The sequence below is a fragment of the Mytilus galloprovincialis genome, chromosome 8 (genome assembly GCF_965363235.1).
Source record: "Mytilus galloprovincialis chromosome 8, xbMytGall1.hap1.1, whole genome shotgun sequence".
Taxonomy (NCBI): Eukaryota; Metazoa; Mollusca; class Bivalvia; order Mytilida; family Mytilidae; genus Mytilus; species Mytilus galloprovincialis.
Genome location: NC_134845.1, coordinates 28,519,347 through 28,591,435, shown reverse-complemented (window position 1 = coordinate 28,591,435; position 72,089 = coordinate 28,519,347). Strand labels below are relative to the sequence as shown.

The 72,089-nt window shown below is 32.2% G+C and overlaps 1 protein-coding gene across 2 annotated transcripts; it reads left to right on the top strand.

Moving 5' to 3' along the window:
• Positions 1-28,330: 28,330 nt before the first annotated feature.
• Positions 28,331-59,325, top strand: LOC143085489 (uncharacterized). Of its 2 annotated transcripts, none has more exons than XM_076261863.1 (3): positions 28,331-28,525; positions 28,933-29,410; positions 58,772-59,325. In XM_076261863.1, the coding sequence occupies exons 2-3, from the start codon at positions 28,948-28,950 to the stop codon at positions 59,188-59,190; spliced, it is 882 nt and encodes a 293-aa protein (XP_076117978.1). In that variant the 5' UTR covers positions 28,331-28,525; positions 28,933-28,947; the 3' UTR covers positions 59,191-59,325. The 2 variants fall into 2 exon arrangements, with proteins under 2 accessions (XP_076117978.1, XP_076117979.1); XM_076261864.1 differs by lacking the exon at positions 28,331-28,525 and adding an exon at positions 28,550-28,618.
• Positions 59,326-72,089: the final 12,764 nt, after the last annotated feature.

The window sequence follows — 72,089 nt, the reverse complement described above, 5'->3', positions numbered from 1 at the left end:
TACATTTAAATCTGATTGGTCAATCTACCATGCATTCATTCACGCCCCATCGCCCATACTTATTTCCAATATTTTAATTTTATTTCAATATCATATCCCCGTTGTAAATCGAGTATATGCACAGATACTTGGATTTAGATTGCGATATCACAAATTTCAAAAGGGGCAAATTACTAAACAAAATAGTATTTCTATTGAATACAGCAATATCCATCAACAGATTAATTGCGTAAAACATCCCCATCCGAATTAAATATGAACCAGATGCCAAAACACCAGAGACATAATGTCTCTGAAAACACTTAAGAAAAAAAATTGTATCTTAGTATAGTCAAGGAGGTTAGATCTATTTGTAACCTCCTTGGTATAGTTAAAGTAGATAATCATACACACCTAACGTCTTTATTCGTATACATTCTAGGTATATATATAAAATCTTATTTTCTACACACCTAACGTCTTTACTCGTATACATTCTAGGTATATATATAAAATCTTATTTTCTACACACCTAACGTCTTTACTCGTATACATTCTAGGTATATATATAAAATCTTATTTTCTACACACCTAACGTCTTTACTCGTATACATTCTAGGTATATATATAAAATCTTATTTTCTACACACCTAACGTCTTTACTCGTATACATTCTAGGTATATATATAAAATCTTATTTTCTACACACCTAACGTCTTTACTCGTATACATTCTAGGTATATATATAAAATCTTATTTTCTACACACCTAACGTCTTTACTCGTGTACATTCTAGGTATATATATAAAATCTTATTTTCTACACACCTAACGTCTTTACTCGTATACATTCTAGGTATATATATAAAATCTTATTTTCTACACACCTAACGTCTTTACTCGTATACATTCTAGGTATATATATAAAATCTTATTTTCTACACACCTAACGTCTTTACTCGTGTACATTCTAGGTATATATATAAAATCTTATTTTCTACACACCTAACGTCTTTACTCGTGTACATTCTAGGTATATATATAAAATCTTATTTTCTACACACCTAACGTCTTTACTCGTGTACATTCTAGGTATATATATAAAATCTTATTTTCTACACACCTAACGTCTTTACTCGTATACATTCTAGGTATATATATAAAATCTTATTTTCTACACACCTAACGTCTTTACTCGTATACATTCTAGGTATATATATAAAATCTTATTTTCTACACACCTAACGTCTTTACTCGTATACATTCTAGGTATATATATAAAATCTTATTTTCTACACACCTAACGTCTTTACTCGTATACATTCTAGGTATATATATAAAATCTTATTTTCTACACACCTAACGTCTTTACTCGTATACATTCTAGGTATATATATAAAATCTTATTTTCTACACACCTAACGTCTTTACTCGTATACATTCTAGGTATATATATAAAATCTTATTTTCTACACACCTAACGTCTTTACTCGTGTACATTCTAGGTATATATATAAAATCTTATTTTCTACACACCTAACGTCTTTACTCGTATACATTCTAGGTATATATATAAAATCTTATTTTCTACACACCTAACGTCTTTACTCGTGTACATTCTAGGTATATATATAAAATCTTATTTTCTACACACCTAACGTCTTTACTCGTGTACATTCTAGGTATATATATAAAATCTTATTTTCTACACACCTAACGTCTTTACTCGTGTACATTCTAGGTATATATATAAAATCTTATTTTCTACACACCTAACGTCTTTACTCGTGTACATTTTAGGTATATATATAAAATCTTATTTTCTACACACCTAACGTCTTTACTCGTATACATTCTAGGTATATATATAAAATCTTATTTTCTACACACCTAACGTCTTTACTCGTATACATTCTAGGTATATATATAAAATCTTATTTTCTATTAAAAATCTTGAAAAAACTCAAACTAATATTCAATTATGAGACAAGCAAACTGTAGGAAGTCGAGTTCGGCCGATTCAATTAAAAGACAAGCAAACTGTAGGAAGTCGAGTTCGGACGATATATCTAGGACGAAAAATAAACAACGCCTTTGTTTCATTCGTACGATAACTGCGATGAACCTCCACTAACACAGTTTCTGCATGAACATTAATAAACAGATGAAATCCTACTAAAATATGACGTACAATAGACATTTGGATAGTTTACATATATTTACAGCTTGACAACGTATATAAGGATCTTTTTAAGAGGGATGCGGGTATGTGGTTTATGACGTTATTTGAAAGATTATTTAAACAGCATAATTTTTTCACACTGAAATATATCAAAATTATTAAATTACTTTTATAGCCGATCTATAATAATAGCATCCGAACATTTCAAACGCTCATGAGTAAATCTCTGCATCCTAGAAACCAGTTTAGGGAAAATTATGCTATTTTTATTATAACTGACCGATGCAAAAACAATTTGTCACCGTATTGTAATTTAATTTATTCTTGCAGCACATGTATTGTCAATAAAACGCGAGAAAATTGTTTACAAAATGCATTTTGACAGATTCCTGGTGCGATATTTTGCTAGCCGTGATTATTGGTCACACGTCCACCAGAAATTTATGATGGTCAATTTGCGTAACAATGGCAAAACACGAATTAAAGTCAAAATACATCATGGCAGTTTGAAGATTGAACGATTAAAGTAAAGTGATGATTACATACTGACCATAGCGTTTAACAAAAGGATAATGTTAGTTACCCGGTTACAACTTGTAATTTTTGTGTCAGCACTTCACCGTGATAATAAAAAACCTTCCGAACGGCTTCAAACTTTGTCCAGCTTTATTTATACTTAATTGGAATTGTAACAAGACTATAATTATAAACATTTTTCAATAAGAAAACCATGCAAAACAAATTTTAGTGGTCGAGTGACCGTTATTGGGATGAATATTAAATGACACTGGTTTAAATTTTTCGTGTGGTTATGAAAATTGAAACTATTCAGTATCTATACATAACATCATGAAACAGACATCATCCAAGGCAATTCTAATATAAATCATTGAATGTGTTGTTTAAGTCACATGCATGTATCAATACTTAAAAACTACAGAATTTCAGAATGTGAGATTTAACATCTGTATTTTATAATATAAAACTTTTGAGTGTCAGAAAATATCACAATATCTCTTATTTAACGTTTTGGCATTTCTTGTTTACTAATTTTTGAAACCTGATTGCTACATATGGAAACTCTATGATAAAAGGCTGATTTACTCTACATTTTCGGTGTTGATGATTAATGAGGATATTGTATTATTAAAAACGAAGTTAGTAGAATCAGAGACATAAAATATGTATCTGGTAGAATTCATATGATGTCCTAAATTTACTGTATCTAAACCGTTTATTTTTTACTGAGATCACATACAAATCTGAGCACATATAAACAGGCATATAAATAAGAAGAAGTGTATGCTTGTCAATGAGACAATCCATGTATCCATCAGAGACAAAGCAACTAAAAGTCACAGTGTGGTCTCAGCCAACGTTGAACAAAACATAAAAGGCCCGGCAGGATAAAAGAAAATCTCACTTAGATCTACTTATATAGAAATATAGTTGTATATTTCAAAACAATTTTGATCTGAAAGTTAAGAAGAAGAAAAAACAAGGATCTAGAAAATATTTACAAAACATGTGTTTGGCCCTTAATAGCTTGTTGTTTGATGTGAGCCAAGGATCCGCGTTGAAGGCTATACTTTGATCTATAATGGTTTACTGTTTACAAATTGTGACTTGGATATAGAGTTGTCTCATTGAAACTCATACCACATCTTTTTATATCTTTTATACTAAAAACTAAACTATCTATATATAGTTTAAAGGGGTAAAGTAGCCTTTGATTTTCCAGGAATTGGTAAGCATTCTGTGAAACCAAGGTACATGTAGGTGACGAAAGTCAACTTTGGAGCGCTGTGATTAGTTGTAAGGGTATAATTATTACCTTGTTTATTTGAAAAGGCTTCTATAAATTTCTTTAAATTTTATGAAAAATTATGGTGACCATGCATGGATACTTAAAAGAGTTTGAAGAGGGCCATATCATCATTTGACTTCCGTTTCTAAAACAGAACACTATAGTACTAATATTTCGCATTTATATTTATAATGTTTTGTCAATTTAGAAAATGTTAGAATATACCTTATTGCTATTTAGTCCAATCCGAAAAATAAGTCATTAAAATCACTTCCTGTTTCGGTCAAGAATTAAGCAAAGCAAAGGTTATCAGCAATGAGATGAGGAAGAAAAAAATTAGAAAGCGATCCCTAGGAAACTTTGATAGATTATATAAACCAATTTTCAAAACTCAAATTATATTAAAAAAAAACCTATTTTGTTTGAAATATTTACGATGGCTTAAACAGTTCTCATTAAAATGTATCATGCATGAGGCCTTGTTTGAACAGGGTCCCAGATAGCTTCAACTTAATAAAAAGGTGTGTAATTTTTTAACTTACTCGGAATGGAATGAATTGCGATCAGGTGTATTTTCGCCTATATTGGAAACAATTGTATACTGCTTTCCCTTTACAAAACTTAACAAAAAACATAACTTATTCCGTTTTAATATACAATTCACGAAACCTTTTTAAAACCTCATTACTGTAACCGGCAAGCATACATTCTTAATTTTTTGTTTAGTTTTTATCGAATTTCATTTTCTTTTAATCACCGCCAAAATTAAATTGATCTGGAGTATATTTGTAGAAAAAGAAGGTAGAACTAATTTGGATTACTTCCCTTACCTCTAAACCATTCAAACTTTTCTGTTGAGCTGAAACTATTTAAAGATACTGATTCTTTAAAACAAAAAGGTCAAATGTGTTGATATATAACTTGCTTTTATATGATCAGGATGCAAATTTTGTACACTCACAGTCTCAATAGAATCAGACAAAATATGTTTCAGATACAATGTATCATAAACAATATCAATTCAAGAGCGAATGAGACAGATTTTGAACCAATCGAGGTAAAGAAATGTCTGAATTAATCATATCACATCTCTTTTTTATGTGCACGATTTAAAACAGTTTGGCTTTAGATTGGACGAGGTAAAGCAGAGTCTAGACTGAGTTTGGTAAAGCAGAACTTTGACTGAACATTGAGGCAAAATCAGAACTAACTTGTTTTCATAAACGCGATTAAGCAGGGTCTATTTTGAGCGAAACAAAGCAGAATCTAGACTGGTCAATGTAATTCAGATTCTTGACTGAGTGATGTAAAGCAGAATCTAGACTGGTTAAAGTAAAGCAGATTCGTGACTGAATGAAGTTAAGCAGAGTTTAGACTTATTGAGGTACAGCAGATTCTTGGCTGAATTAGGCAAATTAAAGTCCAAAATGGGCGAGGGAAAGAAAGAGTTCGAAATACTCGCAGTAAAAGTAAGAACTGCACAAGGTAAAGTCAAATTCTTTACAAACAGTATACAGGATTACAACACTTGTGTATATCTATGTTTGTTTCTTATTTAACTATATAATACACGTGAACATATTTTTTTTAAGAGAATAAAATTGAGAATGGAAATGGGGAATGTGTCAAAGAGACAACAACTCGACCATAGAACAGACAACAGCAGAAGGTCACCAATAGGTCTTCAATACAGCGAGAAATTCCCGCACCCGGAGGCGTCCTTCAGCTGGCCCCTAAGATACTTAGCTTTATCCAAATCCTAATTAATGTACTGCTGTTGAAATATTTTCTTCCCGTACTCTCATTTACCGACAGCTCTTTAGAAATTGTCTTCAGCCATTCGGCAACTGTACAGCGTAACTGTGAAGGGTAAAATCATTCCGAAAGAAAATAAAAAATATAACTTGGAAGAAAGATACTAATAATCGATACTGAAAAGAAATAACTTCAGACATCAAGGCATTTACCAACTTTTATGGAAAAGTTTAACTAAAAAACCGGAAAGGCATGTAAAATATATTTTTTTAAACATTGCCCTTTCTTCTCGACATTTGTTTTCCATGTAATATTTAGTAATACAAGTAATTAAAAGTTCACCGAGGACTTATTTTGCTACATATGTATGCATTGGCCTCATGCATTTCCTTAACATTATGATTACAAGAAATTCGTTTCAAATGATTTTAGAGAATTGTTGTGACAAACAAAATGCTACCAATAGTTGAATAACAACATAATTCTTCAATATGGACGAGGTAACGCAGAGTATTGCTGCGCCAAGAATAGATAAGCTCTGAACAAACGGTACATAATTTCAGTAATAAAAAAAAGAACCAATTTAGTCTTGCTTCAAAATATAAATCAAAGTATTGATGCGAAATACTATTTCTTAAGTAATTTAAAACAAGTCTAGTCCAAAAATGTGTGAAACAAAGGTTTTAGAATTACTCACATCGATTAAAATCCGTAGATTCTTAAATTTGGAGATATTCTAAAATTCTTTATAACGAATGAAAACAATTCCTTTGAAGAGACCATTGCATTTTTGTTTAAAAATATGACAAGTTCAAAACAAAAGATAATTTCATTTTACACGATTTATCATTGGGTATTTCACTACAACAACAGTGCAGTATGTCAACATGCAAATATTATAACCTAGCTAGAGTACGATATCACAACTTTTTTTTTAAAGTTTTGTTTGATATGATTTTTCATCTATTTTCAATGTTTACAATAAGGTTTGCTCAGACATCCTCTTGTCGGTTATAAACTTTTTAACAAAGAATAGGTTTGTACATTCAATAGTAAACTTATCATTGCCCGGGTGTTGGCTGATTGTTTATTGTAAAGAATTCCTTGCTAGCTTACGTATAAAGAAAGTTGACACGAAGGTTATCAAGATTTGTTAATACAGGTCGTACACTGGTGCCCCCTGCGGTGTCACTGCCGCTTACAAATCTTATTAACTAACCTTCGGGTATTTTGCATTTAACCCCGGTTCCGTTACAAAACAGATTGACTTTGGGATTAGGGTAATCCGCCTAACAATGCTTAGATTTAGATTTGTATTAGAAACATTTTTTGTTCGGCAAGTCGATAATTTTTCATTTAACATGAAATTCGGATACTTTCTTCCGTTGACGGTAAACACCCTGGACATCGAAAGGAAATGATTAATTCGTATACGTGACAAATTTATCTTTTTATGAAAAGATTCATCCTCGTTAGATCCCCTTTCTTTGTTTGCATTTACTTCACAGTTATAAAGTATTGAAGGTTCTTACCAAATGCAGTTTATAGAAAAAAAATACATATAAACAAACACTATCGTAAGACTTGGGATAAATGTCGCATGACGTTGCTATGGATACGTAGTGGTCATATTGGAACGGGTATGATATAGTTGTTAACAAACTTCTGCTTGTTATTCTAAAGGAAAAACACGTTTGCATGTTTTAATTATAACTAGTCTAATTTATAGTCTATCGTCACAAGCAAGACGTATAATCTGGGTTGCTTCTTTTTAAATGAATTGCATACATGTAGATGATCATTTTTGTTAGATTGTGAAGCGACAAAAGAAAAGAACAAAAACCCAAATATAAGTGTAAGCGAATCAAAATTAAACCTATATAATTAAGATATTTGGGTTACAAAAAAGTCCAATGGCAAACATAACTTATATTTCAGGACAATGAAATATAATTTATTATGCAGAATTATTCTCTGTAGACAGCAACGCAATTTTTTCTGTGCTATATATAACGAAGTAACAATCCACAAGCAATGTTTGCTGAGCCAGGACACTTTATTCTGACTCCGACTCGACCATTTCATGAAACCATGCATGATGTGTAACATATTTGTTTTTCGTTCATTTTTTTGTACATAAATTAGGCCGTTGGTTTTCTCGTTTGAATTGTTTTACATTTTTCATTTCGGGGCCTTTTATAGCTGACTATGCGTTATTGGCTTCGCTCATTGTTGAAAGCCGTACGGTGACCTATAGTTGTTAACTTCTGTGTCATTTGGGCTCTTGTGGAGAGTTGTCTCATTTGCAATCATGCCACATCTTCTTTTTTATATTGACCCGTCATTCATCTTACTCTTGAATAATGAATGGTTAGTTTAGAGGCAACAAGTGCCAATCTTAGAGTCTTTGACTGGACGTCGCCATGAGAAATTTTCATGAGAATTATTTCCTATGTGACAACTGTCCAGGAGAGAGCCTTCCGTCTAATGAATACATGATGTGGTTCATAAGTGTTTCTCGTTTCTCGTTTTTTTTTATATAGATAAGACCGTTGGTTTTCCCGTTTGAATGGTTGTACACCAGTAAATTTTGGTGCCCTTTATAGCTTGCTGGTCGGTGTGAACCAAGACTCCGTGTTGAAGACCATACTTTGACCTATAATGGTTTACTTTTATAAATTTTGACTTGGACGTAGAGTTGTCTCATAGTCACTCATACCACATCTTCTTGTATCTATTGTGTGTCTTCGATACGAAGGAAGTCAAAAAAAAGTACCGAAGCTATTTGATATGAATTTGATATAAGAAAAACATACTGTTACAAAGGTTATAGTCAATACAGCAGACATATGCATTATATTCATCTAAACAGCGACAAAGGATGTTTTCAAACAACAGTCTAGCTATAAAACCAGGTTCAATCCACCATTTTCTACATCTAAACTGCTGTACCAAGTTAGGAATATGGCAGTTGTTATCCATTCGTTTGATGTGTTTGAGCTTTTGATTTTGTCATTTGATTAGGAACTTTCTGTTTTGAATTTTCCTCGCAGTTCAGAATTTTTGTAATTTTACTTTTTTTCTAAACTTGCTACAGATGTTTACTACAAAGATGATGATGTGAGTCCAATGTTGCTTTAGATAATGATATTGTTTAGTTTAATATAGTTTCAATGAATGTATATGATACATACAATAACGTAGGAGCAGAAAATTGTCTTAATGGGTATATGCAATAGTCAAAGTCAAGAGACGTAATTACCAATAGGCCAAATTTTTAATCAACTGGGGAAAATCCAGCAAGAAATTTTAGACCAAAAGCCGTATTGAGAAAATCAGAATTGATTATGATTGAGAGAAACAATAGAAGGATGAGTTTTGCTGCATTTAGGCAAGTTAGGGTGATTCAAAAACTAAATGTTTTCTATAAAAACCGATGAAACTGGTCATTTACCACTATGTTTGTATCCAGTTCCGTTCATTGGAGGTATTTTACGAAAAAAATCCATGTACTCTGAAGTTCTAGATATGACGTTGTATCTGTAAAATATCAATCTACGCTTCTGGAGTTTATAGGAAAACTAAACCAATAAGACATGAACCATCCCAGTCGTCAATTCATCCAAATGCCCGTATGCTCTCAGGATATATATAGTACTGTACACCAAAACCAACTGCATGTTTGTTTTCGTATGTCGTCATAGTAACCAATATATTGCTGGATTAGATTATGCTAAATTTGACCTGAATGTAGAATTTAAAAGAGGTCACTCACTATTTCATATATAGATCGCGTAAGGTTCTAATGTCTGAATGCATTAAATCAAATACAATGGTTATTATAAAAAAAAGAAGATGTGGTATGATTGCCAATGAGACAACTCTCCACAAGGGACCAAGAGACCAACATGACACAGAAATTAACAACTACGGCCTTCAACAATGAGCAAAGCCCATACCGCATAGTTAGCTATAAAAGGCACCGAAATGACAATGTAAAACAATTCAAACGAGAAAGCTAACGGCCTTATTTATGTACAAAAAATGAATGAAAAACAAATATGTAACACATAAACAAACGACAACCACTGAATTACAGGGTTGTTTACATATGGTTTAGTACACGTACGTTCACGTGTGTTAATGTTAACGTGTGTATATTTTGTAAAATGATTAAAGTTATTGGTACATATATACATATTTCTTTCTATCTTGTGATGTTACACTATTTTTTCAGACAAGGCTGAAGGTTTGGTACCATTAAAACGTTTATACCCGCTGCAATTGTTTGCATCTCTCCTATGTCAGAAATCTGATGTGCAGTAGTTGTCGCTTGTATTGTTTCATTATCTACATCAGCTGAAGGACTACGAGAAAAGCTGGGAATGCTTGATAAATTTTGCAAAGATTGGTGTCTCAATGTGAATACTAATAAGACAAAGGTGCTGATTTTCAACAAGGCAGGCAGACATGTAAAACAGATATTCACATTTCAGAATATAAATCTGGAATGTGTTTCAAAATACAAATACCTAGGTTTATATTTAAGCTCATCTGGTTCATTCAGTTATGCTCAAAATGAACTATACAAAAAATCCCTGAAAGCTCATTTCAAATTAAGGAAAGATCTTTTATCACTTAATCCTGATGTAAAAACAAGTATTCATGTTTTTGACCACACTGTAAAACCTATTTTATTATATGGTAGCGAAATATGGGGGATGTTTAATTCTCTTTCCTCTAAATGTAAGAAGGAAGATATATCTTTTGAAAAATTGTATTCAGGTTTACCCTGTGAGAAACTTCATATAAAATTTTGTAAATTTATACTTGGGGTACACAAGAAAACAACAAATGCTGCAGTGTTATCTGAACTTGGAAGATTTCCAATATATTTTAATATTATAAAAGGAATGTTATTGTACTGGTATAGATTAGAGAATTTAGGTAATAATTTTCCTCTATTAAAAGAGGCATATACACAATCAAAGACACTACATCACATGTATATAACATCATGGTATGGTTCAATAAATGTTGTTTTTAAAATACTTGGTATTGACTATACAAATGCCATAAATGCTCCATTTTGTGAATCCTTATACAAATTTAAGAAATATATACAAACCAAGCTATCAATATTGTTTATTAGCTGTTGGAAAAAACAAATAGATAAATTTTCAGACAGTAAACTGAAAACCTACCTTTTATATAAAACAAATTTTGGTTTTGAAAAATATCTAACATTGATCAAGAATTTTGAACTTAGAAGAAGTTTTACTAAATTACGTGTATCTTCTCATAGATTACAAATAGAATTAGGTAGATATCAGGGTATTCCCCGAATTAACAGAATATGTAATAAATGTTCTTCCAATACTGTCGAAGATGAGGCTCATTTTCTATTTGATTGTAACAAATTTGAGGATGATAGAAATTGTATGTTAGCTAGTATTGCACAATATAATTCTTATTTTAATCATATGAACAGTCAAAGCAAAATTATCTGGTTATTTAGTGTAGAAAATGTTGAGTTACTTAAAATAATATGTAATTTTATATACAAACATCTTCCTTAGTGAAGATTAGTTAAAGGAAATCTATGTGTGTATATACATTTGATTGGACATAGAAAATTATATTCATCTGAATATCACAAACATACTAGCCGATTAAAAAAAAAAATAATTGTTAAGATATATTATTTATTCAAATGTTCTCTTATATCCTTGAGGCATCGTCCCCTGGTATCAACTGCATTCAGGTTACCTATGATGCTTCCTTGTTTGCTTTTGATACAGGTAGGAAAGAGACATTTACACACATTTTACATGCCTATGGCCCATAAGGTATCGCCCCCTGGTGTCAGCTGCCTTTAGGAAACCATAATGCTTTCCTATTTGCTGCTGACACAGGATGAGTCATGGACATGTTTAATTTCTACTTTCTTTTTGGCTAATTATTATATATTTAATTGATCCAACTTTTTGTGTACTATACATATGTGGATATCTATTTTTCTTTTTTTCTTTTTGGGCTGCTTGTTTGTTATCTATATCAACCACACTTGCAATAAAATGCATTAGTATTAAAAAAAAAACATACTATAGATTCTTTATCTACGTATTCTTTAAGAACTTAAATAGTTCTCGTTTAACTTTTTTTTTTTTTATCTCATTGTTTGTATTGTATTATGAAAAAATTATTGATGTTGTAATGTTTATGCCCTTTGGGGCCCATAATTGGAAAATAAAAAAAAATATCTTATCTTATGTTAATGTGGTACATAAGTGTTTCTAGTTTCTTGTTTTATTATATAGATAAGACCGTTGATTTTCCCGTTTGAATGTACTTATATTATTTTATCTTATCTCATTTTGGTAAAGCTGTTGCCCGTATCTAGTTTTGACATAATTTGGCACTTCTGAATGGTTTTTTGTATGCTTTCTAAGATGCAAGAAGTATGATGGTCTAAGCGAATATGTCAGAGTAAATTAAAACATATCATCACAGATATCTGAAAAACAAACGCATAATGTGCATCGGTTGGGTAAAACATATCACCAAATGAATGCTAATTGTTTAACCCCGCCTCATTTTGCGCCTGTTCCAAGTCAGGAAACTCTGGCCTTTGTTAGTCTTGTTTGATTTTTAATTTTAGTTTCTTGTGTATATTGCGGAGTTTATAGCGTGACGTCCATTATCACTGAACTAGTATACGTTTTTGTTAGGGACCAGCTGAAGGACACCTCCAGGTGCGGGAGTTTCTCGCAGCATTGAAGACCACTTGGTAGCCTTCGGCTGATGTTTGCTCTTTTGTCGGGTTGTTGTCTCTTTGACATATTCTCATTTCCATTCTCAATTTTACCTGACAACAAGACATTACTTTAGTCACCGTTAACAAACATCCAATCGTTTCATAAAATTGGTTTGACCACGTTTATGTCAGGTAAATCTAAATAAAAGCAGATCTGAAGTTACAAGGAGTATACTTTTTTTTTGAAAACCTTTCAATTCCGAGATTTAAAAACGTATATATACCATCATAGTATTATTTAATCAAATGAAATATAAAAAAAATATAGTCAATTCGGATATACAATACCGCCGGTATAAAGACCAAAATGTCCAAACACTACAGAAGTTAAAAAGGGACATCCGACCAAAGAAAATAAAATTCAATTAACTCTTGAAAGTTAACAGTTTGTAAATGTAAGTTGTGAAATGTTTGTAACAATCGGATTTAGAAACCTGTGAATTTTAACACGTTTTGTACAAACATATCACTACCTAATGGAATGTCAATGGCATATGTATAAATTCTACCCCCAAAAAATAGCTGCAAAACTTTATTTGAACTGTTATCTGAAAGGAGAATTCCAAATTTGTTAAAGCTGTATCTATATCAATGTGTACTGAGGATTTCTAAATATTGCTTTATTCGACAAAACTTTCAAATCAAAACGTTAAACCGTACGCCTTAGCTTGACGAAATCAATTAGTCTCTGAAATTATTTGTAAAATGCATTAATTACAAGACACGCCATGGTTATGAAAGGTCATACATAGACATGTCCCTATCCAGACACTGAAATTGTTAATTGTTTTACTACCACAACAAAAATAATTTTGGGAAATTATTGAGGAAGTGAAAGATATATCATACTCTATCCGCTTAAAACAACGGTTGTTCACGAACTTGCCTTAAGGGTCGTCAAAAATTTCCATGTGCACTGTGACCAGACTTAAACGACACCAACAAGTCACAAAGAAGACCGTCAAATGCCAGAGATGTATCGGGATAGCCAAATATCAAACTATTTTCATTTAGAACATGATTTTCCTATTAGGGTTAAGGTTTCATATTGGTAAATATTTTAAGACAGTCATTGGAAAGGTTAGCGGAGGCGATTACATTTTAGCTGACCGTTTTTTAATATCTAATATGAACCAACCATAACCAACAGAATGGGTGCCTCGTATATAGCTAGATCAGTAAACCCTTTCGAAGCACACGAGGTAACCCCAGCGTTTCTTTCAGTGGTATTATGGTCCGGCACTGTCTTTATGGCAACTTTAAGTTCATGCTTACCTTTAAATTTATACAACATTTTCGCCAAATGTAAACCGTTTAGATATTGCTTCTACCTTTTTGTGTGAAATGCGACTTCAAGAGATCATAGTAAAGAAAGCGATTTACGTAATTGCTCAATATACTGCTGCATATCGATGCCACCACTGCAGTTGTTAGGATAATAGTCAGTTATAATTCCGGAGAAATACCTACATGCTAACGGCAAAATTATCATACCAAAATCAAATTTGAATACATCAAATATAAACATGAAATCCAGGGATCCGTAAATCTGCCATAGCGATTTTTCAATCTTCAAAATGAAAGACGCTGTGATCACGGCCGACACTCGGCTAACCGAGAGTTTGGTCGGTTAATCTATAATGAGTATACGGCTATATCGGCGGTTGGTCTGTTAATCGGGTTGGCTAAAGTCTGTTAATCAGGTGTTATCGAGAAAATCATTGAAAGTTCAGCATGTTTCATTGTATAACTTTTTAAATATATTTTTATCATAAAAAATATTCATGTCTAACAAAACAATTCAATGTACTGAATCCAGTGGTGTAATTATTATTTTTCTAGCTTCAATGTACGATCTATAAAATGAAAAGGCGGGTTACTCACCAATAAATTTATACACATCTTACACACACAAACTGTACTCAAAATGACACGTTGGTTGAATTTACGTGCATGCAATATTTTGAACATCGAAAAAAGACAGGCATTATGTTTGTTAACCATACTGAAATCATTGTGTGAAAAATCTTCACGAAATTCTGTATTTTGGTGACATAAATCAATCTTTATTTAAAACCTGGTCTGTTAATGGGTGGATGTATAAAACCCGGTCTGTTAATTGGTCTGTTAAGAGTTATGAATGGCAATAAAAGTATAATTTTATTGCTATATGGGGTGTTATCGGATCAAATGGGTAGGCTCAAGACGAGCGGCTAAAATATACGGATACAACGTATGAGCAATGAAACATAAAATATAAGGAAACAACACATGAACAATGAACAATTTAAACAATGGAAATTGAAAATTGATAAAAACGGTTTCAAAAAGTGTAATATTAAAGTAATGTTAATTTCATCCAAGAATGGTCGCATATGTCATGTGGAATCTGTTTAATTGTCATGAATGACACCAATTTGTCATCTACATTGGTAACCAGTGATATAAATCAGAGATAAACGTCGTAATGTAACTAAACATCAGTAAGTAAAATATATTGGGGTGCTAAAATATAAAGAATAGAGAAAGAATATGAGTAAGATAAATAAAAGGTAAAAGGAAAAAAAGTCACGGAAGAAACGTGACATAACAATTTAAAGAATACAGAAATAAACAACACCCCCAATCCGTACCCTCATGGTATACACGATAATCTGGATGGAGTAGCAGAATATAGAATAATAGATAAGGACAGTAGAGAGTGATGCATTGCTAAAAAAGAGAGAAACATAATAACCCCTGGGTGTTGAAACAGTAACAGATTGCGATGTACTCATATTGGTGACAAATGCTAGAAGTTTCCATGTGGACAACTGCCGTTCTCCTCTACACTTATGAAGAAAGGAACTAAACGGAATAAAATGCATTAAAACTTAAGATGACCAAATGTAGCTGCATTTGCTCCTTTCCATTTACTTCTTGAGAATGATTTGTAAACAACATATGATTAAGTAATAGAAATAAAGAACCAATTGGATGATGCTTACGAATTAGGGTTTAACGTCCAGTGACAAATATCTTGTGCATATGAGAATGACAACACGTTATATGTACCCTGTGTTGTATTTGAAAGACACTTTCAGTCGGATTTGAGAACGTGCTACCTTGAACAGACACAAAAATTGAGGCTGATTGAAAACGTTAATAATAAATGCATGCATATTCCAGCGGCCAATCCATATCACGCTATATTGAAGTGACACACCTTTAAATAAAATGCAAAAGAAAGTCAAAATAAAAATGCTCTTACCAGTAAATCACAACCGAAATGAATGACAGACGGACATTTTTTACAAAACTTAATGAACAATTGAAATCAAGATATGAGGTTTACATTATTTCGCAAAGGTTTGCGTTACAACGCAAAGGTCTGCGTTTTATCGCAAAGGTTTGCGTTATAACGCAAATATAGGAAGAAAAATTAAAAAAATATGGGTGGCGCTAATTCGCTTCCGTAGGATACTGTTGCACCGTATTATCATTTTTTTTTTACTCAGGAACATCTCATTCTTAACTTTTTCTATGGGAAAACATAAAGGTAGCAAAAATAACTGCGGCTAAATAACTCTTAACTGACACAATTTCAATTGTCCAACCCATTAACAGACTTTATTCCCATAATTTTCACTAAAACGTGGTAATACGTATATACCAATGTAAATTTATTTTTTAGAACCAAAGTACTATTTTGCGTCCTTTAAATGATATCTATAATTGTTTGTCTCGACTTTTATTAAAAAAATTGCTATGCGTATAAGCATAAATACTACATACTTGCGAGACGCCTTTTAATTTTACTGAAAACTACGTAGACTATGAAATGTTTTTACAAGTGGAAAATGTTCTATGATAGATATCATTTTGTCAGACACTTTTCTTTTTTTGATTTGGTTTTTATAATATGCCAAAAATCTGTATATTTCATAGAGTTTAACATTAAATTGTGCGTTTTACTCTTAACAGACGTATAACCAACCCGATTAACAGACCAATCTCCCATATAGCCGCATACTCAATATAGATTAACCGACCAATCTCTCGGTTAGCCGAGTGTCGGCCGTGGTGATAAAATGTAATATGATATCTGTCACTCATAGTTTTTATCGAATTGCGATTTAAAAGCTTATAGCCTCGGTCACACCTTACCGGATAGCTCGAACGGACGCCTAACGGATGACTTTTTTTTCAATCCGTTCATGTCCGTTAGACGTCCGTTCTTATCCGTTAGACGTCTGTCCATGCCCGTTGCATGTCCGTTAATTAAGCGTACGTTTTATCCGTCGACGTCCGTTCTGTCTGGTGGAAAATTTTAAGCATGTTCAAAACTTTGAACGGACGTCCAACGGATAAAATGTCCGTTGAACGTCCGTTAGGAGTCCGTTTTGTACGGTACTCGTCCGTTTCGTTTCCGTTTTGTATCTGTTACGTGTCCGTTATACATCCGTTGGAGGTCTGGAAGATAAATTCACCAACGGACTTCTACCGGACGTTTAACGGATAAAACGGGTGTTGAACGGATGAGAAACGGACTTCTACCGGACGAATAACGGATAAAACGGATGATGAACGGATCTGAAACGGATAAATGCCAAATTGAAAATTTAGAAATGCCAATTATTGGTATGTCAGATTTCTTGAGGTTCATGAATTCTTATTATTCATAATCGATCTTAAAGTATAGGCACGCCTTCACAATCAAGCAGTTCTTATTCAGGCCAGACACTGCATGCCCTTTGGCGGATTTTTTTAAGAACAAACCAAAACCAGTTACACAGAAACATTTTGAATATTTATTCGATTTACATGTATTATTATTGTCGCCTTTGATTTTTCCGTATATCTTGTTCATCCGTTTTATCTGGTACGCTTCCGTTAAGTGTCCGTTTTATGCGGTACTCGTCCGTTGGATGTACGTTCGACGTCCGTTCTGTCCGGTACGTGTCCGTTTCTCATACGTTGCATATCCGGTGTGTGTCCGTTATGCATCCGTTAAACGTCCGTTTTATTCGGTCAGTACATCAACGAACTCCCAACGGATAACAATTTTGTCAACGGACAACTTTTATTTTCATCCGTTAGGCGTCCGTTCGTGCTATCCGGTAAGGTTTGACCGAAGCTTAGATTTATCACGCAGTTTTAAATGTGTTTATTTACCAACGTGTTATAGTTATGATTTAAATAAAAAAACAGTTAATATTATTTCATTCATTTAATTTGTATGCTTATTAAGGATAGTTCCTTGACAGATTTTCACTTAAATATTAACATTTCCCCCAATCTCTACATAAAACAATTCTCAAGTATTTCAATTAGCTCGTGTTATCTTATTTATAACTGAAGTGTAATTTACAACATGAAAAGTGATATATCTGAAATTGTCTTTCCTTGTCTGGAATCAAATCACATACACTGTGTTAGTAAATATTTTTAGTTTCAAATAAAGGAATGTTCTTTCATAAGATAAAATGGCCATTTCTACCCAAATTTATCTGAAATTCTCTTTACTTAGAATATACAAAACCAGCGTACTTATTCATTATTTGCATTTTCCGAAACAACGAATATAAACTGAAAGAAGATGTGGTATGATTGCCAATGAGACAACTGTCCACAAGAGACAAAAATGACACAGACATTAACAACTATAGGCCACCGTACGGCCTTCAAAAAGACTATCTAAATTTTAAATATAGCATTCTATGAAAAATCACAGTGTTCTTTATAATTTATGTGAATTAAAAGTAAATCTCAGTATTATTAGGGTATAACAGACCAGATTATCTTTAGATAGTTTTCAATGCTTGAAATGCTAAAGACGTTACTATGTCACGAAATTTAAGTTCCTCCATAATATAAGTTAAGTGGAAGAAATGTTCTACAATATTATTCCCGCGTGAACAATTATTACAGTTTGTGTTCCTTACGGAATAAAGGGTATAGAATATTTGTTCCAACAGGACATTGTTTATAACAAAGTTTCCAGGAAAACTTCTGTTAGGTGAGAAAATATATATGTTGACAATGGTAATAGTCCATATTTGAGATACACTCTTTAACAAAAAGGATGAAAAGTATTTTAAGATAATAACTACCGTGAGCGAAACATTTATATGGTAATCGGGAAAAAATAGAAAAATAAAGCATTATCATTTCTAACTTATTGTATGTTTAAGCCGTAGGATATATGAATCATAAAATACGTTCGGAACTAGTGTCCTTTTGAAGAGTTAATATATTCAAACAAAAATTCCTATATGTATTGTAATAATGGAGTCTGTATTGTAATAATGCAGCCTGTATTGTAATAATGCAGCCTGTATTGTAATAATGCAGCCTGTTTTGTAATAATGCAGCCTGTATTGTAATGATGCAGCCTGTATTGTAATAATGCAGCCTGTATTGTAATAATGCAGCCTGTATTGTAATAATGCAGCCTGTATTGTAATAATGCAGCCTGTATTGTAATAATGCAGCCTGTATTGTAATGATGCAGCCTGTATTGTAATGATGCAGCCTGTATTGTAATAATGCAGCCTGTATTGTAATGATGCAGCCTGTATTGTAATGATGCAGCCTGTATTGTAATGATGCAGCCTGTATTGTAATGATGCAGCCTGTATTGTAATGATGCAGCCTGTATTGTAATGATGCAGCCTGCATTGTAATGATGCAGCCTGTATTGTAATGATGCAGCCTGTATTGTAATGATGCAGCCTGTATTGTAATGATGCAGCCTGTATTGTAATAATGCAGCCTGTATTGTAATAATGCAGCCTGTATTGTAATGATGCAGCCCAGTGTATGTTATATTTGTCTTCTTGTATAACATATTTTGAATTGCTGTGAGAAAAAAAATACTTAAAAAAAACTTAACTACACAGCGCCCTTAACAATTTGCAGTCCATGCAGCAGGTAATTTAAAAAGTTGATTAAATCCTCAAATAAACAACACGATTCAGGAGTCCATTTCTTAAAAAGAAAACAACCGTTTATAAAGTAAACCAAAGGCTTTAAATGTTTTCAATTCATCCCTGAATTATTGCAGTAATTTTATTCAAAGATGACTGAAGCATTTAGAACATTTGCATGTTTGACTTGCATCGTCTATAATCTGTATCAATAATACATTTATACAACGGCTAGACAAAATATCCTGCCTCTCAAAAAACAAAGAGCTAATAATAAATCCTTAGGCACCCTGTTTATATTATGGATGCATGGATCACTAGAAACTGAAACATGTCTTCTTAGTGATTACTTTAAAACAAAACAATTCTGTACACATATTTTACTACAAGTCGTTTTTAGTTTTTTTGGTCACAAGTAACTTTATAAACAATTATCTAGCATGCTGTGAGCGCCTTTGTTGACATTTTTGTCTTTTACGACTTCCTGATGACACACGAGAATATAAAATACAAATCTTTTAATGTGGATAGGAAATTATCTCATTAGAAAAAATAAGACATTAAAAGAAACAAAGTGATAATATATATCAAAGTCTAGTAACTATATTCATTGCTTTTTTCAGATACAGCACCAGTATTTTGGGAATTTTTAAAACTAATAAACTCTTTTTTACCGTCGAGCCCAAAACCCACACGAAGAGAAAAGCAAAGACCATAAATGATAAACACTTTGCAAGAACGAATTGAAGCAACACTTTAGTAAATAGAAGGACCTTATACAAAAACTCATAATATAAACATTTTCAAGGAGCACTACACACGTGATCCTAATATAACTCAAAACCGGTACATTCGAGACCAAACGTTTCGGGGGCTGACAGCAGTAAAAGAGGGGCGAAAGATACCAGAGAGACAGACAACAAACGTTGAAGAACATCGACAATAAGAGGGTATAAACTTGACATGTACACTGATTTGTTTTATATAATTCAGATCTGAAATACTAACTATTGATATTATTGTAACTTCGGGGATTGGCAGTCCATTTCACAGCTACTTTACTCTGTGTACTTTTTACTACTATAAATTTAAAGTTTTGTAAACACACTTTAATATATTGTAAGTGTTTTATTACTGCAAAAGTTTTGTATTATTTCAGTACCATACTTTCACAGTCCTGGATGTGTAGTCCGAGTTGTTAGTTATGATTTTATACTTTAGTGTGTAGTACATTTTAGATACAAAAAATATATGGTACCAGTCCAGTATTTTTCATATATTGCACTTTCAATAAACTTATACCTATAAAATCATAATAATAAAGAAATACAATGCATTGGTTGAACCTGCATGGTACTGAAAAACAGTAGTACAAAACTGGTGCTTTAAATATTTTAGTACATTTATTATACTGTTAAACAGGTAGACAAAATCATGTCCCTTAAAATGTATGTTGCCCTCTTGGTGTTTTTGTTTGGGATTAATGTCGGGTTACTGTATCATACCTCTTTTCAGGTTTCACTCATTGAAAGCTTAAAAATACAATCTAACAAGCGAAGCTAAATTTGTTTAAGGTTATTCTTTCTGGGGAGTTATCGCCAAATTTGTGAACTTTAAAACTTCATAAGAAATTTCCATCATTTCAATTATGCAAATACTAAGCACTGCCTACTGAGTTAATGATACAATTGGTGATCTACAAATTACTATCAATTGTTTGGACTTATGTAACAATAATTACACATGTGTTTTTGTGATAACCTTCCAATGGCACGCTCAAGGTCACAATAGTTTTGAAATCAAATTACAATAAACAAACATCAACAATACCAAAAGGGGCGTTTCATGTTCATCAGCTGTCCAATCTTTAAGGTATTTTGACAGTGACCACAAAACAACAGAAGAAGGGTTGAAACTTTTGTTTTCTAACTAATTCTATTATTTTGAATTATGTGTGTAGAACATTTTCAATTTCTTGTTACTTTATTATGATCTTATAGTACTATAGCGAACATTGCCGGGATTCACTGTCAACTTGAAAAAGTATTTTATCATCCGTTCAGTAATTGCAACTAGAGGCTCTAAAGAGCCTGTGTCGCTCACCTTGGTCTATGTGCATATTAAACAAAGGACACAAATGGATTCATGACAAAATTGTATTTTGGTGATGGTGATGTGTTTGAAGTTCTTACTTTACTGAACATTCTTGCTTCTTACAATTATATCTATAATGAACTTTGCCCATTAGTAACAGAGAAAAAAAAATTGACTATCAAAGGCAATAACTCCTTAAGGGGTCAATTGACCATTTAGGTCATGTGGACTTATTTGTAGATCTTACTTTGATGAACATTATCGCTGTTTACAGTTTATCGCTATCTATAATAGTATTCAAGATAATAACCAAAAACAGCAAAATTTCTTTAAAAATTACCAATTGGAGGGCAGCAACCCAACAACCGGTTGTCCAATTCATTTGAATATTTCAGGGCAGATATATATTGACTTGATTAACAATTTAACTCCTTGTCAGATTTCCTCTAAATGATTTGGTTTCAGAGTTATAAGCAAAAAACTACATTTTACCCCTGTTCTATTTTTAGCCATGGTGGCCATCTTGGTTGGATGGCCAGGTCATCGGACACATTTTTCAAACAAGGTACCTCAAAGATGATTGTGGTTAAGTTTGAATTAATTTGGCCCAGTAGTTTCAGAGGAGAAGATTTTTGTAAAAGATAACTAAGATTTACGAAAAATGGTTAAAAATTGACTATAAAGGGCAATAACTCCTAAAGGGGTCAACTGACCATTTCGGTCATGTTGACTTATTTGTAAATCTTACATTGATGAACATTATTGCTGTTTACAGTTTATCTCTATCTATAATAATATTCAAGATAATAACCAAAAACAGCAAAATTTCCTCAAAATGACCAATTCAGGGGCAGCAACCCACAACGGGTTCACCGATTCATCTGAAAATTTCAGGGCAGATAGATCTTGACCTGATAAACATATTTACCCCATGTCAGATTTCCTCTAAATGCTTTGGTTTTTGAGTTATAAGCCAAAAACTGCATGTTCTATTTTTAGCCGTGGCGGCCATCTTGGTTGGTTGACCGGGTCACGCCACACATTTTTTAAACTAGATACCCCAAAGATGATTGTGGCCAAATTTGGATTAATTTGGCCCATTAGTTTCAGAGGAGAAGATTTTTGTAAAAGATTACTTAGATTTATGAAAAATGGTTAAAAATTGACTATAAAGGGCAATAACTCCTTAAGGGGTCAACTGACCATTTCGGTCATGTTGACTTATTTGTAAATCTAACTTTGCTGAACATTATTGCTGTTTACAGTTTATCTCTATCTATAATAATATTCAAGATAATAACCAAAAATGGCAAAATTTCCTCAAAATTACCAATTCAGGGTCAGCAACCCAACAACAGGTTGACCGATTCATCTGAAAATTTCAGGGCAGATAGATCTTGACCTGATGAACATTTTTACCCCCATCAGATTTCCTCTAAATGCTTTGGTTTTTGAGTTATAAGCCAAAAACTGCATTTTACCCCTATGTTCTATTTTTAGCCGTGGCGGCCATCTTGGTTGGTTGACCGGGTCACGCCACACATTTTTTAAACTAGATACCCCAAAGATGATTGTGGCCAAGTTTGGATTAATTTGGCCCAGTAGTTTCAGAGGAGAAGATTTTTGTAAAAGATTACTTAGATTTATGAAAAATGGTTAAAAATTGACTATAAAGGGCAATAACTCCTAAAGGGGTCAACTGACCATTTCGGTCATGTTGACTTATTTGTAAATCTAGCTTTGCCAAACATTATTGCTGTTTACAGTTTATCTCTATCTATAATAATATTCAAGATAATAACCAAAAACAGCAAAATTTCCTCAAAATGACCAATTCAGGGGCAGCAACCCAACAACGGGTTGACCGATTCATCTGAAAATTTCAGGGCAGATAGATCTTGACCTGATAAACATATTTACCCCATGTCAGATTTCCTCTAAATGCTTTGGTTTTTGAGTTATAAGCCAAAAACTGCATTTTACCCCTATGTTCTATTTTTAGCCGTGGCGGCCATCTTGGTTGGTTGACCGGGTCACGCCACACATTTTTTGAACTAGATACCCCAATGATGATTGTGGCCAAGTTTGGTTCAATTTGGCCCAGTAGTTTCAGAGGAGAAGATTTTTGTAAAAGTTAACGACGACGGACGACAGACGACGGACGACGACGACGACGACGACGGACGACGGACGCAAAGTGATGGGAAAAGCTCACTTGGCCCTTCGGGCCAGGTGAGCTAAAAATGTATTGATACGGTATTATCAGAGACATATATGTCAGAGCCAGTCTGTGGTATTATTAAATGCTTTTTTTTCTGTGTGCCTTGTGACTTCTTAGTTTCTTTAATTGTTCATTTAAAGAATTTGAAATTGCTCGTCTCAATCAAAAACTAATATATCTGCGTTAGATTTACGATCTCCTATATGCATTTAACGCTTGCTTTCCCATTCAAGCTCACTTATTCCTTGATATACTAGTACACAGGAAAATTTCATTCACGTCTAGATTCACGTTAATCTCACGGAATTTCACCTCAATCTAGCTAATGTATAAAACTCATGTGAAATGATTGCACGTGAGTCTCATGTGAAACTTACGTCAATCTAACGTCAAAATCAAGCGACTTTTTCAAAATGTTATTCAAATAAAATCCATTTTTCAAATCTTTACCTATTTTGTTTTGAAAATTTCACACGAAATATACGTGAAAAATTCCATGCGAGATTCACATGAGATTCACGTCACCATTTTCACGTGAGATTCACATGTATATGATTTGGGAAGAATTTTACGTCATATTCAAAATTTGCCTGTGTTTATCTTATAATGTTATTTGTGGAAAGTTATACGTAGAAGTAGTATTCTCCCGAAAAAAACAGCTTTTATTAGCTCTATAAGTGGTCAATAAGATATCGAAAACAATGTTTCGGAGAACGATAGGAATATTTTATTGAAGGATAAAATAGAATAAATTTTTAAGTAATAATATAAGGGATCTATATTCATCTAAAATTAATATTGTAGGTATGACATGGATGCTTTTTGAAAGAAGCCAAAATTAGGACAAAATTTATTAAAAAAAAGTAAAACTGCATGCCATATATTTCATCAAGATTCCACGTTATGCCAATAGCGATTTCCGAACCTATGTTATCTAGCATTTCATGTATGTGTGTAAATGCATCTTAAGCTATTGTATAGTAACACTTTGGTGTCTTCGTGTTAAGATATATGAAAATAATAATAACTCTGAGGTTAATGTCAGATTCAGTTTTTATATTTTATTATTTATATAGATTGCTTTTATACGAATATTTTTAAGGTGTGATTCTTGGATACTATTCATTTCTGTAAAATTGAATGATAAATTATTTGTTTTGTTTTTAATACCATGAGGATCTAATTTGAAAAAAAACTGTTTGCTTTCATGGGTCATTCTTGGGTTTAAGGCATTCGTGGTACCTATGTAACAACCATTGCTACATTTTAAGGTTGTATTATGTATTTGTATATTTTGCCTTTTCCTGAATAAATATTATTATTATTATTCATAAAAAGGCAAAATTAATACGGGAAAATGTAGGTTGCAATATAAACATTAAAACTGAACAGCTGTGCGAAATAGTTATTCTCATGAATATCAAATTCAAAATTGAAGAATAGCTGTCCTTAACATTGAAACTGGTTTATTTATTGTTTCTAACCTAGCCATAAAATTATCCTGAAAGTAATTATTACATTTCATAATAAGACATGTATACTTTTGTAACTATACTAAAACTGCTATTCCAAAATCATCATTGATTGATATGTCGAATATGTTTCCGTACGCACAATTTGTAAGGATGCAGTTTTCATGATTTCGACCGACTTTTTATCATAATACGGTTTGAATAAAACGTTTTAATAATGTTTCATTTGTCATTATATCTTGACATCTGGTGGTCTTCAATTTTATAACTGACTTTTCTATAGCTCAGAAAAGACGTATGGTATACTGACATCCGTTCGCACGACACTGAAATAAATAACTATATAAGCTACGTACGTGACCGCAATTTTTACAAAAAAAAGGTTTTGAGAGCATCAAAACATAAGTTTTGTTCGGGGTAGACCAGCATGCTCTTTTTAAAATTTAAAAGCCAAAGCTGTAATAATGCTTTGATAGCAATTAAACTTAAAGTGCCTCGGGTAAACAGCTAACACATATGCCATTATTAACTGTTAGTATTACATTCTGATTTTAATTTAATAATGAATAATAGAGTAGAAACTAACAATAAATGTATTATATCTTTACCTGATGCCTTTACTGAGATATTGTCTCTTGGGCATATGATACCTTCAAGGAATGATAGTGAACTGTGCATAAGAAGCGGCTAATGCCGCTACAAGGCAGCACTCGAACCGCAAAGTGGAAAGGGATTAATATAAGTTGCAATAACTTGTTTCCCAATCCACTATAAATAACTATGTTTAAACTAAGAAGCGATACATAACCAATAGATGTTAAACACTGTTTTCTTCTTGCATGACAAATGTTCCTTGAATAATCTTCACCAAGAAACCTAAAGAACAAACATTTGGAATGAAAACATTTTACGTTTTTGAGAGTACTTAAACTGAAAGGTCATAAACAGAACAACCACATCCGCGCAAAAGGTCAACTGGAAATGTAACCTACAGAGTATCTGATGACCAGAGGTATCATATTTGTCGCACTCAAACTGTTTTGTCAAGAAGACTAAAACGGGCTTTTAACCGTACCAAGTAAGCACTATGATGTCGTCCACTGGTGGTGAATGAAATCCCATTTACACTCAAAGTGTAAAGACCCAGTTTCAGTCTTTGTTCTTATGATATACATGTACTTATAGTATAATGTATAATGTTTTGTGTTTTATTTTTTTTTTTTTTTTTATTTTTTTTTTTAATAATACTAGCATTGGTAGGTTTTACGTTTTTTCGTTTGTCTTTATTGTGTGTGGGTTTTTTTTTTTTTTTCATTGCCTTTCGTATCATCCTACAATCATCTTAATCTCGGTCGTTCTTTCTTCATCCCCTTTCCCTTTTTCAGCATAGTTTATTAAAAGTTATATGCTGTTCATATTATATAATGCATGCTCACATTCAACTGTATTGTTACATATATATTGTATTGTAGAGAAGACTTTATAAGTATGTTTTACTTGTGTCTGATAATTTTTGCATTGACCAAATAAGATACCGGAATGTTGAAACTAATCTTAGTTTTCTCGGATACTTTTGTATAATAAAAAAATTGACATCTAATTTCTAATTTTGTAATTTCTATTTACTATTTACAAGATTGTCCATTACAGAAAGGAAAAAATAAAACATATTTCTTAATTTGTAATGTGTCAATTTTGCCAAACTTTCTATTAAACTTACAAATATGATTTATAGATCAATAATTTATTCTAAAGTTAATACATGGTTTAATTTTCTACATTCTTTTTCAATAACTATACTATTACATGAGTAAGCTTGTGTACATTAAGGTAGATAAACAAAACAAACTAAAAATTCAAAGATAAAACTTAGGATAAATGCAGAATAAATGAAATGACATTTTTAGTTTAACTTGAATCAGGTGTTATCATTTTCCGTATTCATACAGGCTTTGATAGACAAAAGAAAGTTGTGTCAGGCGGAATAGTATCGGTTACCGGACGGTAGGGCTGAATTCTGTTATCACCAGGATAGAACGCAGATAACAGAATACATACTATTTACTTCTATTATTTAAACATAATCAAATAAAATTGTTTAAATTTTTAAATCGCATCGAAATGCAACATTTTAGGTTCATAATTATAATGATTAAAAGAATGTTATGGTATCTATACGTTTGGGGGAACTATAATCTCCCTGTGTGCATATGCATAGCAAGAAACACGTCTTGTTGCTTTGTTGGGTAGAATTGTTTTTCAATTGGTCATAAACTCGTAAAACATAATTGATAAGAAAAAAAAGTTGTAACATCTCAAGTTGCAAATCAAAAATGCGTATTAAAAAAATCATCAAAGATACCAGGCTTATCATTTTGCACGCCAAACGAGTCTCGTTTACAAAAGACTCATCGGTGATGCTCCAATTATGAAGGTTAAATCGGTGATGCTCCAATTATGAAGGTTAAATCGGTGATGCTCCAATTATGAAGGTTAAAGTCAAAACAAACAATGAAGTTGGTAAATTTTGAGGATGCCTATGCAATAAGGTTACAGTTTCCCATCCACCATTAGACTTACCTTGACAGCTAGTTTAAAATATATGATTTTTTTATGCACAAATGTTTTAATATTCTAAAAGAATTAATCTTTTCTGTTTTTGTCCCTTTTGTTCTAATGTCGTTTGTTTCACCTTTGTTGTTTCGTTCAATTATATCTGTTTATACTTGCATATTACCTTTGAAATATGAAATAACGAAACACTGCTGCATTTTGCGTCTTAAAATTTTCTTTAGAAAACGATAACACAAAATATATTTGAAAAAGTTATAATACCGAAGCCAAAATAGATTTAATTTTTGGAATCACCAACATGCTGTGCTTTATCAGTGTAATAAATAGTGTGAAAAAAAATAAAGAAAATGACGAGTGTTTGAAATCTGAAAAATCACTTTTTATCTCAACATGTCATCAGCGGGTATGGTTAGGATGAATGTGTGTTAAAACTGACAATCACCAGAGGTCAAACAAGGTAGCATTACTAACAGGGTGAAGATGGAATTTTTCCTGATATCCCATATACAGGTGAACATTGCCATTCGTGCGTTTAAAATACACTTCACGCAAAATATCCCTTTAATTTTACTTGTAATACCCCAATGAATGAATCAGAGAATTGAGATTTTCACTTTGGATTCCTCTATCAAGACTGTCTATTAAGGAAAGTGTCCATACCATCAACCAAAGGCCGAGTCGAGTTCAGATGTACTACGTAATATGAGCAAATCACAGGTAAAATATATAACATTATATAATGAGAGATTTCTTCAAGTGTCATTACAAAAGTGGAGAGGGCCGAATGTCAGACAGCTAAAAGTCATCAGGGTCGGTTGTTAATCGGTTGTTATTAATTACTCTTTCGTTAGGTCATTTATTGGCAAGATGTTTAAATGGGATTCAATATTCCCTGATATGACCTGACTTGTGACTGAAAATCGTTACATTATAAATGGCTTAGATTAATTTTCTGTTGACAGTTTGTAAGGTCCGCCACTTTTTGACAGCTACTGTAAAGATGGCCCCCAATTTGATCATGTGACTTAAAGCTTAAACAAAAATTGACTTCTGTTTCTAGAATGTAATGAATAAGTAAACAGCGAGAAATGGTTTCACATCTATAATGTCATTTGTCATTTCAGATCCATAACTGATAAATGATGGATGGTCATAGTACTTATTATACACAACCAATGTTTACTACGGACAATTATGGACCGCCTGGAACGTATCCTGTAAATCAGTCCTCAACTTGTGCCTACCAGAGACATAACCTTCAGGGACCTTACGGCGGACAGACAATGACTGTAGTTGATGAAGCTTTTCATAATGAATCTCAAAATGGCATAACACATCAATTACCATTAGTTGGAATGCAAAACATGCCACAGAGACATTCACAAGTTGCAAACACAACACCAGCTCATATGCAAAATGCACATCAACTGAACAGTTCGTCATTACAAGTGTCTAAGCCGCCTCCGGCACATTCTCAAAATGTTTCCACTACGGCTCCAACAGGTGCGAGCCAGACAGGAAGTAATAATCAGGATAATTTACAGTTTCCATGGATGAAGACGACAAAGTCTCATGCTCATCAGTGGAAAGCACAATGGCCAGGTAGGCAAACCATTTTATATAAAATTTGAGTGTTTTAAATCTCTCAACTACAGATGCTTTTTTATATTCTACGTCCATATTTTTTTTTATGTTGGTGAAAAGTAAAATCACAAAAATACTCAATTCCGAGGTGATTTATTTCATTGACTCGACATTAAAGTAATCAAATCTATTTACTGGAGTAATCTTTGCGTTCTGGAAGATGAGTCTATTGTCCGCGTATAATTATTAATTGTACAAATTAATTTCAAATGACTTGTTATTTAGGCATTATAAATTTGTTGTCAAATGAAAATGAATTTTTTTTCTTGGCTCGTGCACATTTATATTGTTTTTAATTATATAAAATAGTAATTTATTAGACGATAAACGGTCCTTTATGGTATCGGTTATTTCTGTATCTTAGAGTTGTTCATTGCTTTAAGAATACTGGAAATTAAAATTGATAAATAACTTGACTACATGTTAGAATTCAATTACCTATAGTTATTACAAGTTAAAACTTAAATTAATGGTCCGGATTATCTCTAAGTAATTGATCAAATACAACTTGATGATGACTAGTAATGTTTGAAGGGGTTTTAAGTTGGTTGCAGTGTGGGTTGATAGAGTGACGAACTTTTCAAGTCATCTTTACTTCTGCATGCTATGCAGATATCTTTAGCAAATCTTTATTCCACGGATTGCGTTGGTAGTGTTTGAAGTACAAAGTTATAAAAAGTATCTTTTTTAAGAAGATGGATTAACATTATAGGTTTATGTAAACCTACAAATCCGACCAAGTTCGGTTGTCGTAAGCAAATAATACTGTTTATTTAATATTGAATATTTTAAATCTGATAGTATTCAAGTCAAAATAATAGTCGATGTTATTATATACTAATTTATATCTGTTTTACTGTGTTTTGTAAAGGTGAATGTTCAGCTAATTTTGATTTTGTTTTTCTACTTTGAATGAATTTACAGAACATTGCTAAATAATTTATTTATTTTTTCAATATTCGCCTCTAATTCAGCACTGTAAAGGTTGTTGCTTTTATTTTATTTCAAATATGCCAATGCTTGATTTGTTTTTTCCCGAAATTGATAATATGTAGTTTATTTGATTTGTTAATGTTTTTTTTTAATAATATATGAAATATATCTGAAAATTGTAATTTTGTTTGATAATTCAATAATTCATGAAATATTTCCTTTTCTCACTTCCGATTTTCCTTGTTTATGGTTTTTTTTTCCTTTCTTGTGTTTTTAAGTGTTTGCCTTGGTTTGGTTTTTGTTATATTTTTGTTTTTTAGTCATTCATTTCGATAACAAAAAATGGCAAATTATGTGTTTTTTTTTAAACATTAATTCTTTACTTCATAAAAGTTGATCTTTTACTTTATGATTACCCTAAACTAGTTTAATTTCAGAGACATGTTTCCTATATTTATAAGAAAATGGCGTTGTAATTGGAAGCTAAAATTTTGTATAAATTCTAGATAAGCTCATCAAAAGGGTTACGTAAATGAAAAGTCCTAAGTAATGACTTAAAAAGTTGAAAGAAAATAAAAGTGCATGTTTGTTCAAGATAATCCTGCTTTCGATGTATTCATAAATTTCACATATCCACCCTTGAAAGTTTATTATAAATCTTAAACACATTTCTTCATCTCATGATATCCCTTAGTTATGTGGTAAGACCATTTCCGCGTAGTTTATCTACCAACCTTCATTATTTTGATGTTTATATAGTTAAAACAAACATATTTTCACCTCAGTAAATGATTCATTTCTTATGATAAATAATGGAGGAAGAAAAGCAATTAGTTATATCCATATTTGAATAAGTATATATTCCTAAAATTCTTTAAAATAAACATCTATGTTCATGGATTACATGGAGAACTGGAATAAGGTTGTGTTGTGTTCAACAGCGTAATTTAAAAATTGGAAGATTGTTTTTCTTACCCACTATTTTCTTCAGAAAATGTGTGTACCAAGGGCTCCAATGATTGATATCGTTTGAATTTGTCAGATTTTAGGAATTGTGCCTTTTTGAATTTGGCTTTGAATTTGGTATTATTTGGAACATGATATGACTTAAATATACTTTATAAAAATAATAATGAAATTGCAATATATATAACACATTAATATACAAGATAATACTGTTGGTTGTCTTATATATATATCTTCTGTCTCTATTTTATAATGTAAGTAAGCCGAGCCTTTTTTGGTATTCATAAGTAATGGTTGAATAAGAAACATCTATTTTGCATATCGTATAGAATACAATAGAAGAATATGTTACTGATTTTATTATAACATATGTATTTGTATATGCGCAATTAAGACTGGAGTAAGAAACTTATAGGACGAACACGTATCAGTCAAATCCACATAAAAACACCTGTTTCAAAGGGTTATGAAATGTTGCCAACCCCCTTACATTAGGAGACGACCATTTGATAATCTGAAGGGTAAATGATTTTTTCGGAACCATAATGATGAACGAAATTTTTTTTTTTAGCGAAAAGGGTGCTTCATGAATACTGATTTTCGTTAAGCAACTTTTTCCGACAAGTATAGGGCCTGAATCTATATTTGTATGTTTCATGCACAATTATTTCAAACCATTTGTTGGTGTAGATATTCATATTCAATTTTCATACACAATTTATTTCAACATTTGGTGATATATGTTTTCAATTTAATGCACAATAATTTCTAACATTTTGTGGGTGTGGATTATTTTTTGTTCATTCTTAATACTCAATTTTTTCACACGTTTTCTGGGTTTTAATTTTTGTTTTAATTTTTATAAAATTGTTTCTAATATTTTGTATTCTGGGTGATTTATTTGATTTTTCATAAACAACTATACAACTGTTCCAATACCTTTTTTTAAATCTGGATATCGATTTTAATTTTTTATGCAAAATTATTTCTAATTATCAGTGGCATGGATAGTTTTTTTAATCTCTTTGACGCAAAGCTATTTCAAACAAATTGTGGATATTAATTTTCAAGCTGCCTTTGATTAGATTTGGCCAGTTACAATGTTATTTTATCTTTTTTTTTTAAATAATCCTATTCCCAAAATGACAAAGGATTGTTCTCTTACACTAGTATTAGTGTTACTTTCAAGTATTCATAAAAACTGTTAATATTAAAATATTAATTGATGAAAATCAACCAAATGATAAGATCAAACTAAATTTCAATCTTAAAAATATTTTATTTTATTTAAATGTACGTTTTAAAATGTTGGAAACAATATAATTAAGGCAAGGATTTTCTTCATACAGCAATATATTTGCGATTTTAAGTTTTGGACTTGAGCATAACTGAAAGAGACCTTAACTGACGAAATGCGCATCTGATGCAGTATAAAAGGTTCCTTAACGTCTATTTCTAATTGGAGTTTATGTGATTCCGTCCCTTTTTTGTTTTAGTACCTTGATTTGCATCTTCTTAATAGATGCGAGATTTGAACATCGATAACTCTAATTAATTATCTTGACTTTTGTTGAGATATAAACTGCAAGATTTTACCAAACACAGAACTAAATGTGATTTTGGAATTTTCTAACCTGTGATGTAAACAAAGTCGGAAATGTTTAACCTGGATGCCGATGCACGTTATATCACTCCGGTTGGAGATTATGATATTTCTATTATTTTACTCACTCAGTCTGTATGTTTGTATCTGAAAGTGTTTTAATGGACGTCGCTATACTATCTTCCTGTATTAGTTAAATTTTCTTAGAGAATTATGCTTAATATGGTGATCTTTTAAGAAGACAGATTGTCACATCTAAATCCTATAATTGGCATGAAAAAACTGTTTTCGTTTGTTTGCTAGTGATTTATATCATATGTTCCAGACTTTATGATATTATCTAACTCAAAATATTTATGTGTGCCAAGAATAAGCGAAGGATATGTGTACTATTGATAATGGAGTTATACATGTAACCCAAAACTATTTACTGTATGCTTCTATTTCAACACTGTCATAATGTGAGGGAAAACGAAATAAACAAGATACAAAAGTACAAAAGATATAAAGATCTACTCTATAACAAATAAAATAAATGCAAATACGTTTTAATGTATAATAAAGACACATAACTAATAATTAAACAGTAAAGATTCTTTTGCAAAAGGTGTTATAGATGTTTATTATTTTTCAAAGCTTCTTCTAATTGTTTGTACTATGTGTTGTGTTATCAGACGAGAGATTGGATGAGGAAATCGTCGAATTCGACACGTGTTGAAAACAAATCTTTCAAGATTTCATTCGTTTAATTTGTACGCCAGACTCGCTTTCGTCTACACAAGGCCCTTATCAAACAGTTACGAGACCACATCATATAAGTCGAAGTGTATCGAGAACCGAACTATACACGGCTATTGCAATATATGCGTTTGTGTATACAAACTAAGTGTTTTGAATAATGAAATATTTATAAAAAAAAAAAGGAAATTGTGCACTTTAACAATTGTCATGCTTATCTTTTTATGTTCTTTCTTGATAAAATTTAATTTAGATGTAAATCTAGCAGATATATAATTGTTTACGTTCGTTTATTCCTATTATATTTTTTGTGTGTTTTCTCAAATCTAAACAATAGCACGGCATTTTCCAAATACAAAGAGCAATTGGGCACAGAAAGGCATCAAAAAGTAAATTAAAAGACGAAACTATTAGAAAGTAATGAATTCGGACCCTTTGTATGTATCCTTTTTTGGCAAAGATTCTATAGACAACTATTCCTTGAAAGCATATAGCATGATATCAGTTTTTAAGACGGAAATTAAGTAAATAAAGGCAACAATAATATACCGCTGTTCAAACCATTTAGAAAGCTGGCGACATTAACAAATCATAGAAAAGAGTCCCCCTACTTAATTGGCCGGTTCAAGTGCATGAATTTTTAAACAATAAAGGTAATATCAGATCAAGTAATAAATATGTGTAATGCTATTCACAACGTTTGAACAAAAAACCTCACTCAGAAAAATAATTTGTTTACCAGTATACAGCCAAAACATAATAAGGTCATCCCCTAATCATTGTTTTGCCGTATACTGAAATACTGTATTCAGTTAAATATTTCCGAGTTTAGGGTTCTCAACTTTCTTCAACTTCGTATTATATTTGGTCTTTTTTATGTTTTTATTCAAGTGTCGCTGATGAGTCTTTTGGATACTAAACTCGTGTAAGACGTACATAATTTTAATCCTGGTATGATGAGTTCATTTTCAACGCCGACTGTTGATACTTTTAGACTGTTTGTGTTTACGATTTATTGTATCATGGTGTAGTAGTCCAAATAATTGACAAATAATTATCATGCGAAGAAAAATAAAGTGTAAAATATTTTGTCAAATATTCATATGAATTGTTCCAAAGTGCACCTTATATTATTTCATATTGTTCAAAATTCTTTATACAAATTTCAGCCTTCTTCAAAAAATATTTTAAAAATTGGATAAATATTTAAAATTTGAACCCTTAGTATACAGTTAAATACGGGACAACAAATGGTTTAATGAACTTTATTGATTAATGAGACATTTATATCGATCATTGATGTGGTAATTAAAAGTAAAAGGGTTTTAAAATTATTTAGCCAATATTAAGATATGTGTGTTTTTGTAACTACAATATATCTTGATGACTATTTGACTGTTTGCAATTTTTTGAATTCATGTACAATCATCTATAAATGGCAGTCTATTTGTAATCATGTGTCGTATGGCTTGGCTACTTTTCAGTACCTTATGGCTAAGTCTGCAGCTTGTTATTGATAAACTACTTAAATATTCTCTTTCTTTCATTTTTTAGGAAGTAAAATTGAATAAATATGATGACTCAAAGTAGAGTTTAGGATGTTCTTAGGTGAGGTTAGGCGAAAATTAATAAATTAAGAAGTTAAAATTGATACTTTAAGCTGGTAGAGCATCAATTAAGGATGAAAATAAGCTAAAAATATTGATAGGTCATGGACCTCCTTTTCGAGATATTTGAGATTTAAAAAATGGCGGGAAAAGGCTGACTCGGACTTTTACCTTATATTTGCATGGGTATTATTAGGTCTCAAAACAAAAGAAATTAATTAGGAATCTTCTTAAATTTTGGTAAATGACCTTTCATGAGCTATTAAGTCTTATATGAAAAAATAAATAGGTGTAAAATATTTTACATTGTATTGTATGGAAAAACACCAAGGAGTCCGAACATTTGACACAAATTCCAAAACCTCACCTAAGTACATCCTTAATACAACAAACAAATTTAAACACGATTCATTTTTCTGATCAATTAATGTTCATTCTAATTTTAATTTTAATTTTTATCTAGAGATTTCCTTAATTCTATAATTATATGTTTAATATGATTATGACTAGGGCAATGATTGCTGAAAAGTAAAATAACAAAAAATACTGAACTCTGATGAAAATTCAAAACGGAAAGTCCCTTATCGAATGACAGAAGTAAAACTAAAACACACGAATGGATAACAACTGTCGTATTCCTGAATTAGTAGAAACCCTGGTTTTATAGCTATCTAAACCTCTACATATAAATGTAAATTTCAGTGCTTAAGTTTTAGATGAGGCCAATTTGTAGGGAAAATAATATGCTTCTTGTTTATAGAATTCAACTATATATGTAATTTCAATTTGTGCGAGTTCATGTCCACAGAACTAAATTTGTTTTTCTTTGCATTTAACAAAAGTCATATGGTTGATATTTGGTTTGTATCTTCGTTTTTTTCACCGAGGAGACATTGTTTTGTGAAAAGGTTTTGCGTACAATTGGCAATAAAATACAAAATTTAAATGTCTTACAGGTTATGAAAGTCCATACCCCACAGCGAGACAATAAGTTTAGATAAGGATAACACATAATTAGACAATGGGTTTAGATAAATATAATTATTCAATATCTTATGCCTCTTCGAATACTTGCTTTTCTACTTTTCTTTATATACAACTTTTTCCAAATAGTTTTTGCTGTATGCAAAATTGGTTAATGGTTGTATAACGTTTGTGGTATCATGTGATACCATCACCTGTAATTGGTTTAACTGTTATTAGACAGTGATGATTCAATTTAATGTCATGGTTGAAAAATATATAACTATTTGTTGACGTGAGATATTAAAATATATAACTATTTGTTGACGTAAGATATTGAATATATAACTATTTGTTGGCCTTTTTAACATTATTTGATTCGAGCGTCACTGATGAGTCTTTTGTAGACGAAACGCGCGTCAGGCGTAAATATGAAATTTCAATCCTGGTATCTATGATGAGTTTATTTATACATTATAAAGCTTATCGGTATTTCCGATGTGTCTTCTAGCTAAATGAAAAAACATAAGTTGAGGATCGTCAAAAACAAATTTTTTGAGAATTTCGTTCTTATTAAGGTTTCAAAAAATGTGTCATCTCCTCTACCACTAAAGTGTCTGCTTATTACAACTCCGTTCGTTTTAAATTCATGGCAGATAATATAAGCTATATTCTAAAAGAATAGATGTAGCCAAAAGATCGGCGAAAGATACCAGAGGGACAGTTAGAGATCGAAAATAAACTGACAACGCCATGGCTAAAAAATAAAGAGACAAACAGACAAATTTCCCGTTTGAATGGTTTTACACTAGTAATTTTGGGTCCCTTTATAGCTTGTTGTTCAGTGTGAGCCAAGGCTCCGTGTTGAAGGCCGTACTTTAACCTATAATGGTTTACTTTTTAAATTGTTATTTGTATGGAGAGTTGTCTCATTGGCACTCACACCACATCTTCCTATATCTAAATAATAGAAAACTAAAGACTAAGCAACACGAACCCCACCAAAAACTGGGGGGTGATATCAGGTTCTCAGGGAAACTTGAGGATTGGAGAGCTCTTGTACAAGTGTATAAAAAAAACTTTACTGAATCCGACTATTTACTTATTATTTAAGTGGCGATTTTTGGTTATCTGTTTCGTTTTGATTGACTTTAATCCTGTCATTAAAATAAAACCGAAACTAAGGTGAATAGTTATCAAAGGTACCAGTATTATAATTTAGTACGCCAGACGCGCGTTTCGTCTACATAAAACTCATCAGCGACGCTCATATCAAAATATTTAAAAGCCAAACAAGTACAAAGTTGAAGAGCATTGAGTATTCAAAATTCCAAAAAGTTGTGCCAAATACGGACGGCTAAGGTAATCTGTGAATTTCGTCTTTGGTAAGTTTGTTTTGAAGGTGGTGCATAATATTACAAGGAGATAACTCTGTAAAATTTAGCTGAACATTATAATCATATTCTATTATTAGAGAATTGTTACGCATCTCAATGATAAAAATTAGTGTTTATCGAACTGTTATATATCCAATGAAATTCGAAAAAGTGTGTGGTTCAAGTTTTTTCAAAGGGTCAAAGTAAATATTTGTCAAAAATTCATAAAAATTAAGCGAGCCAAATTTATTTTAATTAAGGTGTTTGGTATCACTGTTACACTCGTATGGTGTATAAAATTGTAATCCTGATATCTCTGGTTTTTTATAACTCTAAATAATATTATATAAGAAGCAAGTGCATTTTTTTCACATCAACTTGTTCTCAATTTGAAAAATGTTCAACAGCCCTTTCCTTGCTATAATGATCGTTATTTCAATATTGAGAACATAAGTTATCATTCTACTTTTATAAGCTTTCCTTATTGGTGGTCTTCCTCAGTTGAAGTATGAAGGTTTGCTAGGCATGTATTTGCAATACCAGCTTTGGGTTTAGACTCAAATGGATATAATAACATTAAACAAGAAATACATTCGAAATTTAAGGTCTTCTTACAACAGAGCATAGAGGTCAGTAGTCGTATTTTGAACAAAAATAACGTAGACAAAACATTCGTTTAAAGTGCTAAATAATGAACCTGATATCTTTGATGTATTAATTTAGCCAAAATTTTTACGGTCATTTTTAAGGGTTTTTTAACACCAGCAACACAGATAAATTGTTATACAACAACAGAAATAGGAAATAATAAATACGTTTGTAACCAAAACAATATAGTTAAAAGACGAACAATTATAAGTTAATGAAATTTGAACAACGGTCTGAGACAACGGTAAACTACTTTGCCTTAATTTGATAATAAAGTTGGAAAATGGAATCATGCGCGTAGGTTGAGTTTGTATACGGTTTTACATATTTATAAAGTTGCCTTTTTCTAAAATAAATACAGACTTTTCAGGTCAAAATCAACAGATATGTACATCTTGAAATTTGTCAATTTAGTGCAAAACTTAGGTCTTTATGTGTAAGAAGTGAACATTTATATGCCTGTACAAAGTCAGGAATATGACAGTTATTATCCATTCGTTTGATGTGTTTGAACTTTTGAATTTGTCATTTGATTTGGGACTTTCCTTTTTGAATTTTCCTCGGAGTTCAGTTTTTTTGTGTTTTTACTTTTTTATATCCAAAGCAGAGAAAAATAGATAAAAAAAAGGCCGAAAATAAGAAAATAGAAAGAACGTAACGTTAGAATAAATAAGTAAATTTCAATCAGGGAAGCAAAACATTTCAATAATAATACATACGAAACTGTTAAAGAAAATTTACAAAACATCAGACTGATTTCGAAGTCGAGTTTGATCATTGCATAAAAATTCTTTTGTTAAGCCTCATTGTATACATTTCTAATATTGTTTTATTGCCAAATATTTGTGTTTACATCGGAATAAACTAAGACTTTACAAACAATTGTGACATCATTCAAGATATTATATTTTACCCTTGACGGTTTACAAACCAGTCAAATAAATTACTTTACTACTATTTGTATTTTCTTCAAATGTCCAGCTAACAATAACACTATACGAAAACGTCTTTCCACTGTCAGGTTGTTTCCTAGATACATTTCTTTCCTCGGATAAGATTTAAATAGGCTTTTTTATTCATTGACGGGAGTAGTAATTTATCATCCCCATCGTTTCATTGCACTTCACTAGGATGACAGGCGAATGCGGGTGTATTAACTAGTTCCTAATCGCTGCAAGATTATCGCTCTCTATATTGGTTTTACTGCTTCGAATCCTACAAATAATGTCATGTTTAGCAACCAAACGTATGCATTGTGCTGTAATATAAATTTAATTAAATTTACAGTGGTGGACAACTATTTGACAGAATGTGTGTGTTTGACATGACTTACTTTGGGAACATCTCAAGGTGGCATAAATGTTTATCTACAAGATTGTTATTTTATAGTCAGGATTGATAGACGTCTGGTTTCCAGATCTTAGGGAAAAAAATAACAGTTTTACAATTTTTTAAAGAAAATTTACGCTGTAAATGATTTTTAATTTACTTTTTTTACATTGATGATTAAAAGTTTGAGGTTGGGGGTCTTTTTTTGGTAATCATCTAGAACACATTTTGCTTCTAAATTAATTTTTCGTTATAGTTGATTCTTGCTTTTTTGTATTGGTAATGGTCTGATTGCCTATATAAAAGTGTCAAATACCAGTGGAAGAACAAATATTCGAAATCCAAATGTGGTGCCTGAAATCAATTTCGGTCTTGTTTTTTTTTAAACTCACTAAAGATATCAAACTTATAATCAGTAAATCTAGATGCGCGTTTCGTCAACATCCGATGCATCAGTGGTGTTCGAACTAAAATCAAGAAAACATAATTGTACAAAAATATAAGCAACACAAAAAAAGGCTTTTACACAGTTTTTATTCTTTCACATAAAAACATAAAGATGGGGTATTATTATTATAATTTCATTCTATTTTTAAGAATTTATAACACATACTAATTTGTTTGTTTGAGTTAAAATCTCAAAGACCAAACCAATTGTTTATGTTAAAAAAGAATCATTGAGAGTTTGCCACTTGATTTTGACCGACTTATCCGTGTCCTTAATTTTTTATAGCAGTCACTGTCCATGCACTATAAATGAAATTCTAGAAATAGTAGTCCTTGAAAATGCGTAGCTTATTTAGATTTTTCTTTTTGAACTTTTTTGTCTTTTGAGAAATTTTTATTTGTGTATTTCTTTGTCCTGAATGTTTTCGCATTTATTTGTACTTTAGTCCTGTCATGTAATGTTGTCATTTTAATTTTATATTAAGCATTGCTATAAAAGCGCGAGGTTTGGCTAGCCGCAAAATCAGATTTAACCCACAATTTTGTTCTTTAAATGCCCTGTACCAAATCAGGAAATAACCATTGTTATGTCAAAGTTCGTTTCTGTGTGTGTTCTATCTTAGTGTTGTGTTTCCGTTGTGTAGTAGGTCTCCTATTTTATTTGATGTGTTTGACCCAGTTTTAGTTTGTAACCCAGATTTGGTTTTTTCTCAATCGATTTATGAATTTCGAACAGTGGTATACTACTGCTGCCTTTATTTATATAAATTTTCAATCTTCATTACTACGTATGAAATGATTTTTTAAACGAAAACAAGAACAATGATTCAATTTCAAATCATATTTTCAAATTTTAACCATTCCATCACTTGCACATGAAAAACAAGTATTGTGAAAACAAATATTTACAAGTCCTACGCAGCACGTTATAATTTGATGTTCATGTTGTACAAACTATCTAACCTTTCCAACTTTTTTCTCGATTTACCACAAGTAAAAACCTGTTTACGTTAGAAATTATTGAAAACCTATGTAGCCAAACAGGGTCAGAATATCTTTTTCGAGTAAAAAAAAAAGTAAGACCATATAATTACATTCCATCATTCAATTAAAACATAGTTCGTATGAAATATGTAACACAGTATTTTATAACATAAGAAAACATTTAATATTGTAAATTACAGCTATATTGGAATTTTGTCCATGTTCTGTATGGACAGACATCTCTTATGATTATTGATCCGTTTATGCAATTCTTACCCGTCATCGTACACGAATTACCTCACTCCGACAGATAAAATACAAACACTCTTCAGTTTGGCCACAATTCCGTTCGTCATTGTCGTGCATCAAAGTAAGACCGACTTATGTGCTGCGATACGGCCTTTTATCTCTGTTCTCTTAAAAGCTTTGTATATGACAAACATTCCCTACAATAAAGGAAGTATTGGAATGATACATTTTTATATTTTCTGTTATTCATGAATTTTCAAAAACCGCTTGAAACATAGCTGGATTCTCGATAAAAAAGGGATATTCATGGCCACAAAGACTTAATTTTAAAATTTCGAAAACTATTCGAGGTTGGATACTAAAAATCGAGTATCAGTAAGAATGTTTCACTTTTTTTGTCGTTTTCTTTTACTCGAGCGACAGTTATGTTGTAAACTGCTGTGTAAGGTATGAAGTGTTTTTGATTGTCGTAGACCTAGCAAAACATTCTCTGCCTACTTAAGGATCATAGTCATTCACCCATTTTATCATTTTCTCGTGGTCATGTATCCTATATTTTTATTTTTCTTATGGTCATCTATCTTATTTTCTTTTTTATCGAAAGTTCATCCAGCTATTTGTATTGGTCAAGCATTGCCTAGTGCTGTGGTCACTTTCAATTTAGCATAGTATATACTGATAGTAGGTAGGTGTAAAAAGTGCTTAGTGCATAAAAAATTCCAGGTTGAATCAAGGTACTATTTATTTGGGTAATAATTTTATAATCCGTCAACCACTCCATTTGGCAGACGTATTTTTTCAATTGTTGTACACTTGCTGTGAAGTCTAGTCAATAATTTTACTTTTGGATGATAAATTAGGACTATCACATACATTAGGTGTTAAATGTTTACATTATGAACGTGTATTTTACCGTCAATTGGACAAAATTACCATTTTGAAGTATCTATAATCGAATGCGGGATTTATGCTTCGTGTTAGGAGTATTGATAAATACCTAACTCCTATGTTGTCGTAAGAATAGAAAGTTAAGAGCAAAAAATAATATTGGATAGATAATTGTTGTGTTGATATCCTACTGAGAACTTAGATCTGGTTTTAACTGTCCTATTTTATTGAAGTTTCACTGACGTATTAGTGTCATCGTTCAACATGGATATTATCTAATAGACTTAATTTCTGGCATTTTGGCCAACATATCAATATTATCCGTGTAGGATAAAGTGCGAATGTGGCAATTTCATCAGCTGACGGTTATCGGCTAAACATGTACAAATGTAGATAGATGTCTATCTAGGAAGAGTTTATTCTCAATTTCACAGTTATATCACTGTCTTTTTACATAAAATTTGCATGGTTTTACATGTTCGCCAATGTATCAATGTTATCCGTGTAGTTTAATGTGCAAATATCGTAATTTCTTCAGCTGAAGGTTATCGGCTATATATATGTAGATGTCCGACCATCTAGGGCTAGTGTACTCTCAATTTCACTGTTACATCACTGTCTGTTTATAAAGGTTTTGCATGCTTTTGCATGTTCGCCAATATATCAATGTTATCCGTGTAGGTTCATGTGCAAATGTCGCAATTTCGTCAGCTGACAGTTATTGGCTATGTATATGAACATGTCTTTCTGGGGAGGGTTTACTCTAAATTTCACAGTTACATCCTTGTCTTTTATAAAGGTTTTGCATGCTTTTGCATTTTCGCCAATATATTAATGTTATCCGTGTAGGTTAATGTGCAAATGTCGCAATTTCGTCAGCTGACGGTTATTGGTTATGTATATATAGATGTCTTTCTAGGGAGAGTTTACTCTATATTTCACATTTGCATCAATTTATTTTTATAAAGGTTTTGCTTCTATATGCAGATTCTGTTTTCATAGCGTTGTTTTTAGTTCTGTATATATATGCTTTGATTTTAACTTCCCTTTTCTTTGTATAAGTTGACTGTTTGACATTTGTATTTTCTCACTACTTCCTTCGTTTATCTAAGATCATAATTTTTACAGTTACTCTTTGATATTTTCGACGTTTTCAAAAGCTTGACTTACATCGAGTTTTGTAATGGTTTTTTTCTGTCCAATCTGACGTGTGCATGTCTTTTTGAATCATGCACAGTCGTCTTATATTCTATCAATTTAATTTATGAATGTCGTCTATAATGTATTACAACCCTCCTATGATCTCACATTTTTATGTTTTCTGGTCTATGCGTCCGTTTGGATGTCCGTCCGTCCGTCCATCCTTCCGTTCGTTCATGCGTCCGTTCGTCCGTCTGTCCCGTTTCAGGTTAAAGTTTTGGTTAAAGTTTTTGGTCGAGGTATTTTTTGATGAAGTTGAAGTCTGATCAACTTCAAACTTAGTACACATGTTCCCTATGATATGATCTTTCTAATTTTAATGCCAAATTAGAGCATAGAAAATGATAGTGCGGATGGGGCATCCGTGTACTTGGGACACATTCTTGTTAATAATACATTATGGTGTAGTTGTACCTTTTTTAATTTAATTTGTTATCCTGATTTCCTCGTTTATAAAAAGCGAACCTTCAACTACCATATGTTTACTTAACGTGAGCTCCACTCATGCTGCAGGAATTTCCCGTCCCTCCGAGCACATCGGTCCATAATGTGATCATAATCTCTAAAACTATAGTTTGAGTTTACAGTAATAGTTTGTGAATTGTTGTTTGACTATTCGTCTTCATCCTTTTACCCAATGTTGGCACCGTGTCTTTCTGAGACTTACTCATCTCAATTTTTCTGATTGTAGTCCCCGACCATTACATGAGCAATACTGTTGTTGTAGATTTGTTGTTCTTGTGACCGCTTTTCTCCCACGGGATTACTTTTTACTGTAAACGCATGTTCCGATGTGTTATATAGAAATGAAAAGATGGGAGAATTTTAAAATGTTGAGGCTGAAAAATATTTTAAGCGTATTTTAACAATATATACTTAAATGAAAATTACCAAGGTATATATTCAATGCAAAAAAGGAAATCTTGTGAAAGAACCTTATATATAAAAGAACATATATTAAAAGAGTTGCTTCCCTTGTTCTCGAATAATTCTTTCATTCTCTCGTTGTCTTTTCACTGAATTGATAATCAAACTTGTAAATCAAAATTCATCAAAAATATGGACAAGCTGGTATAGATAAAAACAGATGTGGTATTATATGCACGAAAAATGTCTTGCTGTCAGTAAAAGCTGTTATATGTTTTTGGCACAACTTTTTTGATCTTTTGGTCCTCGATGCTGTTCGACTTTGTGCTTGTTTCGGCTTTCAAACTTTTGTATCTTGGCATAACTAGTAGATCTGGTGTGGACAAAATGCATTTCTGGCGTATTAACATTTTGAACTTGTTGCCTTTTGTTGGCTGTTGTTCGTGTGTTTCTTTGTCAATTGTGTTCTCCAATTTATTTATATTGTAGTCCTATGGTGTTGAGTTGTCATTTTAATGTTATATTTCACATGGCTAAAAAAGAGGGAGGTTTGGCATGCCACAAAACCAGGTTCAACCCACCATTTTTTCCTTTAAAAATGTCCTGTACCAAGTCAGGAATATGGCCATTGTTATATTACAGTTCGTTTCTGTGTGTGTTACATTTTAACGTTGCGTCGTTTGTTTTCTCTTATTTTTTAGTGTAAATTCACATTGCGATAAGACGTGTCACGATACTTGTCTATCCCAAATTCATGTATTTGGTTTTGATGTTATATTTGTTATTCTCGTGGGATTTTGTCTGATGCTTTTCTGTGTGTGTTACATTTTAGTGTTGGGAGAATTTTAAAATGTTGAGGCTGAAAAATAATTTAAGCGTATTTTAACAATATATACTTAAATGAAAATTACCAAGGTATACATTCAATGCAAAAAAGGAAATCTTGTGAAAGAACCTTATATATAAAAGAACATATATTAAAAGAGTTGCTTCCCTTGTTCCATAATAATTTTTTCATTCTCTCGTTGTCTTTTCACTGAATCGATAATCAACTTGTAAATCAAAATTCATCAAAAATATGGACAAGTTGATATAGATAAAAACAGATGTGGTATTATATGCACGAAAAGTGTCTTGCTGTCAGTAAAAGCTGTTATATGTTTTTGGCACAACTTTTTTTATCTTTTGGTCCTCGATGCTGTTCGATTTTGTGCTTGTTTCGGCTTTTAAACTTTTGTATCTTGGCATCACTAGTAGATCTTGTGTGGACAAAATGCACTTCTGGCGTATTAAAATTTTGAACTTGTTGCCTTTTGGTTGTTCTCCTCTTATATTTAATGCGTTTCCCTCAGTTTTAGTTTGTTACCCCGATTTTGTTTTTTGTCCATGGATTTATGAGTTTGAACAGCGGTATACTACTGTTGCCTTTATTTATGTTAACTGATCCGTCTATGACCTTTGAGTCATTATCGGGTTGGTGTATTAAGTAACCGGAGAGTGATAATGAAAATATATCAAATAAGTAATTGGTATTAGAAAACAACATCTTTAAAAGAAATCCTAATTTTCGCAACTTTCTATTCCTCGGGGATGAAATTGAAGTAGTTTGCCCTCTAATAGCATTATGTACAAATATGTATTCCACATTTGATCTGTGTTGCTTAGATATTACAAAACTCTTATTTTGTTTAACTAAGTTTTGTCCATCATTTCAATCCTCTCCGGAAATCGCAGTAGATTGAAAGTACTCCACCATACTAGTTATACCGAGCAATCCGCTGCAGTGCTGCACATCTAGATCATCTACCCGGTATCACTAATTGCCATCAGAAAACATCCTGCAATATACAGCAATGAACCGCCGTTTTATTGTAAAACAAACACAATTTAATAGCTTTTGATAGTCGTAACACATTCTCCTAATAGGATACAAATCCTTTATAGAGGGGTTGTGACTCTTGTGTTTGTGTAAACATCTTTTGGTATCTTAAATTTGTGATTTCAAACGAAAATATCTGTGTAAAATTGTAAAGTGGTGGTCCCTTTCGTTAACTTGTCAGAAGCTACATTTGTGACACTATAAATTGTCAATTCTTTAAATAGTTAGTAGTTTATAAATCAACTCTTATTTATTTTGTGATAATGGACCAGAACTGTGATCCATCAAACTTTCATTCTCTGTGTTCGTGCTTTCTTCTTTTTTTCGCTGCTTAAAATAGCAAGGGTGTCCCTATATCTTTAAAAATATGTTTTGACTTTAATAACAGATATATTTTAAGTTCACTCAAACTTTTTTAAACCTATTTTTTTTAACTAATTTTGGACCACTATAAAAAAAAATGTTAAAACAAAAATGATTTCTTTTGATACAGTGTGTCTTTATTTCTTGAACTCCATAGTGAATGGAGGGTGTCATACTATCTCCAGGTTGGAAAAAAAATCTTAAGTGCAATTTCTCTATGTGGAGTCTGTAGGTTTTTGCAAGGCTAAATATTTGTCAGATTCAGCAAACCCTCTTTTTCCGTTCCAAACGACCTACCATGTAACAACTCATTCCGAATGGTCTGTTATAAAAGGCCCCGACATGAAAATATGAAGCAATACAATAGAGAAAACTAACTGCCATTCATAACAAAACATTCTGCATGACAGACTACTTAATTGTATTCTTAGATCGAGGTTTTAACATTCTTTAATGTCTTTAATATGTAGTATTCTACTACAACATTACATGAACATGCAGTAACTATTTGGTAAATTGAGGAACACTTTATTGAAAAATGTCTTTCCACTTCCTCCTCGTTTGATAAAGTTTCATTTTGATTTCTACTACACGTTCACCTTAGATTTGGCTATAAATCAAGAGATTTAGAAACCCCGCTATAAAGTTTTGTTTAATTTTAATCTCTATATAGGGTAATATTGAACTTAAAAGTGATAATTTTACATTTTAATTATCTGTAAAACGTGCTGTTTACCAAGAAACTATGAAAAGGCAAGTAAAATGTCCACAGTTTTTATAAACTTAAACTCTCAAATCATTTATCATAAATTTGAATTAAGAGATAAATTATACCATGCCAGTAACCACCTTTAAAATCTAATCTATTTTGTATGTTTGACGTTTATTTAATACTGTAAGATAAAAGACCCAACCCCTTTTGTATGGCGTTGGACGTCCAATATTTGATAAATTTTTATATAATTTTTCAATAATTACAGGTGTCCAACAGCGTTATGATTACTTCAACTGTCGAAAATCAGGAAGTTTTTTTGTATTACTAATCCCCAAAGACCAAAATACACAAGCAAATATTTATGTTGTAATACTGTCGTAAATGAAATATTTTAAGTAGTATATGTTAATTTTTTTTAATATGAAAGGGTTATTATTGACCTTATGAACATCCTATAGCACATAAAATTCTTCTAAACTGATGTGCCCATCAATTATTTGCGATTGCAGTTGTCCCTCTACAATGTAACTTCCTGTCGGTTGTTCAAAAGAGCAATTTCGTCTTACTAGGGAAAAGAAGTGACACTCACTCATACAATTTGAAAGTATGCTCAAAGAAAGAAATAGAAACATATTTTTCTGTCGATCGACACACGTTATTCAAGACTGAGTGTTGCTTGTCTTAATGTCCATCGGGAACTATTTCATGCATATATAGGACGACGATTATACAGCAAATGATATAAGGTCCAGTGGCACCTATTTCATGCATATATGGGACTATACAACGAATGATATAACATATTTAATGTTATGTATAATCGTAATATATATGTGCATGAAATAGTTGTAACTGCTGGTGAAGACAAGCGACACTCAGTTTTGATGATTAACATATGTCGACAGGAAAATATGTTTCTATTTTTTTCTAGGAGTTATACCCCTTTGAACTTAGAATTTTGAACAAATTATTCTACAGCAATAGTTCTTCTTCTCAACTCCTCAGACAACGCAACTGACTTTCCTAAAATTTTGTAGATAATATCGACATCCTATGAAGATGTGCATATTGACAGGAAATTATGGTTCTATTTTTTGTAGGGGTTATATCTCTTTGAACTCAGAGTTGCTGCCTACATATACTACTGCGACAGTTTGTGATCACAATTCCTCTTAAAATACACATTATAATTTCATAAAACTTTGTCGATAATAAGGATATGACATGTAAATTGTTCATATCCATTATAACAAAATATCATCAGTTGCATTTTCTACGAGTTATTCCCCTTCGAACCTAAAATATCGTCTTTAAATAAATACTACTGCAAACGTTTATCATCGCAACTCTATGTACTATGTCTTCAAATAAAAATATGGTGAACATACTGGTCTTCAGTAGATTAAATGTACTATATGGAACTAGAAGATTATCTAAAACCTAAAGAAATATATACAGTTCACAATCTTCAACATTTTGTAAAATAATTTAATGATCAGTCATATTTTTTGCAGTTGGAAGTGACTTTCTTGTTAAAATTTGTTTGTACTTATCTGGAAGTACTATTTTTGGTCTTGGTCTTAATGCTGACGAAAATTATTAGGTCATCGCCTCTTCAGAGGCAGATTTAGGGGGGGCCAAGGGGCCCGGGCCCCTTTTTTTTTGAAAAAATTTGGTTGCTTATATAGGGAATCACTGAAGCGTGACTGGAGCGGGCCCCCCTTAGGCAGTCATGTGTGGCCCCCACTTATGAAAATTTCTAGATCCGCTAGTGCTCTTATTCTAAAAATGCTTGATACCATTATAGATACATATACGAAATTCTCCGCATTTGAAGTTTCTATTCTAATTGATACATACAGTCTAGATATAGCCAAACGTTTAGTTTATGTGTGCTTTATAAAGTATTCCCTGGTGAAAAAAAAACAATTTCAGAAACTCTGGTATCCCTAAATGACAACGAAAAACTCTAGTCTAAATTCATATTCATTTCTTAATAAAAGATTAAATTAGATATGATATAACTTGTGCATTCTCACAAATGTCACAAGATTAACTTCTTTAGTACGAGAATAAAATCTACAAAGAACAACGAACTAGAGGATTTGGAAAGAACCTTGATTCCATTCAACTAGTTTTAAATTGTGTAACTTAATATTTAACAGATTATCAGTTTAAAACATATGTCTATTTATGTACGATGTAAAATGAAGAAATAGTTTGGTAACATGGCGTAGTAATACCCGTTATTTGGTAGCATCCGTGAGACGGGGTTCAGCGAGAACTATCCTGTGTAATAAAAACGATGGTATGGAATTCTGTTTGTCGCTGTCTCAAATCCTTTGTGTATCTGTTTGAACAAATATTACATTGATGTCTGGGTAAAAATTGTTTAAACAAAAAAATAGACTAAAATGTATGTTGGATTTATTGATTAAGAAATTCTTGTTATGGGTTAAACCCTCTTGTTTCCCGCGTAAATCCAAATTTTTCATTAAATGAAAGTACATGAATATTTTTATAGATGCTAGATTTGTTATGGATTCATAAAAAAATTAGAAAACAATTAGCAAAGGCAGTTGTATTGTTCTTACCCATGCCTTATATACACGACCTCCTTATCAAATCAAAATCTAAAACATTTTGAGTAAAAGAAAAAACTTATGACATTCATTAAATGCAGTAAGACAACTTTAACACTCTTTTTCTGAGGCAATACAATGTAAAAAAAAACCTGAAGTTGTCTGTTCAAATAAAATTTGACACTAGTTATACCCCCAACTGAGTGTAAATCAATCTTTAAATAGAGCAATGTGAGATGTAGATATATAATCCATTCTTGTTTAATTTTTATGGAATAAATATTGTAGCTACCTAAAAAGTCAACTCTCTCATGCTGACCACTGAGGATATACACAGTATATAAACAGTAATAATCATTCATGTGTATAATTATTGTAAAACTAAATCTGCATGGTACACTCACTTGAGGTACAGAAGGGGGTTTACGAGAGGGCTGTGTACCCGCCCCCTTACGGAGCAACCTAAATGGTTAATGCATAGACTTTTGAATATTCCACTCATAAAGTAGCCTGTTTTACTCCCCTTTCTTTAGATTCCGTGAACAACATGACACATGTTAAGAGAAAAATTTTAATATTATGAAAAAAAAACGATTAATTTATTTTTTGTTTTATTTGAATGATTATTTCTATTTATCATAATAAAAAGTCTCTAATTCAATTGATATCACCAATCGTGGTGAGTTGCCAAACCTTTTAGAAGTCATTTGAAAAGACGGTCATATTTGTCATTTTGAACCACTATTATATTTTTTTTTTTGGAAACACGTTTATTTAGAGTAAAAAATGTAGGCAAGTGTCAATAAGACAGCAACCATACACTATGAAAATAGTTGATTATGGACGGTTAAGAATATAAAAATGTTCCAAACAGAGACCTCCGAAAACCAAACATCCCCAATGGACAAAAACATTTAGAAACAAAGACAATCGCGGACGAAATATAAAGCTGTGTTTAGAGTATATTAATATTTTTTTTAATCACAAAATTGTTAGAGAAGATTTCATTTGTACTTCTTGTTCAACCGGAGTGGCAGTTTTTATTATCAAACACACAACTATATTATGAAGATTACTGAAATGCGTTTAAGAAAGGGCAAGACAATTCCAAATTGGTTTTTGTGTGCACATGATATTTATTTATTACAGGGCATCTCGAGGACTCATACACCTGCGGCAAAAAACATATGTTCTTTTTTCTAAAGGAATCAGTCTTCCCAAATTATTTTAAGAATAGAATGTTTAGGCATGAAAGTTTTTTCTTTTATCTAAACAGAAATTTGCTCAGAAAATTTGCGTGCAAAACAACTGTTAAATTATGTATCTTGGAACCCGTCACAAGTTCTGTTCCTCTCAAAGGCGCGGATCCAGGGGGTTCCGGGGGTTGAAACCCCCCTTTTTTTGAACGATCAATGCATTTGAAGGGCACATGTAGTTGGATCCCCCCTTTTTTGTCCTGGGTTACGACCTCCCCCCCCTTTTTTAAATTGCTGGATCCGCCCTTGTCTCATATCTACGTCAGAATCACATATAGTGTGCCGCTGCCTAATCTCTCTACGTCAGAATCACCTATAGTGTGCCGCTGCCTAATCTCCTCCTCTGACATCAGCATAAGCACACCAGTTATTTTTTAAAGTATTTTCTTCTCGTAGGTATTGAATATAGATATAAGAAATTACAATTCACGAAGCATTCTAAATGAAATAAATAATTATATACCCTTAAATACTATCTTTAGCATACAACCAGTTTTTTTTATTTATAAATTAATATACATATTTATTTATATACGATAAGGAAATTCCAGGCATTTTCATTGTTAGTATTATAAACTACCAAAAAAAACCAGTTATTGTTTTTTATACTACTTCTCCAGGCGAGACTTCATATTTTGACACATTCGCATTAAACCCTCCTCTAGCTTTTATCGATGGTAATTTGGGTCTCTTTTCAATACAATATGAACACTGCAATGACTTTTTTTCGAATGTTGTACATTTTCAAAATTTAGTTTATTATTTAAGTATTTCTCTATTGTTTGATATGAAACTTACGATATTTGATTTTTCGAGAGCATTGACTCAAGGTAAAAAAATATTTCAAAATATTATGACAGCCGCTCTTGTCAGTTATTTAAATCCGGGTTTACATTATAGCAATATCTAGATAATTCTTGAATATATTAAATTCCGAAAACATTCATTAAAATAGCATTTATCAAACATAATTTACACAATATTCATAAAAGACTTACTTGAAAGATTTAGTGTATTAACCTATCGATTTTTCAGAAAATCAATCGTGTTCATGCAATCTAAAAATTGATTAAATATCTGATGTTAAGGTCCAACAAATACTCCAATTACCTTTTTTTTACACATTCAGTATTAATTAAAATACTGCTACATTTATAGTAAATATTCCATAAATCTCGATGAAAACTTAAAAAAAAATCAGTAAAATACATTATGACTTTGATATTGTAAGTACGAACTCATGGTATGAAATACTTAAGTTCAGTACAACTGTTGAAAACTGTCTATCGCCCATACATTTTCATGTCGTATTAATTCCGGGAAAAAAACAGAGTTTTGCCCGAACTCCGATTTCCGGAAGTTATTTTATGACGTTCAAAGTGACGTAAATTTCAAACGCAAACATCAACAAACCCAAAGTGCGTTGTGAACAGGTGAAGAAACAAACAAGTTATGAACTGTCCTCAAGGGAAGGTTACGAATTCTGTCAGAGTAAGACTTAGCTTTGATTCGAAAGACCCATTTCCAGAAAAACTATACGATGTTGCAAATAATGGATACTTGGTGAAATGGAACGGTTGTGGCACTGCTGTTCAGGTAGACGACCCTGATTTGTTTGAAAAAGAAGTAATGAAATGTTACCCAGGTTTTCTACAAATTCCTTCCTTTGTAAATTTTAGACGGCTTTTCCGAGAGTACTCTTTTGACTGGAAATTTCTTGACGATGGACAAACATTTGAATTTTCTCATCCGTATTTTGTGTATGGCTACAGAGATGTCGTTTCTGAAATCCGGACTCGACGGAAATCGTTTTCAAAACCAACGTTAGACATTTCTGCCTTTCAAAAAGAAGTGAATGCTCTCGAGAATGACAATGACGAAGATGGCAAACGGTACAACACTAGAAGAAGCCGACGCACAAAGACCAGAAAATCGCTTGAAACAGAAAATAGAGGCGCTCATCATTCTGAAGATTACACAAACAATTCTAGATTTGTGATCAATGACAGTTTACAAGACGGTAGCAGCAATGATAGTTATAGTTCTAACCAGCCAACTAAACCAGATAATTTAAACAATTCCTCAGTCGACAATAATCATTATAATTCAAGTAACACCTTTAGTTCAGTGGCATCTGATATAATGAAACTTTTTATCAAAAATGAGTTCAGTTTTGAAGACTTTTGCACTTGGACAGAGAGGAATCAATGTGATTTTAACTTGAACGCCAACAAATGGGACATTCTGGAATCTGTAAACAACCAATCGCAATCATTGTTCACTGTAAACAACACATCGCACGCATTGTTCACAACAAATGATGGATATTCAAACAGCAGCCAGATATCGTATGCAGATCCCCAATTACAGGAAGATCCATGTGGAAATTGCAAATGTTGTAGAGCTTACCAAATTTCACACTACGAAAACATTTCGTCGCAGGGTCTAGTTTCACGTAATATGTCTGTACCTGGCGAACTTGATTTATCATGCGATGATGTTTCACGAAATATGTCTGTACCTGGAGAACTTGATTTATCATGCGATGATATTTTGGATAGCGAGAGCGAAAAACAATATACAGTGTTGTCTTAAATTTTTATAGGTTTTGATCCCGTGATAAAGCTCAACTGTGATGAAGTTAAAATGGAATTTTCAAACTTTTGATTTTGAATATGTATGAATTTGGAAAATGTTTTTGTTTCAATATAAAACTTAATTTTCTAAATTTTATGATATTGTTTTCCATACTTCATAAATCTGTTTTCCTACTCCCTACTCTCATGATATACATATTCTACACTATTCGATCCTTTTGAAAAGTACAGAGGAATCCTCTGCGTCCACATTGCCCATTATCTGATTTCTACCCTAACTTTCATTTGTTGACATCAAATGGAATGTAGACTTGTCGACTTGAAATACATGTCAAGAAGTCTTTGATTTTAAGTCGATCGGTTGCTCTCTTATTCCCTAGCCATAGGCAGGTAAATCATGTAATATTTTCATCAGTTTTATTACAAATTGTGTTTGTGTGTGTGTGTCAAATTTCCTGACTGTATGTATTGTTAAACAAACTCAATTTTGTTCCTTACTTCAAAATAGAAATGTACTGGGTGGGGTCAAACCGGGCTTTAAGATTTGCATTCGATGGTTCACTGATAGCAAGGTTAAGCAAGCGGCATTTAAACGTTAAGGCAAAGACTGGTGTGTTAGTAAACTAGGCAGCATAATGCGAAACAACAGGTCTTCGTTCGGACTGTTCTCCAATGTACTCAAACTTTTGACTTGTTGTACTCTTATCACAAAGAGAGTTACTTGACCCACACATTTTGTTTTCACAATAATGATATGATATTCAAACGGAAACAATATCTATCACATTCAGTCAAAAAAATAAACCTTTTGTTCCAAAATGAACAATTTAATAGGTAAATTAATTCAAAAAGGTAGACCTGACAACAATTTCAAAATTGTGTGAAATGAACAAAATCGTTCAAAAACTACGATTACTATGAACATTTATTGTACATTTTAGTAAACAAATAACCTGTAGTTCTCTCGAAATGCCCACTTTTATTACGACCTAAAGCGTACACAATTTTCCCGCGTACCCTTTTCAGTCACAAGAAAATTAGATGTATAAATATCTTAAATTACACAATTACATGCATGTAAAAATATATGTTTTGGAAAATTTCGTTTTATCAAGTTCAAAGGGGAACAACTACTCAGATACTCAATGGACAAAAATCGTGGACTTACAATTGCATATGAACTGTAATGTTCAGTATCATTCTACCTAACTACCTACCTACTTTGGATGCAAGAAAAGCGTATATATTGTGTTGGCCTAATGAACAGATCAAAACAAATAAGGTGTTAATTCAAAAGTATAACTGAATGACCGCTACGATTAAAAAAAAGATTAATAAAAAAATAACGAGATGAATTGTATGATTGCAAATGAGACAAAATGACGTTGATGTTTGCAACAATAGATCGCCGTAAACTCTTCAACAATAAGTACAACCAATATCGCACAGCAAGCTATAGAGAGACAAATTAAAGCCCCCACCCAGATCAGCCAGACTCTCATACAGAATGTGACGGGATTAAACATAAGTACTGTTGAGTGAGAAACTTGTGCAGTCAGCGAATTTATACAGTTAACTATCAACATGAGTTTAGGAATATTAGATTTAGATGGTCTTGTTTTTACTTTTTGTCAGATATTTGGAACCCTCTGGTTTTATCCATGCAGCAGAGTGGGTAGGCAGGTTCGGGTTTTTTTTGTGCGAATTAACTATAAACAAAAAAATCATCTGTTGCTATACATGTTTTTTTTAGACACAGTAATTTATCTGCACTTACAGCGTAACAAATGTTTCTTGTATTTTGTGTTGCAGAATATTCATTTTCTTCCTGTCTTATGTAAGGTTATTTATTAACACAGGATATTCAATTTCACAATCTTTTAATTTAAAAGTCAAAATTAATGCGGACAGGAAACAAGTCTCTATCCCATTTACGATAACAAAAAATCCCCTCAAAACATCGAGAGCGGAACAGTTGTAGGCCGAAAAGTTATCCCCTATACAGTGTAACCTGTGCAATCCGACACACTAGGGGACCTGCATTTTGTTTTCGGATTTAGCAGGGTATCGGATTACTGTAAGGATAGATAGGCATATTTTAAGGACCATGAAAATGTGTCGGTTTATAAAGCCGGATGTTTGAATACTCGGACTAGGCAGGTTCCACTGTAATTATCATTTATGAAAACAAAACCTTGTCAAGTGTTATTTGCAACAGCTGTCAGGCCAAGTTAGACTACCAAAGGTCTGTTTTACAGCATGGCATCCTTTAAATCTCTGTACATTTTTTTTATTCAGGGAAAAAATATATTTTGTATGACTGGAATCAAAAGAGATATTAGGTATAAGTTAATGAGACAGAAGTCAAACCCAACAACAACAAAAAGACATTTTGAGGAGATCAATGAATGGTTTTCTACAATGATAATATATTAATATGAATGTTAAGTTTTTTAAATTTGCGACTAGTTTAGAAAACTGGGAATACATTTGACAGATACTATCAAATATCTAGTATCGACACTAAGTTTTCTTAATGTCAAAACATAAAGATAAAACTACATGCAGACACCCGCTGTCTTTAGACAGACTTTTAAAATATGGCAAAGTTCAAAAACAAGTATTTAAACTCCTACTCTTCAATTCAACAACAAAAAGTTAACAGCTAGTATAAAAATAGTACCGAAAGGTGACTGAACTTCATAATACTTATTAAACAGATATCAAAGAGGAGTTTGAAGTGAAAATAGTGCAATGAGGTAATTTAAGTGTTTCTTACATATTTCGCCAAAATAAAACGCTAGACTAAGTGGAATCGTAGTCATGTGTATAGATATACTTCTTCTATTGTAAATCGTTAAGAAATGTATGTGGGAACTTCAAATAAAAGAATTTCTAAACTGAAAATGTACCATCTATGTTTACACAGAAATTGTGAATTTTGATACTACTTGTTTAGAAATTAAGTTCGGATTTAGTGTTTGTGGTTTAGGAATGTACTAATGGATTATCACCTCAGCTTGGACTGTTTGTCAAAACATGACTGTGTACATAAGATTAGAACAGGTTGACCACGGTCAATGCATCGTTTCTTTGTTGTGAAGTATAAGGATGCTTGACTATTATTTACATGTTTGTCCGTTGTCTCGGTGTTCTTGACAACACGATATTGATACTTGTCTGTTCCTTTTAACTCGGATAAATATTTTGTTATAAAATATATATTTCTGTCATTTGTATGTCAGATTAAATATTTGCATTGTATTTAAATAGAAATGTATGTAATGTGGGTTGGAATTCCGTGAAAAAATCTCATCTCGGGAAAATTAACATTACAGAAGTAAAAGAAATTTAGGATTTTGAGTTTTGATTTTTATTAGATACTGTCTTCTTTGTAAATTTGAAAGAGATAACCCAGTTAAAAAAAATAAAATTAAAACAACAAGTCGTGAAATAAAAAGATGTTCTTTTCGTGTATCAACTTTTAGAGATACATTAAAATCAAATATGTCTGAGCACAATTATTCTCATTGTGTGTCAGTCCGAACCCTTAATTTTCCACATCATCTCTCTTATACACACCACGTTTCCCAATTGTACGTAACAGCAATTGGGAACACAGACCCTATATTTTCTATGCTTTAGCGATAGTCGGTAATATATGGGTTTTATGCAAACTTTGACTTAATAAAGTCAGATGACCTATAGAACCAAAATCACAACCAACGAACATTTAACCAACACGCACAATATGTTATATATACATGTACATGCAAAAAAATAATCATGACCGGTAGCAATCAATGACAACCATTTGAGATCATTTGATTACAGGCTCCTAAAGAATGTGGCGGGGTGGACATGTTTGTGAACTTTCAACCCTTCGAACCCTTTGCAGTGGTGTAAAAGCATAACAATAAACTGTAAAATCACTTGAAAAGGGGTTTACTCATCAGATCGGCAAGAAACACAAAAAAGCCAACAAAAAGTACCAATCTAAGATTACTCGCAGTTTCTAAAAATAATATACAGTGCTAAATTAGTAACTTTTAAGAATAGCGTTATTCTAATGATCAATGAGTTACATTGGTCTCATCTAAGTTTATGGGTTCTATAAACAACATCAGTTTGGTAAACATGTATGCTTATACTTCGCTTCTGAGAACTTGCATGCACTGAGTCCGACCTATTGGCTGTGCTGAATTCCTTTGTCATGATCTAACCAATGGGACATTATCAGTTCACTGACTTTTGCGCGCCTTGCCATTACATTTGCGCGTAAAGATCATATTTCGCGTAGCTTTGGGTATATTTGCGCACATTAATTTTACATGTCATCACTATTGAGGTTATATAGGAAAACATAAGTAAATTATATACTTATGAGTAATTATCATCTATATAAGTTCCCTGTTCACCAACTAGAAGGTACTCGTTAAAGTGGGATTTTCGGCAGGGTGCGATATTTTCATTTTGAACAGACACCAAGTTTTAGAAATATAAAAAAAAATGTAAAAACTTAGCAAACAAAGCCTTATGCGATAACTGGATCTGTCATGGTCACTTAATATATATTTTAGAGTTCGATATGAAAAATATATATACTTAAGTGCAGAATTGATAGCGTTCGACGTAATTAAGTTTTCTTTACACTGTTACACATACCTCTGCTACCTGTAATTAAACCTTGGGAGAAGACTATATAAGTTTGATTAACTTGTGTCTCATCCCTTTTGCACATTTAAGCAAATAAAATATGTTTAAACTAACCTAAATGCAATGCGCGCAATAAAAAGCTTCACACAAACAAACATAAATGTAATCCCAAATGCGCGTAAGTGTATAGCGCCTGCCAATATTACAAATCCTTAGGCAGTCAGTGGGTGTCATCGTCATCTATGAAAAGCGATTATTTTCCATCAATTTTTATTTTTTGATAACGTTTGTTGTATTGTTTGACGGAAACTATCCATTGAAGCAACCAACAATAATTCTTAATGACGAGTCTACATTAAAATAAGCTTATTCAAGTGATATGTATTAGAGTTTCAAACCTCATAGAAAGTCATATTGGACCAATTTCAATATACTTGAGAAAATAACTTAATGTTTGCAATTTATCGTTTCAGGTGCACAGTTCTCAATTGAAGATGAAAACAAACGAACACGAACAGCTTACACCAGGGGACAGTTATTAGAACTTGAGAAGGAATTTCATTTTAACAAATATATTTCAAGACCTAGAAGAATAGAACTTGCCGCCATGTTAAATCTTACTGAAAGACACATTAAAATTTGGTTTCAAAATCGACGAATGAAATGGAAGAAAGATGAAGCAAAACGAAGACCGCGACCACTGTCTTCATCGGAATCAAAGAAAAATAGCCCCGAATCTCCAGACTCTCCGTCTTTAACCGAGTTATCTCCCATATCAAACTGTAGTAAGATTTCATCTCCGTCGCGAAGTGACGTGGAAAGTCCAAAAACATTGAAACGAGAATCGTTAACGGAACTGAAAAAATCATCTGTGAAACAGGATTCAACATAAAATCAACTGCTAGATATTAGTGTCATAAATTATATTCATATTGTAGAAGGTTAACAACACACCAATTAATTCATTCAGTGGATTTTTCATTTTTTGTTCGTTTTTTCCATTATGATTTAATAAGACTGCATTTTCTATATTTGTTGTTTATTAACGCCTCGTGTAATTTTACATAACTTAGTGAGTCTATCAAAGTAAAACATGCATGCTTTTCAAAAGCCTAGAATCTATGGCAGATGTCAAGGTCGTTGAAGCTTATATGTAAAGGACAGATGTAAATGGAACTACAATTGTAAACCAAAAGCTTAGGCAAAATATTTCAAACAAAAACATTTACTGTAGTTATCTAACACCACCAAAACAGAAAAAAAAAATGCTAAATCAAGATAATCTTAGCTATAGTGGTGGTCACAGCAGTCAAGTCTTCCGTTTGAAACCAGCGTAATTCTTTTTTTTTTAAATAAGTTGAATGATTTCTTTAAGATAATTATAACATATTTTGACGTCAGATTATTCTTTACATGACCCAGTTTCAAAGTATAGGTCATCAGTATATCGGCGGTCAGACACAACATATATTTTAAACCTTCAACAACGCTTATCAAGTTACATTTTATATCATTACACTTCATTATGACCTTTCAAAAACTACAAAAGGACATACAAAAATGAGGAAAAATATATTGAATAACACCAACACTAACAACTAATGTTGAACTCAGATATTCCGAGAAAAATCTTGGTCCACTGGTGGCCCCCGTCATGTTTCTCTTGGTTATCAAAAGCAAAGTTATATATTCTTTGATAAGGCCCCATACGATATAATGTATACCTATGCAAAAACCAAGTTAGTGTCAACCTCAGAATAAAAAGGATTGATGAATGTCTTTTGTCTTATCATACGAAATCGTCAAATTCGTGAATCATTGGTATACAAAAGTTCCAAAGTCCTTAAACTTGACCAATTGTTAAAGTTTGAAATGAAAACACGATTTTCAAGACAATCGATTTACATGACTATTACATTATAATATTGATATGAGATAGAAAACCTTTAAAAGTTTTAACGAAACGTTAACTTCATCATCTGAAAGATGGACTAAAATATCGCATCTCTGGGCTGGAGTGGTTTGGATATTTTGAATTATACCATATGACATATATGAGCAATCTTCTGGTTTCGAACTTGATTCGAATATATTTGTCTGTACATAAAACTCTATATCGATATAGGAAGATGTGGTGTAAGTCTTCATTTCTTCAGCTTTAACTTTTGTGAAAATATTAGAAAATAGCACGCATTTTTGGTAACTATTTAAGATTACATGTGTAGATGTGGTATGATTGTCAATGAGACCACTGTTCAGTAAGTCCGAAGGACATGTATTTGGATTTGAGCAACCATAGGACACCATACGGCCTTCAACAATAAGCAAATCATATACCGTATTTCCGTTTAGTCACCTAAATTATGACAAAACAATAAACGAAAAACAGAAATAACAGACGGCAAACACTGACAACCACCGAAAGATAGGCTCATTACATAGGACAATTGTGTCGTTTTTCTTATTTTGTTATGTAATTCTAAGATTTTCTTCGAATTTATGAATCGGTGCTGCAATTTTGGATGATTACGGTTTTATCATTCCGATTCTAACAGGTTCTCTACGATAATATGTATAAGACATTTTTACAATATTCAGACTCCTTATTTTTACACTAACAGATGTTTTTCCTAACCTTTCCCCGTGCAAAATGAAGTCAAAAAATAATAAAAGCAGTATGACAATTGAAACCAAAAGTCGAAAGAAAAACAGACAAGACCACGGACAAATCGTATATATCTGATACAAGAGACAAAGTGGAGATAATAAAATATCGGGAACTGTGAAACCACAATTATATCAACCGTTACCAAAAAAGTCAAAATATTGCATTCCCCAGCCAACAAACTTTGAAATTTATTCCAAACCGTTAATATTCTTCATTAAGCTCCATGCTACAAAATGGACAAAACACGAGCGGTGTACACGTACATCTTGGTCAATACAATTCCTATAAATGTGTCATTGATACGTTCAATGTTAATGACTATTGCAGAAAATGTCATTTTTTTTTGTCATGGGTAAAAGTAAAGCACACGAGTTCGTCCCATTTTCCAGTTTGGTTTGATTTAATTCAATCGTTAGTTTAAGTCGTCGGTGTATTGTTTTGTAGAATTGATGTTTCTAATTTTCTTTTGCCAATGGACTCTTCCTCAACATGTTTCTATATATGTTTAATACAAGAAAGTAGAATGGATCAGTGAGAAATATTTATACTTTGTGCCCTAGAACATTTATAAACATTTATTCAATCTTGTTTAAGTATGGGTACGGAGACACCTTTTTAAGGTTGTTTATAGTTTGGGGTCATCTATCTTCTGATACCATTGCAATTTGGGTAATTTTCTCGCCGCAGAAGTCAGAATTAAAAATGCTTACAAAAAAAAAGTGTGGCGGGTTTGTGTGCCGTTAACCCTGGTTAACCCATCTTGAAAATTACTTATTCCATCTCGAAAATTGATTGTACCACCATGTGATGATCCTTTATGTGGATGTTGTCTGTTCAATAACAGGGATATGGTAGTCATTTTACTTTTTTGTAGAAGTTCTGTACCGTCGAACCTGGTATAAACCACCACAATATTTAAAAAATCAAGTTGCAATAATGACAGTCACAAACTATTTCCCTGTAAAATTGTATATGTTCAACTGGTATTAATGAAAAGTTTCCCAGGGAAATCAACAGAGAGATTGTACGTTTTACTCGTTAGAATTTCCGATATTTTCAACCAGACATATTATTGTTCCTCAACCTGGGAAATACATTTTGACGACAACTTTGGTACTACATACGTTCAATAGTGTTTGCCTCCTTCTCAGGTACACATCAATTAACATGAAAAGTGCAGTGTGAGTATGAGTATTTGAACCGTACGCGTACAGTCCGGACCGTATAAGTATACTCGTACAGTCCGACCATACGCGTACGGCCGGACCGTATGCTTATAGGATCATATAAGTTAAATTTAAACAAACATTGTTATAATTACAATAAGAAGGATAAAGTGAATAAGTGAACACATGAATTTTAATATTTGTTTAATTGTATATCCGTGAATTCTGTGATATAGATACAATTGATAAGCGTTGATTCTTGAAAAAGAAACCATGAGCCCGGAGGAAACGATTAAATATATTTTGGTGAGCAAATTTCAGCGACGGACATAGGACGCGTTGATTCAAGAAAAAGAATCCACGGTAAATGAATAGGCTGACGCCACAAAATTTTGTTACTCTGGCCCAAGATGTCACTTGCTTCTACAAAGAACGTCATATGTTTTACATTTCATGTTTTTTCATGCATGTTCCTTTGCGTATGCACTTTTTTTGTAAAGTTCATAAATATTCTAAAACAATTTTCCTTCAACATTATGTTTACTTCCGATAACTCAACTTCAATGAGCATACTGGGCTGCAATTATGAATTACTGACATGCTAAATACAGGAGATTAACAGATTAAATAAGCGTGATTTTTTTTAAATAGTTAAAATATTAAGTTTTTATTTCAAGTTCTGTTGAACTTTTTATATAGATTTGCGATATAAGTTATGTTGATCTGTTATCGACATTTGTATCTAATAAACTTGACCAAACTATTTTGAAAAAGTACGCATACGGTCCAAATACTCATACGGTCTGGAACAGATATTCAACGTCATGAATTAGAGGGAATACAGATATATAATTTCATTAACTAATACAGGTGCTCTTTGATTGATTGATTGATTGATTGACTGATTGGTGGTGGCTAACGCAACTTTTAAGCTCCACTTTTGGGTTATTTCGTGGCGGCTTGTTTGTATTGGTGGAGGAAGCCTATAGAAAACCACCGCCTTCGATAGGATTAGGTTGACTTTGATAATGAAGGGCAGATTAATTACATTGTAAATATGCATAACTTAAAACAATAAACTAATTAGACAATAATAGTTCATTACAATAATCATTGTATTGATTATACTACAGCATAAAAATAGATATGGCAATTCTTATTGAGGACATCAAGCTATTTTGGGACAAAGAGAGACAACTCCATCATTCTCATTCTCATATTTCATATTTTTTATTGAATTCTTATTTTCTGTTCGTTCTGGTATTATATTTAAATTAATTTTAAAACAATACTATCTTCATCATTAATTAACCATCCAAATTTGTTTTCTGAAAAAGGTTCGTAATATTCTTTATTTGTATAATTCAATGCATTGATGAATGAGTTCCTGGCTACAGATGTTCAAGAAAAGGACAGTTTAATATAAAAAAAAAATATGTGTATCTATTGTTTCTTTATAAAACTTACATTTCTAACTTGATTTTTCTGAACTCGGATATCAATCCCTTTTATTTTTCAGGTTATGATCCCAAAGTATAAAGTTGGCAAATAATTGTCTGCACCTCTTGGCCTATTGTTGGGTAAGGTTCAAGTTCATATATCCTTTTTTTTTATTTCTATATGTTTACTTGCACCGTATGTAAATTATATTGTTGTTGGAATATGTTCTATGATTTTAATGGTTTTATTTTATAACTTTCACACAAACAAAGATATGAATTTACAACTACTATAAAATAAATTATGTCGACAATCTTCGACTGTTTTGTGAATATGTGTCTATAATTCAAATTAGAAATAAGAAGATGTGTTATAATTCAGAGTCTCCATCCAAGCAGTCTCTATGTGAAAAAGTAGACAATTATAGGTTAAACTCCGGAGCCTTAACAGGAAGCTTTAAAGGGCCACAACATGACTAGTGTTAAGCAATTCAAACAGGAAACCCATCTCTAACAAAAGCGAGAACACCATCAACAAACGACAACCATTGAACAACAAGTTCCTGGAAAAGGACAGGTGCAAACAAACGCAGCGAGTTTAAACTTTTAACAGGCGTTAAAGTTTACAAATATCTCGAAGCTCCATACTATAATTTAGGTTAACACACATTTATAGATAGATATATTTTATTTTCAATAATGGACCCATTACGGGCATAATCAGTACATTGATTTTTTTATCACACAATTGCAATAGATAATAAACAAAAATAAAAATAGAAATACGTTTGACAAAAAAACATGAAATATAAATTGAGTTAATAATACATGTAGTCACATATCAAAACCTGTATGTTTAGTGATTATTGAACATGCACCAGAAGCAGCATCACATCCATTTAAAAAAATAAACAAAAACAAAAACAAAAAAACAACAACTTTGAGTTAAGTCCTTCCACGTGGCTGATGCATATGAGCAAATAGTATTGCTTAAAGGACACTCAAGCCTCTTCACAGAAATCTGAAAAATTTAAACATTTTACAACACAAGCATAAACCAATACTTAAAAAAGAATTACTATATTATAGTCCACCTTGTGGCTGAAGCACATAAATAAGATTAATATATAGTTATCCATATACAGGAGCCACCAAGGGCAGGTGCTTAAAGGACATAGTAATATATTGTGTAAAATTTCTGTGTAAAATATATCAAAATTATGTGTCAACATATCAAAATTAGCACAATATTTCCTAGCACAAAGTATTAATTTATTTCTCTCATTATTTAATGAGGTACAATTAAGAAGAAAATGTAACTCATCTTCAATTTCAGAACTTAAGCATCTGGGACAAGTTCTATCGTGTCGAGAAATACCCTGATACCTTCCCTTTTCAATCTGTATGGAGTGTGCTGAAACACGCAGCCTTGTCAGATTTTTTTCTAATATTAACATTGTGGATACAGATAAATATTTTTCACAGACAAAATTAATTTTAAAAAGTACATAAGAGCATAGTTTACTACCAGCATGTATTTGTAATGTCTGCTCCCATTCTTGTAAAAAACAATTCTTTATAAACTTACTATTTACATTCAGTATGTTTTGGTTGTTCATTGGGTTAGCAGACTTAATAATTTTTAATATCACATTGAAACTACCATACCATGAAGGTTTTTTTGCATCAGATATAAAAATATTGATTCATGAAAAGCACTATCTAGCAGTGGAGATATAAACTGATTTGTTATTAACCTGTTATAGTATTTAACCATGATAGCTTTTACAATATTGAAATATAAAGGAAGTCTGCCCAATTCAGATAAAACAGCTATATTTGTTGCCTTTGAGTGGACACCAAGAATATATTGCATAAAATGAAATTATGTACCCTCTTTAAACTTTAATTTAGAGCCAAATATGTGCTCCTGACTTGGGACAGGCACATATAGAATGGCAATCATACCACATCTTCTTTTTTATATCACAATGATTCGGAAAGAAGAAGTGACAATTTTACCATAACAGTATGTAGACCTGTGAGATCATGTAAAATCAATTTCAAAAGAACGGCAAACATCTAAATTTAGTATTTTAATATGTCAACCTTGAAAATAATTAACGAAGGTAATTGACAATCAATTCTGTGAATAAAGAGCAGCAACTCTAGCTAAAATTTAATATTCTTTGATGTTATTTCAAAATATAAAAGGAGTAGGTCCGGTAAGGGTCGATTTTGGCCTCAAATTTCAGGTTCATCTAACGAAAGTTTTTGGACATTTTTTAAACACTTAAGTGTCTATTTCAATTGATTCGATCAGTTTATGTGAAAGATTTTAACTGATTTAGTCATTAAAAAAAAGCCCTGATTCAAGCTTAAATATGAAAAATCTATCAAACATGCCAAAAAACGTCTCTGTTCAGATGGTTTTTGTCAAAAATGAAAGTGGCCGCATCCGTGTTCATCCTCAACCTTTATATATGTTTTGTATTATCATAAAATACAACTTACATTTCAATATTATTAATGAACACGAATGCGGCCACTTTCGTTTTAGACGGAAACCGTCTAAAAATTAGCCAAAATGCTAAAATTTTGAAGATTTCAGTAATTTAGCATGACTTAATGATGCTAGAACGCGATATTTGTGTATTGTATTGTCAAAAACAGCTCATATTCATGTAGCAGAAGCATTTTACTTTCCAAAAAATAACTTAAAAATTCCTTTTTCACAATTTTCTAAAACTGCTATATTTTGGGGCCAAAAAGGGGTCTTACTGAACCTACTTCTTTGTCATGATGAACTCTTATATAAACTCTGGAATTTATTCTATTTATAATTTAAACATTTATGAATGTCAATATATAAAATTTTACTATTAATCGTATACGAATTAACAAATTCAGAAATAAAGATTTAAAACTATTAACAGATTTGGTAAACAGAAATTTAATAAACTGCTATATTTTTTCATGTCATAATTCACAGTTCTATAAGTAAAGCTGGGGTCATACATTCACGATTTTTACTGCCGTCCTTGACAGGACCATTCCCGATTAAAATTTGTCAAAAGTCTGATCAAGATCGTGTGAATCGTGGATGGAAATTCGATTTGTATCTTTCGCCAGGTGAAATTCGACCGAGTCTGTCACGACTGCGTCCCGATTCTACCGAATGTAATCCGACAGAGATCAGATAGTGACAAGACAGTGAACCGACGCTGACGGAAGTTATCCGTTCGAAAACTGTCGGCATAATCGGGATGATCGGGTACTGTCGGAACGTAATCCTATCACGGTCCGCTCTATCGCATTGCAAACGGCTTTGTCTGGTCTCAGTCGTATTGTATTCTGTTATTGTCGGGACTTCTCCAGATCATTCCAGTTCCACAGGACACCGTCCCGAATACACAGAACATTGTTAGGAATTCGATCCGATACAGCAGAATCTGTCACGACATAGGCACGATTGTAATCCGACTAGAAAAAATCGGCTGAGTTTCCCCGAATGTTACGGGACGCACCTAACTGTCGGGGTGCTTTGCCGAACTATTCGGACCCTTCCCGACCAGTAGGAATCTGTTACGAACTAAAACGACTGCGTTCAGACAATAATAGGACATTCCAGATAATTGAGGATACTAATCCGACTTTTTCACTTTTCGTGTCGTATCGCTGTCTGATCTCAAACGGGAGCAATAATCGGCAATGTGTGAACCCCGCATTAAGACGAAATAAAATTGTTACAATTATTCTATCATAGATAATCAATATAATTGCATAATAATTCACTGTAAAAAGATCGTGGTAAAAACTTGCAAAATACTTATCCTTTTTTCTGTTTCATACTCTTTGATTCCAAAATGGTACACACTTAATTTCGGTGAATGAAAAGAAATTAGCAACATAATGTAACATTGTTTATTTGGTAAACGAATTAAGAAAGGAAAGGCTATCAATGTAATTGAGTTATCTTTCTTTGTTCATCTCTTAAAAGTGTAATTTCTAAAGTAACTGCATCTCGAATGAAAACTAACTTGAATTCTTTTTACAAATGTTAAGCTCTTTTCAACTGATTTCTATAGTTTGGTCATATTTTCTAGTTACACCCCTGTCCCAGGTTAGAGGTAGGTTGGGCACTCGTCATGTTGAACCCGCAACATTCTGCATGTGCCTTTCCCAAGTCGGGAGCACGTTATTCAGGTGTTATCGTTTGTTCCCGTTAGTTTGTTTTTTAGTCATTTCCTTTTGTAGCTAATTATGCGGTATGGGTTTTGATCATAGTTGATTTATAGTTGTTTATTTCTATTCCACTTGGTCTCTGGTTGACAGTTGTGTCATTATACTACATCTTATTTTTAACCACCTTAATAGCAAGTTCAAAAGCATTTTTAGTTTTCTTGAGCGAGTTGTAATGGCAGTTTAACCATCTAAATCGGTAAATATTAGCTTATTTTGTTGGTATTGTCAAGCAAATTCTTGCAAAAAATTATTATTCCCAAAACTGATCTAATATGGAATAGAATCCCAGTTAGGGCAACCAGTCCGGTACCCACGAATGTAGTTCCTAAAATAAATATATAACTTTTGTTATAAATTGTGTAGTGTTATTATTTCACTAGTTCTGTAACTGAATGTAGATTTATTTGAAAGGGTAGGCTTTCTAGTTTGAATTTCTGTAAAAATTTTGATTGATTTAAATGTAATCTGGCGTCAGTACATAGAATAAATTGCCTAAATTCTAGCCTTTATTCTTTCCAGGAAGTAGACAGACTGACCCTGTTGTCAATAAAAAAAAATTTGCAACGGAATGCCGGTCATGAGGCACTGAGATTGTACTTAGACACTTCAAAATGAATGCCTAACATGAACCAGAAGTCCCAAGGTGGCTATCAAAATTATTTATTGAACAGGACCCTATGTATTTACTATGATTTTCAATGCGTTCCAATGGGGCAAATAATTGGGTCCCCGTTCCATATGGATACGGGCATCTAACCTGTTCATGCTGAATAGAGTAGTCTTACCTTTGTACTTGCATGGTTTTATGAGAAATATAGACAGTGACCAATAGGTGTCGCAGATTCTCCATTTATTATATATACGATAAGAACGATAACTCTGGTTAACTAAAGAACTGGCGTCCCACATAAATAATTTTCAACAGTTATTTTTTTTATAAGTTATACCCTCACAATATTTTCGTTGATAACCCTCTTTTCTTCATACAATTTGTCTATTCTACCCCCTTCGCTTTTCCGCCCTCGAACTTTTTAATTAGAATTTTATTTAAAAGAGAGGCGAAATGTACCAGAGGGACATTCAAACTCATAAGTCGAATTAATCTGACAACGCAATGGCTGAAAAAGAAAGAGCTCAACATACTATCGATAGTATATACAGAATACAACATAGGAAGTTAAAGACTCAACAACACGAACTTAACCAAACACACAGGTGATCTCAGGTGCTCCGGAAGGGTAAAAAGTTCCTGCTCCACATGTGACACCCGTTGTGTTTTAAGTGTTTTTGAACTTTCGAAAACTCTATTTGACAACCAATGATAAAATGATTTAAAATTGAAAAAGTTCTATCAAGTACTTAATATGATGCTTAATAGCTAGAAGACACATTTGTCTTTTAAAATACAACTTTCTTATTATGATCGTAATGATGCTATGTAGATACATCTATTGGTTTTCAATAATGGCTTCCATTTTTACAGCGGATGTCCGTGAGGACTTTCCGGTGTAGTGCTATCGCCTAGATTTCCATTACGTAATATTCGTTTTGGGTTTTTAACCGATCTATAAACATGATGAATACGCAGACATCAAGTGCAAACTAACATTACTTATCGCTTGTTATAATTTCATTTCTTTAATGAAATTAAATATCATCAACTGGACGGTCGTGTCCAACATGCACTTGCACTGCACTATTATTAATATAGAAGAATAGAATGATATACAAATGCATGAAAATTATATAAACATATAACTGTAATATACAAGTATTATTATAATATATAACAATAAACCAGAGTATACTGGTTTGTATCACTACAATATAATTGTCATTACGGCGAGAATTATTTCCCTGTCATTAATTTATAAATAACGCACGAACTTGTCCCCCCAAAAAATATATCTGTACATTAACCTCACTTTCAGGTATAGAAATGTGGGGTTTTTTTTCTGAGACAAGTGAAAGTTGTCGGACCATCCATAAAAACTTGCGGTCATCCGATGTTCTGTACTGCAGTACTTTGACTACAAAATAGTCACTAGGAGTATATTTCTGTTGTCTCCCTTTTATGACAATCTGTGGTTTGTAAACTTTTGTTTTTACCTGATAACAATTCAACAATGAAAAATCAAGATAATTCAATCTATATCATGTTATTGGCATATAAAAATATAAACTGCTATTGCGATTACATTTCCAAAGAAAATTATATAAAGAGTTGTTAGGGTTAAAAAATGAAAGAATTATTTTGTAAATCTTCGTATAAAAACATTAACAGTTTTTTTTTTCAAAATAGTCACTTCTATATATAGAGCGTAAAAGTGGGGGCATGGTTTGTTCCTACACCACTCAAACTTAAATGATGTAGATGGTAAAAACCAATCCGGATCCTAAAATATAAAATGGTGTTCTAGAGTATCATATCGCCTACTATAAAACTTAATATTCGCCTAGGGTTTTTATTTTCATAATGCGAGTGATTTCCTATTTCTTTTGAATGAGAAAATTGAGAAAATCCCGACCAGGAGGCGTGCTTCGCATGACCCTTAAAACTAGAGGCTCTAAAGAGCCTGTGTCGCTCACCTTGGTCTATGTGCATATTAAGCTAACAACACAGATGGATTCATGACAAAATTGTATATTGGTGATGTGTTTGTAGATTTTACTTTACTGAAAAACCTTGATGCTTAAAATCATCTTTAAATATAATGAACTTGGCCCAGAGGCGACTAGAAAATATTTGGTAAGAATTAACAAACATTTACAAAATTTATGAAAATTGTTAAAAACTGACTATAAAGGGGAAAACTCCTTGTCAATTGACCACTTTGGTCATGTTGACTTATTTGTAGCTCTTACTTTGCTGTACATTATTGCTGTTTACAGTTTATCTGTATCTATTATAATATTTAAGATAATAAACAAAAGCTGCAAAATTTTCTAAAATTACCAATGCAGAGGCAAGCAACCCAACAACAAGTTGAACGATTGACTAGAAAATTCAGGTCAGATAGATCATTACTTATCGACAGCAGATTTACTCTAAATGCTGCGGTTACAGAGATATGAGCCAAAAACTGCATTTTACCCTATGTTGTATGTTTAGCCATGTCGGCCATCTTGTTTCACATGCAGGGTCATCCGACACATTTTTTTTTAAAACTAGATACCCTTTTGATGACTGTGGACAAGTTTCATTAAATTTGTTTAAGTAGTTTCAGAGGAGAAGATTTTAGTAAGATTAAAAAAATTTACAAAAAAATGTTAAAAATTGACTACAAAGAGCAATAACTCATTATGGGGTCAACTGACCATTTTGGTCATGTTGACTCATTTGTAGCTCTTACTTTGGTGTACATTATTGCTGCTTACAGTTTATCTCTACCTATAATAATATTCAAGATGATAACAAAAAACGACAAAATTTCCTTAAAATTACAAATTCTCAGGCAGCAACCTAACAACTGGTTGTTCGATTCATCTGAAAATTTCAGAGCAGATATATTTTGACATTATTAACAATTTTACATCATGTCATATTTGCTGTAAATGCTTTGGTTTTAGAGATGTAGGCAAAAATCTACATTTTACCCTATGTTCTATTTTTAGCCATGACGGCCATTTTGGTTGGTTGGCCGGATAGCCGGACACATTTTCAAAGCTAGATACCCTAATAAGGAGTGTGGCCAAGTTTGATCAAATTTGGCCCAGTAGTTTCAGAGGAGATGATTTTTGCAAAAGTTTACGGACGACGGACGACAAGTGATGAGAAAAGCTCACTTGACAAGGGTCAGGTGAGCTAAAAATGTGTAAGAGTTCAGTGATAATGGACGTCATACTAACTCCGAAATAAATAAAAGAAACTAAAATTAAATATCATATAAAGAGGGAGTCAGACCCGTGTCAGGCAAGGTTATGATGGTGTTTTTTACATACATTTATAATTGAACTCTAATGTTCTATTATTCTATATATTGTATTGTATTATTTTGCATTTCATTGTATTACATTGTATTTCACTGTATTGCATTGTATAGTATAAAATTATTGTTTGATTGTATTGCTTGACCCTCATGGGTGTAATTTTGCAATAAAGATTATACTAAACAAGACTAAAAGCTCCCGACTTGGGACAGGCCAAAAAATGCGACGGGTTAAACATGTTTTTGATATCTTAACCCTCCCCCTATACCTCTAGCCAATGTAGAACAAACCAACACACAGCACTACTCACAGTAAAACGCAACTGCAAAAGAATCACGGGTCC

Bases quoted from the DNA above. Each gene is read 5' to 3' on its own strand.
- LOC143085489 (XM_076261863.1), top strand. From the start codon at position 28,948: ATGATGGATGGTCATAGTACTTATTATACACAACCAATGTTTACTACG. The intron at 29,411-58,771 runs GTAGGCAAACCA...TTATCGTTTCAG, and splicing joins GTGGAAAGCACAATGGCCAG to GTGCACAGTTCTCAATTGAA.